Here is a 72,089-nt window from a genome sequence, read left to right as displayed (position 1 = left end):
TCTTTATATCCACGCGTAGGCGGGACCACACTCTACACCTTTCGTTTAGACTCCGTCGGCTAATTTTGATATTATTTTTAAAGTTATATTTTTAACAGGTCGGGACAGGAAAATCCATTAAAAATTCATAACTGCTTCATCCGACGTCCGTTTTCATCTGTCTTTTTACCGTTGAGCTACTATTAACGAGACCTTAGATTCTCGTTTAGGTTGTGTCGGCTAAAAATCGATTGGTCTAATATTCGAACTCCGGGCTGCATAGTGCTAAGCTGAAACTTAGAAAAATCATGACTTCCTCATACGAAGTCAGATTTGGGTGTTCTTTTTATGCACGCTCTCGGTTTAACGTATGCTATGAATTTCGTTTAGATTGCTAAGGCTAAAAGGAACTCTATCGTAAATTCACTATTTACGTCACGTAGTGTCATGCTGGTTTTGTCGCGAAACTTCGACATGTCATAACTTCTTCGTTATAACTCGGATTTCGGCGTTCTTTATATCTCCGGAATCCTTGTCACGGCCACTACAACTTTCTTCATCGATATCGGGCTTATCTAACATTTTTCTTTTGACGCTTATTTTTATCCTTTATTTATTATATTATTATAAACAAGTAATAAGCACACAAATTCACATAATACTCAAATAATTCATCTTTATTACTTCAAAGTAGGTTACAATGGTTGACCTAGACTATTACATCATCATTAATGCTTAGCCCAGAAACACGGGCGTTACAGCGATTCCGAGTAATCCAATGAATTTATTAGAAAGTCACGAACTAAAGTACAAATAGAAATAAACCTAGGAATTATTTGATTGTGTACTTTGTCAAAGTTAGAGTTATAAGAAAAGATTCAAAAAAATCATCAAAAAAAATTGCGCAACTTCGACCTCGCAAGAGCTTCTTGGAGCACTTCGGTCAAGCCTTGGCGCACTTCGGTCAAGTCTTGGTGCAACTTTGATCATGGAGGAATTTTCTTCGTGAGCAACTTCGTGGCGAGTCTTCTTGCTTCTTGGCGCAGCTTCTCCTCGTATGCATCCTCGCATTCGCTTGGCGCATCTCTCTATTCGCATACCTGCTTGGCGGAACAAGCGTCTCGGCATCGCAGGAGTCTTTGGCACACCAAGAATCACATATTCGGTTTGGCGCAGGCACGTCACCTTCGGTAATCTCCTTGGCACTTATCCCCCTCGCACATCTTCTTGGCGTAACAAGCTCTCGGCCTCGCATCCTTCTTGCGCCAACCCATCTTCTCTTGCACCAACCTACCTTTCTTGCACCATTTCTTCTCGCCCAACTCTTCCTGCTCGCAGCCAACTCCTCCTGCTCGCAGCTTCTCCACTTACGTCATCTCTCCCTCTTAGTCCTCCCTCCCTCCTCGTGAGCAACCTCCCTCTTCATCCTTCTCATTGGCGCTTCCCCCTCTCCCCCCTCCTTCTTGCGCCATCAATTTTTTTTACTATTCTTTTTACGCCATCCTTCTCATTTCCTTTTTTTTTTAAATAAGTGTTTTTGGATTAAACATCCAATTTTTTTTAAAAAAAATAATAATATCTTTTATTTTTTTCTTTTCAAATTTTAGTATTTATTTGATTTCAAAAGATATCTACAATTTAAAAAAAAATAATAATAAAACATATTTTGAAAGTATCATTTTTTTAATAAAAAAATTTTTCCAAATTATTCTTGATATGCTATAGTCATTCAAGGCCAAGACTTAGCAACTTTGTTTTATCATAACACTCGTTAATATGATTTAGCAAAATATCAAAGTTTTTACTTATTTTTCAGTTTGTAGAAAAAGATCAAGTCTTTCACTTTTATTCAACACTTCATTTTTCTTCGAACTTCCGGACTAAATAAAACACAACACGAGTTTGCAAATTATTCCTATCTGTCACTTTATTTTCCTATCTTGACAAAACAAATTTTTGTCTAGATCATGCAAATTCGAATGTTTTTTTAAGTCTATTTTTTTTTTGACAATTGTCATATTGACAGTTAAAATTTTCTTTAAGAAAATCTTTCAAGTTCGAGGAACATATTCTTTTGAATTCTTTTTTTAAGTTTTTTTTATGTGTTTGCTTCAACAGAAAATTTCATTGAAGCAGAGGGGGAAAATGTTAAATCAATAGTTTTCCTTTTTACACATTTTTAAGACTCTTTATTTCAGTAACCATCACATAGGGGGGAAATGTTAAATCAATAGTTTTCCTTTTTACACATTTTTAAGACTCTTTATTTCAGTAACCATCACATAGGGGGAAACTGTTGGAAAATATTTGTATGTGATTGTCACTTGAAATAAGTTGAATATATATATATATATATATATATATATATATATATATATATATATATACTAGTGGTGTACCCGCGCGATGCGGCGGCGACGATTTGTCTATTTCCGCCAATTAATTTTCGACCAAAAATTAGTTTCATATCGGTGTTCCCTAATAAATTCATTTTGAAGAAAATAATATAAAAGATTTTGAAACCTTTTCCTTTTATCTTCATTTGACCGGTAAAAACACATATCTAATTCATCCAAGTATTTTGAATATATAACAATTTGTCAAAATAAAATAACAATAACTTTTCATATTCTTGATAACAAAATCAATAAATAAAAAGTTTTTAAAGCCGTTAAAAAAAGTTATTGAAATAGGCGGTGGCTTATAAAATACATAATAGAAGCATGATAAAAAAATATGCATTAAAAATTTTATTACCAGTTTCATTTTTATGTATGATCGAAATATGAAAAAGAAAAACGATTATAATATGTGATGAAAAAAACCCTGAAAACTCATTCTATCAAAAAGAGGTGCACCATTATCATATTGACTACAAAAAAAAAACTAAAAAGCTTTCATATTTTTGTAGATTCATATCTTAATATGTGGCCAAAAATGATTTATAATACAAAAAAAACTAAAAAGGTTCCATGTTTTATAAATTCAAATCTTAATATGTGGCAAAAATTATTTAAAATAATACATTGTTTCGAGATAACTAAAGCTTTATTCAATTATTATCGTTGGAACCATGAAAAAATAAGTCATTTATTGAAAATTTTCAAAAGTGTAAAAATAATTTGTCTTTTCATTTAATTAAACAAAAAAACCAAGATGGAATTAGTCTAATGGGTTTTCTTTCCTGTTTGATGTTAGAAAAGTTATTTTTTTTTGTTTCTTAGTTTTTAGCATTTGTTATAAAGTTCGTTTTAACATAGGTGCAGGTTGTGTAAACCATAGGGAATATCCATTTCAAAAGTTCGGAACTTGGACTAAAATTCATATTCATGTAAACTACAAGGACTAAATATGTAATTTACTTAAATTTTCCTACTCTGTGTAATGATGATCGATCACGTCTTTATTTTAACGTTTTAAATATGGCCTATTTTTTTAAGAAAAAAAATGTAACAACTTAATAGATAACCATAAGCAATTTAATTATACACTAAATAATAAACTCCTATTTTGTCTCACTTATTTTTATTAATATCAATGTTTATTGCTATTAAATACAAAATAGTAAATGTAGAATAAAGTAATAGTTTAAATAATAAAAAATCACCAAATAATTGTCATTTAGTTATTCCATTTTTTGAACATAACTGAAACATGTGTGGTAACATTTATCGTAATTTGATATAATAAATCAAAAATAGCAACCATAATTAAACCGTTAACTTGTGTAAAAAAATATAAATATAAAAGATGACATAGGCTAAAAGCCACAATTCATGCTTAACTTTTAATACGCCACCAGACCCTCTTTCTTGCCCATTTCCTTACTAAAACACAAACACTGCTTTTTTCAATTAAATTCAAAGCCTATAAAGAAATACAGTAATCTATTTTTAAAGCTAGTACTTGGTCACCTAACATCAAGATATCGAGAGTGTTGATCTTATACAATGTAAATAGCTACATGATAATTCTACACTTTGTTGCATTCTTATGGGTTCTGGCCGGATTGTTTCATTTCTAATATGTACTTTATGTTGCTGCTGGTTCGTGTGTAGAGTGGTTTGCGATTCTCAAGAAATCACATTTTTTCAACTTTGGACGATGTTTATATGAATTTGAAGTATATTTAGTCATTTAATATATAGGTTTTATTTTTAAAAAATTATATAAGACAAAAAAAGTTAAAGCTTTTCATATGCTTTTTAATCAAGAAGCTGACAATCATAATGACATGAGGTTTTATACATAACAAATAAATTGTCCACAGAGATAAGAATATCAAAGAAAACCAACCCAAATCACTTTGCAACACCAACATGTTTAACACCGTTCTTCCATATTCTTTCATTTTACAAACAAAATTACAAAAAGACAACAAATTACGTATGATTTCTAGGATAAATCGAAGAATAAGAAACAAAACAAAAATCGCAAACTAACATTATTCACAATTAGATCAGAAGATATGTGCAGTGGTTTAATTGGTGGTGGAAGAGGCACAGTGGGTAAGCATATCGGAAGATGTTTACTGATAGTGCATATAACATATATGGTTAGGGTGAGTGGGACAAAGAAATAGAGAACGAGCAACTACAATGGTGGGTTATGATATCGCATATTCAAGCCTGTAGTAAACAGGAAACAGTTGTGGCGGCGGTGTTTTTAAAATCTAGAGTTTAAATGGTGAGAGGAGGTATTTGTGAATGGTGGTGGTGGTGTCGACGGAGGTGCATTTTAGATCTAGGGTTTTGATAATAAGAGGAAACTACAGTAGACAGTTGTGGTGTCAGCGGAGGTGCATTTTAGATCCAGGGTTTAGATCAAAGGTTTTAATGGTGAGAGATGGTGGATGTTTGTGGTTAAAGTAGTGAATAAAGGGAGAGGTGGACGGTGAGGAAAGGGATGGTGGAAGGTGGTGCGATGGGAGTGTAAATGATAGTTGTAGCTGGCGGTGGAGATGTGGTATATGAAGGAACGATGGAGGCTGGCTAAAAAGTTAGGGTTTTTCACATTTGAGAGTGGTTAAGAGAGTATTATGTGGAGATAAAAATACAAACATTATAGTGCCATTTATAATAAACAAAGTTGATAAGTGGCTCCGTTTTTTTTCAAAAGTCATTTGTGTTTCTTAATGCATAACTGATTGTAATTTCTATTTTAAAATTTGTACATATTTTAACATTTGTTTTGATTGGTCTAATTTAGTTCACATGGATTGACTATAAACCATCTTGATCATTCAAATAAAATCCAATGGCTTAAATTTCTGCTCCTTGTTTTTAAGACATTGTCTTAAAATTAATGGGCCCCACCATTATGTATGTATTATAAAGTAGTTAGATAACAAACATTATCAGAATGTTTCAGGATGGAAAGATCCTGAAGTTTCAACAAGTGTTTGAAGAATTAGTTGACATGGAGCACTTGAAGTTAACTTGGAGCAATTACAGTTGAAAGGGAGCACTTGAAGTTAACTTGGAGCACTTGCAGTTGACATGGAGCACTTGAAGTTAACTTGGAGCACTTGTTAAACATGGAGCACTTGCAATTTACATGGAGCACTTGCTGAAAGCAAGTTGGACCATCATGATCTCAGATGGCACATCTAGATCATATGTGGAGCATCTAGAATATTGATGGCTCATCACAAACATTGTTGGCTCATCCATAACTTTATGGCTCAACAAGACGGTGATGGATCAACATGAATACTTGGTGGCTCATCTCAAGTCAATAGATCAACATGATCACATTGATGGCTCAACAATACTACACATGGCTCATTATGTACAATGTTGGCACGTCCAAATTATCAATGGCACATGAAGTTCATCCATGGTCCATCATGAACACGTGGTTGTGCACCTCAAGTTCAAGACACATTCCAATGTTCAAGAAACAACTCAACTTGATGAATGAAACTTCTGGAAATTGATGACATCTTAGAAGACAATGGAACAACATGATGCTCATGTTGCTCATCACACTTTCAATGTCAATCAAGAAGGCTCTAGAAATATGAAGACTCAAAACTTGGATGGAAGCCTAATGGAATACTAACAAAATTAGAATATTCCATCCATTCTTCGTTAAGTAGGGCAAAGGTGTCAACTGATTACTAAGTCATGATGACGTGTCAACACTTGATTGGTCAAGCCATGACGTGGGCTTTTCCAAAGCCTATAAATAGGTCCTTTGGTATCCATTATAAAGTTGCTCGGTTCTGATAATTCTGATCAGTCTGCTCATTTATTATTTAGACTAGATTTCATAGAGTCATTTGAGTGTTTTAGTGTGTTTACCATTCAAACAATTGTAAATGAATTCTGATGAATATGAGACACATTTGAATCATTGATCTTAAGCATAAAAAATGTTTTTTCACTAACTTGGTTGATTCACAACTCTTTATTTTCCTCATTACTTGCCACTTGACGATTCTGAAACTCTGTTTCAATATTTTCAACACTTGGACTATTCAAGTCTAAGGTTCACTGCATTTATCAGTTTTTCAGTTGGTATAAGAGCAACTGAATTTCTTATCTTTTTTCAGTTGGTATCAGAGCAACTGAATTTCTCATCCTTTCAGCATTTGGTAGCAGAGCAACTAACTTTCACAATTTTTCAGTTGGTATCAGAGCAACTGATTTTCTCATCTTTTCAGTTGGTATCAGAGCAATTGACTTTCATAATTTTTCAGTTGGTATCAGAGCAACTGATTTTCTCATCTTCTCAGTTAAAATTTTCAAACTTGCTTTTCATGTCCTTCACATGATCACCACTTGCCATGATCATAGGTTACTTCAATTTCTGTTAGAAATTTGGGGTATAATGGCACTTGGAAATCTAAGAATCGTGAATATCAGTTTTAGATTGAAGTATTTGGGTGGTACTCCCAATATTCAAATGTATAAGACTCAGAAATGTGAGAACAGAACAAAGAATTAATTGATATGATTTTCATGAGTACCATAAAATGAAGACCAAAATTACTTAAGTACCTTTCCCATCAAAAAACTATCACAAGACAGTTTTATGTCTGAAAAACTATCACTAAAACAGTTTAATGTCTGAAAATTGTCACTAATTCGAGTTCTTTCTATAAGGGTCAAAAGAAAGTCAAAAACTGGGTTTAGTGTCTGAAAACTGTCACTAATTCGGGTTCCTTCGTCCCCATCCAGGGGCTCTGCCCCTTGGACCCCCTCTCGTTCAGGGGCTTCACCCCTAAATGATAGTTTACATTAACGATACAAATCACCAACACTGAGGCCATATTATATAGCTCCAAAAGGGTGTTGAGTGAGCGTCATGATGACGGGTCTCTTTCCATGCTTACTGTGGACTTCTCCAATGCCTTTAACCTTGTCGATAGATCCGCATTACTTCATGAGGTCAGATTGGGGTTCCTTTCTATATCCTTATGGGTAGAATTCCTATATAGTCAACTAGCAAGGTTTTATCTAGGAGACACATGGTTGGTCCACTACTGGGGTTCAACAAGGAGACTCCTTGAGACCACTTCTATTTTCCCTTGTGTTACACCCGCTCTTGTATAATATTAGAGACAATTTTAAGCTTTTTCTCCATGCATGGTACCTTAATGATGGAATGCTTATTGGAGATTTGGAGGAGGTGGCCAAATCACTGGACATGATTAAGGTGACTGGCCCAAAATTTGGCCTTCAGTTGAATATGAAGAAAATCGAGCACTTTTGGCCCTCGTGTGATGGTAGAAAGCTACATGAAGGGCTATTACTGGTTGGTATCGGGAGGCCGCCATTAGGGGTGAAACTTCTTGGAGGAGCTGTTAGTAGAGATGCTAATTTCATTAGCAACTTAGTCATAAAGAGAGTCGAAAAAGCTGTGAATTTGATGCGCCTTCTTCCACAATTGTCGAACCCCCAGAGTGAGATCCTTCTGCTGCGGTCTTGTATGGGTATTGCTAAACTTTTCTTTGGGCTAAGGACGTGCCAACTCGTGCATATGGAGGAGGTGGCTTTGTTTTTTGATAATGGGTTGCGTGGGGCGATTGAGGACATTGTGGTTTGTGGTGGCCCTTTCTTTCGCAACATATAGTGGTGAATTGCTTCCCTACCTATTACGTTTGGTGGTTTGGGTTTATACTCAACAGTAGAGGCTAACTCATATGCTTTTGTTGCCTCAAGGGCCCAATCTTGGATATTGCAATACCACATCTTACGGGATAGCGACATATATGGTATGGATTTTGATTATGCTTGTGCCTTGGCTTCTCTTCGTAACAAGCTTCCGGACATTGACCTTAACATTTTTACTACTAAGGACAATGTCCCCCTAAATCTTAGAATACACTGCGAGTGCCCTTTTTAGTAAAATTGTCCAAGATATAGAAGTGCATCTCGATATGACGGCTCGGAAAAAAGCAGTTTTCCAGTGTTTACGTGCACCACATGCTTAAGATTTTTTTTCTAGCTATCCCTATAGATGGGCTTGGCCAACATATGTCTCCTATGGAGTATCGTACTATCCTCAAATATCGACTTATGATCCCAATATTCCAAACTAACGAGATATGTTTGGTGTGCTGTAAAGCATGTTTGGACTCTTTTGGAGAGCATGTAGTTCATTGTACAGAAAGAGGCTCCGGTGAATTTCTTGACTGACCCGGCAGAAGGAAGGTCAACCCTTAGACCGGCCGACGTTCTGATTTTTGGATGGGTTGGAGGGAAGCACACATGTGTGAACCTTACAAGGGTATCCTCTCTCGTGGGCTTGAGAGCTGGAGGTTTCACGGCGGGACAGATTGCTTTAAAAGCTGCTACAGACAAGGTCACCAAACATGAGAAATCGTGCATGGAAAATCAACACGTGTTCATACCATTTGCATTTGATATGTTTGATTTTATTGCGCTGGATGCGGTGGAACTTCTTAATAGAGTACAATGGATCATGCATAACAATGTTATATCCCCTACATCTATGGATGTAGTATTCAAAAGAATTGACTTTACCATACAAAAAAAAGCTTAGGGGCACAGCTTGTTGCCTGTTTGTCATCACACTTGTTGTACGATGATAACTAAGTTTTATTATATATAAAGACAAAACTAAACAAAACATACGACTTTACTGAACCTAAAACACACCTAAAGGTAAAATCGACATTTTTTGAAAACTTGAAGGTTTTTATTTAATTTGCCATTTGAACATGATACCGAGAAGGGAAATGAACTATATATAGATACCCAAAATGAATTAAAAAAGTGGCTTCTAGATTATCTAAACAAATTTTAGTCTCTTCGATATATTGTCAGGTTATATTTTAACAAAATAATTTTAAACATAAATCAAATGGTTTTAATTATATTAATATTTTTTTAATTAAATATTGTAGACGGTACATGAGTATTTATTATGGGAGAGGTAGGGTTATTTAGGTGGTGTTTGTTTTTTGTCTGCAGATCTGCGTGGTCTCTTCTGTCTGCGCCGCTCAGACCACGCCCAGACATTAGCATTGACAGACTGTTCGTTTTTTTGAAGACTGTAGACCTAAAAATGTATGCGCGCCCTCTTCTTGGCGCAGATGTGGACCATAGTCTTCTAACATCTTCAGACATCTTCTAGCTTTAAAAAAACACATATATCTTCATTTTTTTAAGTTTTTATTTATTTATATTTTTTCCAACTTTATTAATGATAAACAATTTGAAAAAAAAATTACAAAACTTAAAAAAAAAAACGTTCGACGATACAAACATGATATTTTTGACAAATTTATAAATAAAGTTTTATTACAATAATAGTCGTTGAAGTTGTTTATATAAATATGAAAAAAAATCATAATATATTCTTATATTTTTTTGCCAAATTTTGTAAAACATTATTTAATACAGTATCGTCAATTTCCCGAGAAAATATTTATGGTACGTTTTTAATGGATTTAATTGAAAAAATCGAAGTTTATTTTCATCCATTTATGTATCAAATTCTTTGATCTCTAATTATAATGTTTAGTTATAACTTTGCAACCAAAGTTGTTGGTTTTTTATCAAATATATACGTTAATTCATACCATTTTTATTTTTATTTTTATACAATAATAGATAAAAGTTGATCTAGATTTGTTAATTATTTATAACAAAGTCATAAAAATATTAAAAAATCACTTTGAAGTTTAAAAAATTCAGTTCATTTAGATTTCAGTTTATTTTAGTAGCCCGCAGATGTTAAAAAAACAAACAGTCTTCTTTTTTCAGACTGCAGACGTTTGGTCCACCTCTTCTACTGCAGATGTCTACAGATGTGGTCCGCAGACTGCAGACATTTTGTATCAGAAAAAACAAACAGCACCTTAGTTAATATGAACACAAAAGAGGACTTTTGGAAGGAACAAAAGTATAGAAGACAAGAAAACAAGGCATATGAAGACGATTTCATATCACGGGTGACCATCATAAACAACTCAAAGACAAAATTTCAAAAAGTGCTCAAATTCAGCTCTCCTTTTTATAATCGTGGAAACTGAAGTTTTTATTATAAAAATATTGTTATGACATACAATAAAAATTAGCAATATTTTGTATTAACTGGATCTAAGATACATTTTTCTTTTTCATTAACCCAAGAAGATGATGTGAATTCAATAAAAAGTGATTTTTGGCAACCGTATAACATTTATGAAAAGGCAGGCGTTCTACAAAAGGAATTCTAATATATGCTAGTCACAATAACTTGCTTGAAATTTAATTTTTTTTCATAAATATATATAAATAACACATATACTAATCACGTGATATTTTTCCCTGCAAATCCCTATGGGGCCTGGGTTTGCCCTGTAAATGAGCTCGAACCCGGGGTGCTCGTTGAAATATTGCGAGTAGGCTCCACTTAATTCGTTTGCCGTTTCCAAAAAAACTAATCTCCTATGCGAATATAAGGTTACATTATGTGATGCAGTCACCACAAACGAAGATACATGGCCACAAGAGAGCAAAAGGAAACTCGGGTAGCTATACCATGCATATCCCCTATAATGTAACACCGGTGACAACATTCTTTAAGTTAAAAAAAGTTAAAGATCTACTAAAAAATAATCAAAATAAAAGCTTATCTTTAATATATTTATCATTGTCTTTAGTAATATGCTTCTTTGTCGTTACTTTAATTTGAAAAAGTAAATTTGAGAAAAATAAATGCTGATATGGATTTATTCTTTGCCATAGTTAGGGATGGCAACAAAGCGAGTTTTGGTAATCCCGGCCCCGTCCCCAAATTTAAAAACCGATCCCATCCCGTCGGGTACCCGTTTACAATACACTATCGGGTCTACAGGTATCCTAATAGGGTAATGGAGATCCCCGTTTAACATTCAAATTCAGAATAACTTTGATGCAATGAGAATATAAAACCATTTGACTTAGTGATGCAAGCGTAAATTTATATCCAGAATAATTTTGATCATGTACAAAACCATTAAGAGCACACGTACCTGTTGTGATACATAAGTGGTTATTAGTGTCAAAAAAACAATAAGTGCACTAGCATTCATAAATCATAATATCACTATTACTCTAAGTAGTATGAATAAAAAAATGGCAAAACACTAGCACTACTAATAAAACAGAAGATAACTCAACGAAATTAATATATATATATATATATATATATATATATATATATATATATATATATATATATATATATATATATATATATATATATATATATATATATATATATGGGGTTAGGTTCATGTGAGACGGCCTAATTCTGTGAGACCGTGAGACGCAATCCTAGCCATTCATTTAGTAGATAAAAAAAAAATTAAAATTCAAAATAATTGAAAACTTTCGAAAAAAAAATTTCAAATATTATTTTTGGAATTTATATTTTCCAAAAATAAATAAAAAATAAATAAATAAAATACATTTTTTTACATATTTTAGTAGAATATTAGAAGAATATTCTACATATCTGACAAATCTAATACAATATTCTAACATTCTAAAAAACCAATTAGAATATTTACAATGTAATATTCTATTAGAATATTTCATGTATTTTTCAAAAAAAAACGGTAATTTTTTTTAGGTAATTAAAGTTCCGAAAATAATAATTAAAAACAGAATTTTTGGATTTTTCCTTTTATTTTGCATTTTAAAATTATTTTTAGATTTGGTTTCACGGTCTCACAAAATTAACATGGTCTCAAATGAACCTGAACATATATATATATATATATATATATATATATATATATATATATATATATATATATATATATATATATATATATATATATATGTTCAGGTTCATTTGAGACCATGTTAATTTTGGGGGTTCGGTTACAGGTAAATATAATACCCTCCCCGATTACCTGAAACTGAAACTCGTTACCTGGAACCGTTAATATATATATATATATATATATATATATATATATATATATATATATATATATATATATATATATATATATATATATATATATATATATATATATAACGGTTCCAGGTAACGAGTTTCAGTTTCAGGTAATCGGGGAGGGTATTATATTTACCCGTAACCGAACCCCCAAAAATTTTCTAAAAGCATGCAAAATCCAATCCCGGCCCCGATTAGCCGACCCTAATATGTCGATTTTCGGTTTTCACCATCGGATTCGGTTTCTTTTTCCATCCCTAGGCACGGTTAGGAAAATCATTTGGAGACATACAACCATATCTTTATCTCGTGTTTTATGCTTTCTTCTATATGTAGTTAAATTAGGTGTTAGTGGGTTGTAAATTGTCTGTCTAGCGTCAAATTCAAGTTATTAGAGTCTAATAAACTTCATTGTAAATTTACTCTCTGTTTTAGAGTGTTTTTGGGATTTCATTTTGAAGTTGAAAATGACTTTTGCTAAAAAAGATTTATTGACTTATGAAGTTTGGAAAAAGAGTTTTTATTAGCTTTTCAGTGACAAAAGTCAATAAGTTAAAATTTATTTTGTTGAAAATTGTCTTGTTTGTTTTTTATCCTAATAAGATATAAGTCATTTCAAAAAGTCACAATTTGTTACTTCTTGAAAACTTATTTTTAAAGGCTAAACAAAAAGGAGTTTTAAAAGTGATTATTGAAATCGAGTATTTTCCCCATAAACGTAATCTTCCATTAAAATCAAAATATATACATATCACAAATGGACTGAAATACATAAAGGCTTAAAAAACAATTGGATTGTCTAAATACATCATAAATACATACACTACCCCCCCCCCCCCCCCCCCCCGCACAGCTCGAACGGGAGTATCACGAACATTCAAACGGGATCTAAAATCAAGGAACAGTGAAGAGGGAAAACTTTTGCTAAAAATATCAACATATTAAGATGAAGAGGGAACATGAAGAACTTGAACTTTTCCTGTGGAAACTTTGTCTCGAACAAAATGAAGATCAATCTCAATGTGTTTGGTCCGCTGGTGTTGAATCGAATTAGATGACAGATGGACAACACTCACATTGTCACAATAATCGATGGTAGCCCAATGAGTGAGTAATGAAGTTGAAGTAACAAACTGTCAGCACGTTTCACCAATAGTGTTGGCTACACTTCGATATTCTCCCTCTACACTGGACCTAGAGATCATATATTGACGTTTGGAGGACCATGAAAGAAGACCGTATCCTAAAAAGATATAGTAGTTGGATGTTTATCACCTAGTGACAAGACATCCCCCCCCCCCAGTCAGTATCAGAGTAGGCAATGAGGTCATGAGATGGAGAACTGAATAGCTGAAGGTTGTGATCAGTGGTACCTCGAATGTAACACAATATGCGTTTAAGAGCAAAGAGATGTGGCTCACGAGGATCATGCATATACAAACATATTTGCTAAACAGCATAGGTGATATCAAGTCTAGTAAATGTGAGGTACTGAAGGGCACCTGCTAAGTTTCTATACATAGTTAGATCAGAAACAGAAGGACCAGTTCCGTCCAACTTGGCAGAGAGTTATGTCGGAGTGTGAGCTAGCTTGCAATTAAGTATGGAGGCTCGATCTAGAATGTTAAGAGCGTATTTTTGTTAAGAGAAAAATAAGCCAACATCAGTTCTGATGACAAATATACCTAGAAAATAGTGAAGATAAGCAAGATCAGACATAGATAACTCCTGACTGAGAGTGGATATGATGTTGGACACTAGTTGAGGCGAGGATCCAGTAAGGACAATGCCATCCACATATAGCAACAAGTACAGGATGTGACCAGCTGCTGTATATAAATAATGAAGAATCAGAATTGCTATGTATAAAACCAAGTTGGAAAAACCGAGTAAAGTGGGTTTAGAACCGGAAAAACCGGAATGTTTTGGTAATTACTTGCTACTTAGTGGGTTAAACTTTGAAAATTTTCATATTGATATCTCGACTTTGGGGGATTGTTAGTTGTTGAATATAAACCTAAAATTGACAAAATTATAGTCTAAAACATGTACAAACTCTAAACTACACTCTGTCAATCTAACTTAAAACGAATGCGATGTGCATGTTTTAAAATTTTTACAAAATACAAAGTACAAAAACAAATAGCTGAAAAATTGAAAATTTTTACTTTTCATATTCCGACTTCAGGGGACTGTAATTCATTGAATAATAAACCAAAAATGACAAAATTATAGTCTAAAATTTTCTACAAACTCTAAACTACAAGTTGGAAAAAACCACATGTCAATCCGACTTCAAACGAATTAGATATGCATGTTTTAAAATTTTCGCTGAATACAAAAAACCAGAAAGCCTAAAAACTTCCAGCTTTGATATCTTGATTTTGGGGGATTGTAAGTCAATTAATATAAAACAAAAAATGATAAATTTATAGTCTAAAAGCATGTACAGACTCTAAACTACACGTTGGAAAAAACGGCATATCAGTCCAACTTGAAACGAATGAGATATGTATGTTTTAAACTTGTCACAGAAACTAGTTTTTGCCCCTAAAAGTGGTTTCAGTTCCTAACACCGGTTCCGGTTCTTAAACCCGGTTTACCCGGACCCGATAGACATAAACTCGGATTACTCGGAACCCAGATAAATCCATTCTTTAAACCTGGAACCGAAACCGATTCTATATATTCCGGTTCTAACGGTTCCGGTCTGGTCTGGTTTTCCGATTTTAAATCTCATCCCTTGTAACATTCGTAATTTGGTAAGATTGCTTTTAGCCCCTTAATGTAAAATCCTTTTCATTTTGGTCCCTAGCTAGTACGCAGTGCGTACTCTATGAGTACTCTTAGCATACTAGCTCTTTTCTGGTCGCGGGCTTCACTCACCTACGCTAGGTGTACGCAAGGATCGGGAAAACCCTAATTTTTAGGGTGTGCACCCTATTTAAACAACTTAAACCACCTTTGGACATTATATTGATCAACCTCCACCACCCTATACCCTAAAAGCGAAACCCTAAGCGCCTCTTGTGATTTTTGAGCTTGAAAGTGAGATTTTTGTGGTGTTTTGGTGAAAGAAGAAGAAGAAGAAGAACTCTTGGTGGTTTCTTGGGAGTAGCTTAGGCTTGTAGATCCAGATTCATCATCATCATTGTAATCCATTTGAGGTATAAAGTTCTCTACTTGATGGTTCATTATGCTAGATCTAGGTTTGGGACTCTGTTTATGCATTTTTGGGTCTTTTGAGCTAAAGTTGAGCTTTTGATCTACTCTAGAAGCCATGGATGTTAGACCTTTGCTCCATGGAGGTCCCTTGTTCATAAAAATGAAAACTTTATGAAAGATATTGGTCCATGCAAGTGTTAAGATCGTTATTAAGCTTCTCTTTTAGTGTTGGGTCCCATTAAGTCATGAATGGGTGTAAAGTTACCAACTTTACGTATTAAGTCACCCTTTAGGATCAGATCTGAGAATTTGGCTAGAGGTCTCAACTGATTAAGTGCTTAATGGAGTGGATTGGTCGTCTGGGGTGTATGTTGGGCGTACCCAGCTGGTACGTTGCACGTACTGGCCCTGGAAGGAGTACGCTAAGCGTACAAGCTGAGTAAGCCTCGCGTACTCAGCAGGTGGGCTTTCAGTTTGGGCCTTATCAAGGGCTTTTAGGATTTGGGCCTTGTTGGGCCATTGAACTTCTGACTTTAGGCCATGGATAGACTATGGACTTTCTTTGGATTAGGTCCATAATGATTTTTGGGCCCAATTTGGAAGTTGGGCCTTGTGATGCCATTTAAGGAATTTGGGCCTTTTGGTTAGTTGGGTTGGACCTTGGTTTTGGGCCAAGTAATGAAAAGGGTAAAATGGTATTTTATACTGGAAATTGGTCAAGTAGCTTAGATTCTTGAATATGGGTCGAGATCCAATTATTAATTTCTATATTATTTGATGATCTTAGCACAGGGATTTTTCCGGACCAGCAGACCGAGATTTATTTGAGAGATTCAGCAGCTAGAGGTGAGTTTCCTCACTGTGTTTAATGGGTCGAAGGCACCCATGCTGGCCCATGGTTTGATATGTCAGGATGCTAGTTGTCTGCGTGACTCTTGCATGTGTTATGTGTTTATATGTTTATCGGGTGGGGCCTGATGCCGAGTGGGGCCCGATGATTATCATGTATGCTATATATCTTTGTGATTATTGCATGTGTTTATATGATTATATCTTTATTTGTTTATATGTATACCGGGTGGGGCTTGATGCCAGGCGGGCCTGATGACTGACAGATCTGTATACCGAGCGCGGGTCGATGCCCGGCGGGGCCTATTATATATTTGATATGTATGTCATTTGGTATTTTGGGGAACTCACCAAGCTTTGTGCTTAGGGTTTTCAGTTTATGTTTCAGGTACTTCTGGTTCGAAGGGGAAGATCACGGGATGATTGCAGTGCACACACCACATCGTTCTGCATTTTTATATTACTTTGATGTACTTAGATGTTATCGATACACTTTTGATTCACCATGGTTTTAAGATGTTGATTGGATAATGGTTTTAATTAAATTAAAACTTGAAATTTTAGTCTTAATTTTTGGGGTGTTACAAGTTGGTATTAGAGCCTTAGTTTGAGGGATTCGAACATACTCCCAGGTGTTTCTGAACGCAAACTGAGGGTTTTATAGAATTTTTCAAAAATAAATGTTTTATCAGGAGTACCTGAAACAATAACTAAAAACAGTAAGCTAAATCTTAGTGAGTTCCCCTAAAGTACCAACACATAAACAAATAACATACACAACAACATGTCGGGTCCAATCAACCATCAGGTTGGAATACCCTAGGTCTAATAACCTTCCGGGTCCAGTCATCCTTGTGATGGAATACCCTAGGTGGAATGCCAATATACAATGGGTCCAGTCAACCATCGGGTTGGAATACCCCAGGCCCAATCAACCACCAAGTCCAGTCATCCATGGGATGGAATACCCCAGGTTGGAATGCCAATATACAAGGGGTCCATTCATCCTCGACCATCGGGCCCAATCAACCATGGGGTTGGAATGCCCCTGGTCTGTTGGCTTATGCACATAGCAGTAAAGCCTCAATCACCAACCAAATATGTGCACATATAACAGATAAACATATAACCAATCAACAGACAATCAGGCAGATCTACAAATCATTAAGCATAGCATCATCCTATATACCAAGATACATATCTAGAAGATCACTACAACACGATAACATACTATCACATAACAGGATATCTAATCCAATTGTCCAGCCTTGGTACCTTCGACCCGTAAGTACAGTGAGGAGAACTCACCTCAGAAACTGAATACTAGCTGATGAGGTCTTGACTCCGAATCTCATCTCAAACTGACACCTAATCATCAAAATGACCAAATCTCAAACATAATCCGAAATACCCAATATATCCTTAAGTCAAACTTGGTCAACCTTGGTCAAAGGCAAAGTCAAAGTCAACGATCCTTAAAGCCCATATCCAACCTCATGTCGTAGCCAAGCATTGGTCACGTCGTGACAGCATACCTGATTCGATTTCCACTCGAGTCGATCCAACCAAGTCAACTCAATCAAAGAAACCACCTGAACTAGCATCACAACGTGAGCACTCATTCTCACATCATGAGCTCCAAGGATTCTAACAGAAGATGGGGATTCTTCGAATCTCACGTCGTGAGATCTTACATCTCACATCGTGAGCATTGTCTGAGGCTAAGGGTCACCATTTTAAGTCCTTATTCCATTAATTCCTCGAGTCTACTTCATCCAGAAGTTAAAAGGGATCCCTAAGATCCATAAAAAAATTTCCTTTATTCATCCACTTTCTAGGTCAAAAGTAAAGAAATGGGCTTCAATCTTTCATGCATGCCTCAAATCCATATCTAATCCAATGGGCCGGCCTCGGTTCCTTCGACCCGTAAGTACAGTGAGGAAAACTCACCTCAAAAACGGAACACTAGCTGATGAGGTCCTCACTCCAAATCTCAGCTCAAACCGACACCTAATCATCAGAATGACCAAATCTCAAACATAATCTGAAATACCCAAAATATCCTTAAGTCAAACTTGGTCAAAGTAAAATTCAAAGTCAACGGTCCTTAAAGAACATATACAACCTCACGTCGTGGCCAGGTATTGGTCACGTCATGACAGCGTACCCAGTCCGATTCCCACTCAAACCGATCCAACCAAGACAACTCGGTCAGAGAAACCACCTGAACTGGCATCACGACGTGTGCACTCATTCTCACGTCATGAGCTCCAAGGATTCTAACAGAAGATGGGGATTCTTCGAATCTCACATCGTGAGATCTTACATCTCACGTCGTGAGCGCTGTCTAAGGCTAAGGGTCACCATTTTAAGTCCTTATTCCATTAAGTCCTCGAGTCTACTTCATCCAGAAGTTAAAGGGGATCCCTAAGATCCATAAAACATTTTCGTTTATCCATCCACTTTCTAGGTCAAAAGTGAAGAAATGAGCTTCAATCTTTCATGAATGCCTCAAATCCATACCAAATTTTAGATCTGGACAATATTATGATCTAGGGACTCTTAGAATCCATAAAGTTGTCAACTTTATGAATTTACTTCACTCAATCATGTAATAGTAGAAATAAGATGGACAAAACTCAAGATCTATCCATGATAAGCAATAAAGTTGGAGCCTTTGATACTTACAAAGGTCCAAAGACAGGAAAAGATGGTGAGGATGATGATACTTTGCCCACTCCACCACTAAAGTACTTCTTTCTTCTTCTTCTTCTTCTCTTCTTCTTCAAACTAGAAATGCACCCAAATGACAAAGGATCTTAAGGAGTAATAAGATTAGGGTTTCTGGAGGTTTAGAGAGTGAGAAAGGCTGAGGGTGGGCAACCCTAGCCCTCTCATTCCCTTAAATACCGAAAACTTAGGGTTTTGGTCATCAGCTGCTCTCACATCGTGAGCATTAGACTGCTCACGTCGTGAGCCTTAAAATGATGCACGGGTCCATATCACTCCTCACGACGTGAGCAACATTCATCACGTCGTGAGAAGGGCCAATATGGAAACTTTTAACTTCACAATAATAATAATAATGTTCACCTGATCCGAGTGTTAGAATTCTCCCCCACTTGAATCAGACTTCGTCCTCGAAGTCTACTATTGTGAACAACTCTGGGTAATGCTCCCGCATCTCTGACTCGGGCTCCTAGGTCCATTCGAAACCCTTCCAATGCTGCCACTGAAACTTTACCAAATGTATTTCCTTTTTGCGTAAAACTTTCATCTATTTCTTCACTTCCGCCACTAGCCTCTCAATATAATTCAGGCGCTCATCGACCTAAATATCGTCCTAGGGAACCACTGCTTCGCTATCTAACACACACTTCTGCAACTAAGAGACATGGAAAGTGTTGTGGATTTGACTGAGCTCGCTCGGTAAATACAACCGGTAAGCTACCCGGCTTACCCTGGAGATCACAAGGAAACGTCAAATATACCGTGGACCCAACTTCCCCCTCTTCCTGAAGTGTATCACACCCTTCCAAGGTGACATCTTATATAATACCATATCGCCGACCTGAAACTCCAACTCAGATCGGCGCCGGTCGGCATAACTCTTCTGCCTACTCTGTGTTGTCTATAGTCTACTGAATAAGCCTTGTGGTCTGAAGGACTACTTAGGTCCTTCCCATGACCTTATGACCAACCTCTCCCCAATATATCGGGGCCCTCATCGACCTAAATATCATCCTAGGGAACCACTGCTTTGCTATCTAACACACACTTCCGCAACTGAGAGACATGTAAAGTGTTGTGGATCTGACTAAGCTCGCTCGGTAAACACAACCGGTAAGCCAATTGGCTTACCTTAGTGATCACACGGAAACGCCAAATATATCATGAACCCAACTTCCCCCTATTCCTGAAGTGTATCACACCATTCGAAGGTGAGATCTTCAGTAATACCATATCACCGACCTGAAACTCCAACTCAGATCGGCGCTGGTCGGCATAACTCTTCTGCCTACTCTATGTTGTCTATAGTCTTTGCCTGATCTACTGAATAAGCCATGTGGTCTGAAGGACTACTTCGGTCCTTCCCATGAAATTATGAACAACCTCTCCCCAATATACCGGGGTGCGACATCTCCGTACATACAAATGCTCAAAAGGCGAGGCACCAATGCTGGAGTGATAACTGTTGTTGTAGGAGAACTTCGCAAGAGGTAGGTAGGAATCCCAACTCCCACTGAAATTAATGATTCAGGCCCGCAACATATCCTCAAGGGTCTGCATAGTCCGCTCGCTCTGACTGTCGGTCTGCGGATGATAAGTGGTGCTTAAATGTAACCTCGTGCCCAGTTCCTCGTGGAACTTCTGCCAGAAATGGGAAATGAATTGAACATCTCGGTCTGAAACAACGGAGACCGGAACCCCATGACGAGCGACAATCTCCCGAACATACACATCGGCCAACTTTTAGGTCGAAGAGCTCTCTCGGATGCCCAAAAAGTGGGCACTCTTGGTCAATCGATCCACGATGACCCATATAGCCTCAAAACCTTTGGCCATCTTCGGCAACTTGGTGATAAAATACATTATGATCAGTTCCCACTTCCACATGGGAACCTCCGGAGGCTGCAGCTGGCCATGCGGCCTTTGATGCTCGGCCTTGACCATCCTACATCTCAAGCACCTCTCGACATACCAGGTTATCTCCCTCTTTATACACGGCCACCGATAACTCAATCTCAAATCCAGATACATCTTGGTGGCTCCAGGGTGTATAGAAAACGAGACTTATGAGCTTTTTCCAGCATAATCTACCTGATCCCACCAGAAACTGGAACCCAAAGCCGACCACACTGGGGCAATAACCCTCGACTATCAATGACAATCCTTTCGATCTCACCCCTGATTCTCTCATGTTTCCAGTTGTCCTTCCGAACTCCCTCTACCTGTGCCTCTCTGATCAATCCCGAAAATGGAGAATCCACGGATATCCTCATAGACATCTCCCCAACTGAAGACTCGGTCAACTTGTGGCTCAATGCATCTGCTACTACATTTGCTTTACCCGGATGGAAAAGGATCTCACAGTCATAATCCTTGACTACGTCCAACCACCTGCACTGCCTCATGTTCAGGTTCGGCTGATCCATAAGATATCTCAAACTCTTGTGATCCATGTAGATAGTACAACGGACCCCATAAAGATAATGTCTCCAAATCTTGAGAGCAGTTGCCGCAAAGCATATGAGATCACTCGTCCTCTCTGCATAAGGACCACCCCCAAACTGGTGATGGATGCATCACAGAACACTACAAAAATCCTCAACTCCCTCTGGGAGGGTCAATACCGAGGCATCACTTAACCTCTGCTGAAGAGTCTCAAACGCCGACTGCTGCTTAGGGCCCCACCGGAAATCCATTCCTTCCTCGTCAGGCGAGTGAGGGGTACCGCAATCTTGGAGAAATCCTAAATAAATCTCCGACAGTATCCTGCCAAACCCAAGAAACTCCTGATCTCTGAGGGAGATTTCGGAACCTCCCACTGCATCACTACCTCTATCTTGGCCGGATCGACCAAAATCCCATCCTGGTTAACGAGATGGCCTAGGAACTGGACATCTCGTAACCAAAACTCACACTTCAAGAACTTGGCATACAACCTTTCCCACCTCAATACTCCCAGAAGCTTTCAAAGGTGCTCCTCGTTAGGGATGTTATTCGGGTTGGAACCGGACCGAACCGACCCGAACCCGAATAACCCAAAAACCGAAAAAGGGTAATTGCATGAACCGAAAACCGAACCGATTAACCAATACGGGTTCGGTTCGGTTTCGGTATTAATCGGTTCGGTTCGGTTATTACTCGAATAACCCAAATAACATGTACAAGATGATTAAGGACCTAATATAACCGATACAAACCGAAAAAACCGTATTAGGATTTTATAATCCGAATAATAGAATAAAAATGTGCTTTTATACATCAACATAAAACATTCAAAGACTAACATAACACAATAACACATTGAAAGAATAAGATTTACATAGTAGATTAACATAATGAGAAGTAATTTCTTACTTGAGTTTCTTGAGTTGGAGCCCAAATTTCCATGACTAAACATAGTAGGAATTCATGAATCCTTAAAGACAATAGGAAGGGTTGATTTTTGAAAGTTTGAAACAAGAGGAAGGATCGACAGAAGTGATTTCGAGTTTGGAAATATATGAGCAGATTGGTCGATTTTGAAACGACGAGAATGAGCGTAGGGTTTTTTTCTATTATGAATGACGATGAGAGAAGTGTGAATCGTGATTTTGATTTCTGTCGATCAGAAAAATGGGAGGAGGAATGCTTATTCAGGTCGGGTATTTAGAACCGAATAAGCTCTTATTTGAGTAACCCGAACCGAATAAGTATAATATAGATACCCAAAACCCGAATCGAATTGCTTATTCGGGCCTAATTCAGGTCAGTTCGGTTCGGGTTTTCGGGCCAAATTTTCATCCCTACTCCTCGTGCTGCTCTCTGTCTTGGAATACACCAAGTTATCATCAATGAATACGATAACAGATCGGTCGAGCATCGGCCTGCATACCCGGTTCATAAAATCCATAAATACAGTAGGCGCATTGGAAAGCCCAAATGGCATCACCACGAACTCGTAATGCCCATAATGAGTCTGGAACGCGCTCTTCTCCACGACCTCCTTTCTCACTCTCACCTGATGATACCCAGACCTCAGATCGATTTTGGAGAACCAAGATGTACCCTGAAGCTGATCAAATATGTCATCAATCCATAGGAGAGGGTATTTTTTCTTCATTGTTAACTTGTTCAACTCCCGGTAATCTATGCACATCCGATGTGAACCATCCTTCTTCTTGACGAACAGTATCAGCGCTCCCCATGGAGAACTGCTCGGTTTGATGAACTGCTTGCCTAAAAGCTCTTGAAGCTGAGAGGATAACTCATGCGTCTCAGGCAGTGCCAAGCGGTACGGCGCCTTGGCAATCGGATCCGCACCTGGCACTAGATCAATCCTCAACTCAACTTGCCTATCGGGAGGCACACCTGGTAACTCCTCCGGAAAAACATCAGAAAACTCCTTGGCAACTGGCACATCAGAAACTGAGGTCTTCTCCCCTACCCGAGTATCAAACACATAAGCCAGATAACCCGTGCACCCATGCTGAATATACTACCAAGCCCTGGCTGCTGAGCAAAATCCTAAACCAACCCTGGTTCCCTCTCCATAGATAACCAGTTCTCCCCCACTTGGGGTTCGAACTACCACTCGCTGGCCCTCGCAATCGATCATGGCACCAAACCTGCTCAGCCAGTCTATACCTACTATCACGCATACATCCCCCATGGGGATTGGGATCAGATCAATCGGAAAAGGCACCCCGAAGATCTCCAATACACAACCCTGATACACACTGGATGAAGAAACCCCTTGTTTGTTGGCGATAGAAACCCGTAACGGACACTCTAACTCCCAAATAGGCATATAAAACTCCCTACTGAATGATCGAGACACAAAGGACCGACTCGCGCCCGATTCAAATAACACAAGAGCAGGAAAAGAGTTCACTAAGAACGTATCGAACACAACATCTAGTGCCGCCCTGGCCTCCACTACCGTGAACTGAAAAAGCACGACCTCGAGCCCTTGGGGGCTCCGCCCTTCCCTGGCTCCCATCCGTGATCCTCAGAGTAGCCGATGTTGGAGCCGGCACCAGCTTAGCAGCAAGCAAGGGGCATTGGGCCTTTATGTGGCCCACTTGATCACAATGATAGCAAATCCTGATGCCAGATATTGGATCCTGTTGCCTTTATTCCCTCGTAATGTGGCCCTGCTTTCTATATTTGTGGCATCCCGAAGAAGATCGACAAGCTCCATCATGAACCTTGTCGCGCATTCCGCAAGTACGGCCCCTATGACTCCCAGATCTACCATCAGCGACCTTAAACCACTTCGACGCAGACTGTGACTGCACCAGGGCCTACCTCTGCTCCCTCGTCTAAAGCTCTATATCGATCTCTTTCCGCCTAACGGCCTCCTACGAATCAACCAAAGAACCATAGCGTTGCGTGGACACAAACATCCGGATGTCTGTCTTGAGCATGCTCAAGTACCGAGTCATCTGAGCTTGCTCAGAAGTAGAAAACACAAGGAAAAGCATGGCTCTCTCCATAAAGATCTTGGTGATCTGCATCACTGACTCAGTCCCCTGTCTTAAAATCTAGGTACTCCTGGGCTAATCCCTCTCGCTCCACCAGTGGAACATATCTAGAACGGAACATCTCAAGAATTGCTCCCAAGTCACGGCAATCCTCTGTTCAGGAGAATACGAACTAGTAAAAAGTCTCCACCAATCATTCGCTCCAGACCGAAGAAGGTTCAGAGCGTACTTGACCTTCTGGTCAGCTGGGCAAGATCAAATGAAGAAACATACCTCGACGTCAGACAGCCACCTTATGGCTATGATCGGATCTTGAACTCCATCAAATGTTAGGGGCTTCTTATTGTCGAAGTCCCGATACTGGAAGGCTCTCCCAGCGCCAATCCCAGCAGCAGTAATGGCTGCGGTGGCTACAGCAGCCGCAGTCTCAGAAAATGCAGCGTATCGATCATAAAAGTAATCCACCATAGAGGTCTTAATAGACCCAAACATCTCCAGTAACTACGCCTAGAAGAGGGAAACAACCTCCTCCTGAATGATCTCCCTAACCCGATCCTCAGTCAATGTTGGCCCATTCTGGCCACCTGCTCCTAATCCTAATCCGGATCCTGCCTCAAATCGTCTCGTAATCGCCATACTCAAAATAAACTAGGGAGATATCAAATAAAACACATATACACCATGGGGACCAATTCCCAACAAAACTCTAAGGGTTGTGACTTCCCTGCTACACGTACGGGTCTTGTGTTTCCAGTAGTACGAGCCCATACTACCTTCCACACCTACCCATATTTGTCTCAGAGCATCATCACAACAACCCTAACAAATACTCACTAGAATACGCATACACTTTATCCCCACTTCCTAGAGGAAGTCTAAACATTACGCAACCGGTCGACTGACCCTACACAACTTATCCATGAAACTTCCACCAACCCTGCAGCACTCGTGTATGCTAATCATACATAGCACGAGATCCTATAGATAGTAGAATACTTGGTTCAACCCTAAGCCCTTCATAAAACAACAACATGAAATAAGGCTAACCCAAGCATTCCCAGACTATATAATCTTAGTTATGTACAACTATGATGCATACACTAAGAAACTACAGTTATGATGTCAATTTCATATAAGAAGGAAACCCTAGGCTACCAGGCATCATATAATCTGGAAATCCTATCGTGCAACTCCTGAAGATCCCTAGCCTATCACTAGCATGTTTTTTCTAACATATCACCATATCAAATAACAGTGTGGTAATTTGGGGTCTACTTACTGGCTCTGGCAGATCGTACACATCACATCCTCTTTTAGTTATTTTGAAAACAATTTGAAATTCATTTTTAAAATCTTTTCCTTATCTTGAGACTGGATTCACACGAGTGTTCCTCCAATTCCCTCAAACCAAGGCTCTGATACCAACTTGTAACATCCATAAAAATCACAACAAATTTGAACTTTTTAAAACAACCCCAAGTCATAGAATGTTTACAAAATCATTGTTTTTAAAGTATTGTTCCATATCAGAGTATCACATAGATCAAAAGTACATAAAACAGAGGATATGTACAGTCATGCCTTCGCTTTCCCCCGATCATCAGGAGTACCTGAAAAATTAACTAAAAACCGTAAGCCAAAGCTTAGTGAGTTCCCCCAAAGTACCAACAAATAAACAGATAACATACACAATAGCATGTCGGGTCCAATCAACCATCGGGTTGGAATACCCCAGGCCAAATCACCTTCCGGGTCCAGTCATCCTTGGGATGGAATACCCTAGGTAGAATGCCAATATACAATGGGTCTAGTCAACCATCGGGTTAGAATACCCCAGGCCCAATCAACCTCCAGGTCCAGTCATCCACAGGATGGAATACCCCAGGTTGGAATGGCAATATACAACGGGTCCAGTCATCCTCACGATGGAATACCCTCGGGTCCTGTTAGAACAATGTTCTATTAGGATCGTTAGATTCTATGCAAGCAAACAGTTAAGAATGTAATCAAGAACACAAGAATGGCTTTGAATATGTCGTATGATTAATACTTCGACACCTCAGAAGAGCTCGATTAAGAACTTCGACTGTAGAGGTGTTTAGGGTTATAAAACAATGAACGTAATAATCAGCACCGTCTAATGCATACACGCATGCATATTTATAATATAACCCTATCAGATAAACACGGATGGACAGGCCCAATCCGGATACAAAACATAAAGCCCAAGACGCAACACAATTAGACTCAACAATCTCCCCCTTTGCGTCAATGGGACCGAAAGCTCACTTCGGTTGAGCTGCAGAAGTCTTCTTTATTGTTTTGAACACCTTCGGAATGATAGCCAGCAAATGATGACGGAACGTTATGTACCACTGAAGTATGTCAGTAAAATTCTTCTTGTCAGCTTCTGAGTTCTGCTTGCACCGATGTATAATGTTGATGATGTGCTCAAAGCAGTCAGTTGAAAATAAATGTTTATCAACAAGTGCGAACAAAAATTTGTGAGCTTCGCCTTTTGTAAACATCAAAGTGAGATGTTTTGAATCTATTTGGCCCATCTTCATCTTATTCACATCTCCTGGTTTCGATGTTGGCATGATGGTCGGTTTCTTGTTCATTACTTTCGCTATTTCTTGATCCATAGCTGCAACCTCATGGATGTAAGAAGCCAACATCCTCTTCAAGTGTTCCAAAATTGGTTCATATTCCCTCGGATTTGTAAGCAGAATATTGAATAATAAAATCCAATCATGAGGGTTTAGATTCGGAAGATCTGCTAGAGATATAATCGACACCGAGTTTGCAGAACCTCGTGTGATTTTGAAATTGACATTTACAAATCTCCCAGCAGACGTAGGTTTCAGTACCTTGACAGTGATTATTTTCTGTGCGCTCCATGTCAAGTACTGAGGTTGTCCATACTTCAGATAGAAATCAATAAGCTCTCGGTCAACCTTTGGATGAGGAAAAGGAACCTCAGCAGTCGAATCAAAGCAGTGGAACGTGAATGCCTTTTGTGTGATTGGCATGTCGAACTGCGAGTCCTTAGAATTATCACAGTCAAAAGAAGCAACAGGTTCCAACCAATAAATACTTGGAAACTCTATAGCTTGATTGATAAGTGCCTCTTTAGTCCATAAGGGAAACAAGGCCTTCTTGCAGTTCAAGGCTTCTTCTTCTTCCTTGTTTCTCCTTTCCCTTTCCTCTGCGTCCCTTGCAACCTTCAAGGTTTCATCAAGCTCTTTATCTCTCTTCTTTCGCTTGAGAGCCTCAACAATAGTTTCACCAGATTCGTTACTGCTATCATCATCAATCCTCCTTTTGCTTTTCTTGTCGACCAGAACCTGAAGCTACATTATCCTTCAGTTCGGTTGTAACTTTGACCTTCAGTTGAGCAGTTTCGGTTTCAGTCTTAACCTTCAGTTGATGAACACCCTCTCCCCCTTGTTTTGGAGCAATAAATCTCTCCGAAACACCCATCATCTCGTGTAACAAGGAAAGGGCGGGAAGAAGTTTTGTTGTAAGATGATTCCGAATGGTCAAAGTGAGGATAGGATCATGAGCACCAAGAATGTTGGTGAGCATATCCTTCACATCCACTGCACAGCTGCAAAAAACAGCTCTTTCGGTCTTTAACAAAGAAATTTCTTTTTCTGCTTGGGCGAGCTGCACTTTCTGTACTTCAACCATGGATGTTTGGCGAGCAAGTTCTTCCTTCAAAGCACTTTCTTTTGCCAAATCAGCGTGAAGAGATTCAAGGCGAGAATTCACTGAACTGATAAGGGAAGAGTTCTCGGCTTGGATAGAGGAACGCACAACCTCAAACTTAGTTTGTTCTTCCTGAAGAGACTTGGAGAAAGAATCCATAGAAGCATTTACCTTTGCTGCATTTGTATCAGCATGCCCTTTAAGTGACTCAAGAAAAATCTGAGTACTATGTACAATTTCAGTAACATCAGTGGTGGCCTTTTTGCAAGAGGAGGTAGACTCATTAACAGCTTTGGTGGATTTTTCAATGGAATCGGTGTATTGTTCTAGAGCTGTATCCAGAAAAGCCTTGAGTACAAAACCACTGTATGACTTGCTGTCCTCAAGCAATTTATCAAGCTTGTCGTGAATGCTCTGCAGATTTTGTCTTGTGACTGGAGCATCATCATCCTCATCAGTAGGAAGCCTATAGGGACTGAAGTATGTAGAATCATACTCATCATGAGCACCACCGAGAGTGGCACCAGAGTCGGTTGAAGGTGAGGGTGAAAGGGGTGTAGAAGTAACTGGGGGTTCTGTTTCAGTAGTCGCCCCCGTATCAGATACGTTGACTCCTACTGTCGGTTCAGGAATAGTGGTTGTAGTGGATTGGGAAAAAATAGGAGTTGAGATGGGAGTTGTAGAAATAGGAATAGACGAAACTGGTGGTAAAGTTGTTTGAGCTGTGGTAGGTGGGGGAATAGGAGGAACCGAAACTGGAACTGTCTGTTTCGGTGATGGAGGTGGGGTTGGAAGTTTGTTATGAGGAGATTCGGTTGGAGTAGGAGATCGGCAGGAGTGTTACCTCTCGGTGATGCACGACGAATTTCCTCTTTTTCACCTTCCTCGTCATTTTCTGAGCTAGGAGGAGTAGGACTCTTGGACCTTTTTGCCATCTTTTTAATCTTCTTCGGTTTAGAAGAATCCCCTTTATCAGACTTTCGCTTCTTGGTATTGGTAGGCTTAGACTTATCCTCCTCTTTTGGCTATTTCTTGGTAGAAATCCGTTTACCTCGGTTACTCGGCTTGTCAACAGCATCTAGGGCAGCCTGCTGTTCAGGAGATAGAACTCTCGGTTCCTTGGGAGGAAGTTTTCGATAATCAGCTATGAGTTTACTTTCGGCTGTAACACATCTATACATTGTCTCAGGGATAGAGCCAATGTGAGGGAACTTCAGAGGATCAGAAATTATGATTTTCTTGGTGTGAAACGTAGCAATAGACGCAACTAGGGCATCCTTCATCACCGGAATTTCCAAAGAATTTATCGCCCTTCTGGTAATGAGAGTCCAGAATCGTGCACATGAAATTTCAGAATGCCTCGTTGTAGTGTTGAGGCTTTGCACCACTTGAGACCAGATGATCGTCCCATAATCAAGATTGAGACCATTGTAAAGTCCGTAGAGAAGGGTTAGGAAAGCCTTGCTGGTGCCATCAGATCCAGCACTTCTCTTCGCCAAACTCTTGATAAGAAGAGTAAGCAGTCCATTCCATGGGGATGGTAGGCAGGACTTCTTAACCTTCGTTATTGTTGTAAGCACGTCAGTGTATCCCATTTCATACAACATCGAGAAAAGCTGAGTAGTGGTGATGAAATCGGGTGAAATCACAGATGAATCCACAACGAGGTGCAACAAGGAACAAAATCTCCCTTTTGAAATAGAAGCCTTTTTAGAATGGATTAGAAAGTAGATTCTTTCCTTGTTCTTGTCATATGAGGCAGTAGAATAAACTTGTGATAGAAGGGACATCGAAACGGCTTCCACCTGTGTTAGGGCTAGAACCAGTGGAGAATACTTCAAACACTCAACCACTTGCAGCATATACGAGTCGTACGGAAACGGATTGAGTTCAATAATCATGTTCTGATTGGGCTTGATCGAAAGCAATGTGGACGAAGCAGTCTGATCGTGAACGGATGAAGATGTCGCCATTATTGATCGAAGAAAGAAGATGAACAGTTTGAAACTTGCCTTGTAATTTTGAGAGAATTTGTTGCTGGTAAAAGACAAATAAAAGTAGAAACCCCTTATATACCGTTGCTAGGAGAGAGAAAAATCATCATGATAATGACACGGTCACTAAAACGTCGCCTGAAAAAGCGCGATGTGACAGGTTGGTTACTCCCAGGTATACGTCAGCACGCGTGGGTAGCTCGACCATTCAAATTCACGCGCCTAAATCCTTATCCTCAATCATCGTTTGAAATTCAGTTGCGCTCCAAGATATAGAATTACCCCTGTTTCTCCAAAAGATAAACACAAATCGAACTAACAGCAAGCAGAATGTTGGAAAATTAAAATTTTCGTGCAATAGAGTGACAAAAGATAAAGACATAAAGCAAATGTGTATTGGATGTGAGTAATGTCTCCTTATAAGACAGAAAGCAGGTGATTCCGGGCAAGAATCGCTTCCTTCAAAGTCAAGAGAGACTTGAAGTGCTTGTGTGGGTTCTCGTGAAATAACGATCAAATGTTTGTAGAGAAACATTGAAAGGCTTCTTTTTAAGTCATATGCTTAAGGTAGCTTATCTTCAACCGAACATCGATGCTTAACATAAGACCGAACATTGGAAGAAGTACTTGTGAGACCGATGTGGTTTGTTGAACAAGTAGGTGGAATATATTTTATAGTGACTAAAGAAGATATAGAAATCTCAAAAACAAAAAGAAACTGGATCTTTATGGGAAGAAAAAGCCTTGGTGTTAGACAAATTCATAAAAGATCACTCAAAAATAAAAATGAGATTTCATTCGGTAACCAGTAACATCTTGAATATGACAATTCACCGTCAATTCGTTGTTGGTATTGGATTGTGGGTTTCACTCAGTACGTGGTATACATATCTAAGATCATAAACACAGAATTTGTGCAACCATAAACCTCAGTGGTAAAAACTGAGAGTCTCAAGGGTTACAGTGATGAACCGAAAGTTGATGGAGAAAGTAAGGAGGGTGGTTAAAGAATCGAAAGTACCTTCTGCTATAAAGACGTGACTAAGCAGAAAAACTCTTAACTCATATGAGAAGAGTAAGGTAGCTCTAGACTAAGTTGATCTGAACAGCCTACTTGGGAAGAAACGATAGGTAGAGATCGAATCATTAAGGCCTTGCTCTAAGTCGTAGAGGCTTTGGTCAAAATGCTGCAGCATGCTTCTAGGGACCCTTAACTAGTTCTTATGGAAATAATTATACCTGTCTTAGCTCCAAATTATGTTGCACTGATACACGTGTGACCTAATGAAAGGAACAAACAAACAAACACACCACACAAAAAAAAATTTGAAGTTTTGAAATTTTCTGAAAAACAATAAAAATAGAAAAAGAAAATAATTTTGGATTTTTGAATTTTTCTGAAAAATAATAAAAATAGAAAAAGAAAATAATTTTGGATTTTTGAAGTTTTCTGAAAAATAATAAAAACAGCAAAAGAAAATATTTTTGGATTTTTGAATTTTTCTGAAAAAATAATAAAAACAGAAAAAGAAAATATTTTTACATAAAACACTCTTTGAACAAAATGTACAACCGAAACCTTATCTTAAAGGAATGAAGTGAAATAGACCGAGCGGTCGGTTCATTTCGGTTCCTTAAAATTCCAGAGCCGAAATAGACCGAACGGTCGGTTCATTTTGGTTCCCGAAAATTATGGAGCCGAAATAGACCAAGCGGTCGGTTCATTTCGGTTCCTCAAAATTCCAGAACCGAAATAGACTGAGCGGTCGGTTCATTTCGGTTCCCGAAAATTATGGAGCCGAAATAGACCGAGCGTTCGCTCCATTTCGCTTGTCTAATTTTTAGGTGTTGAATTAAGGATTCGGTACCGACTCAGCTTCCATCATTCCCAAGCCTTGCAGAATTTTATTGAAACTCGCTTCAGGTAAGGCTTTAGTGAATATGTCAGCCAATTGATCAGAGGATCGAACAAAATGCACTTCCACGTTCCTATCTTCTACGTGATCCTTGATGAAATGATATCTAAGTGCAATGTGCTTAGTCTTTGAGTGTTGTACTGGATTGTGACATATCCTTATTGCACTTTCTGAGTCACAATAGAGAGGAATCTTCTTCACACTTAGCCCGTAATCTCTTAGTTGACTTTGAATCCATATGACTTGAGAAGTACAAGATGCTGCAGCTATATACTCAGCTTCGGCTGTTGAAAGTGACACGCAAGTTTGCTTCTTGGACTGCCAGCTAACCAGTTTTCCGTCAAGAAATTGGCATCCACCTGTAGTGCTTTTTCGGTCCAGACCACATCCTCCAAGATCAGCATCAGAAAAGGCTTGAATGAAGAATCCAGATCTAGCAGGATACCAGAGACCGAGAGATGAGGTTCGCTTCAGGTAACGGAAAATATTTTTCACTGCCACCATGTGAGGTTCTCTTGGATTAGCTTGAAACCTAGCACAATAACAAGCAGAAAACATAATGTCCTGTCTACTAGCTGTTAGATACATAAGGGACCCTATCATTTGTCGATATAGTGTTATGTCAACAACAGGTTTTTCCAGAGAAGGTGTTAACTTGGTGCCAAATGCCATAGGAACCTTCACTTTTGAGTCTCCTGTCATGCCAAATTTTGTTAGCAGGGTCTTTGTGTACGCCTCCTGGTTAATAAAAATACCTTCTGGTCCCTGTCTAATATTCAAACCAAGGAAAAAATCAATCGGACCCATTGCGCTCATTTCAAATTTAGTCTCCATCAACTTCCTGAATTCAGCTGTTAAGCTAGGATTCGTGGAGCCGAAGATGATGTCATCGACATAAATTTGAACTATCATTAGATGTTCGCCTTCTTTCTTTCGGAAGAAGGTTGGGTCAACCGAACCTTGCTTAAATTTCGACATTTTCAGAAAGCGAGTTAAAGTTTCATACCAGGCTCTAGGTGCTTGCTTCAAACCATATACCGCTTTATCCAGCACATAGCAATGATCAGGGAATTTCTCATTCACGAACCCGGGAGGTTGCTCAACATACATTGTTTCTTCTAGTTCCCCATTCAAGAAACCGCATTTGACATCCATTTGGAAAACTTCGAAGTTTTTATGAGCAGCATATGCCAGGAAGATTCTAACTGACTCCAACCTAGCTACTGGAGCGAAGGTTTCCTCATAATCTATCCCTTCCTCTTGGCAATAACCTTTCACCACCAACCGAGCCTTGTTGCGAATGACATTCCCTTCTTTATCTAATTTATTTCTGAAGACCCATTTTAAGCCGACTACTGAAGCATCCTTTGGTGTAGGAATCAGCCTCCAAACTCGGTTGCGTACAAACTCATGGAGCTCATCTTGCATTGCTTGAACCCAATCAGAATGATCAAGTGCAACATTAACTGTTTTCGGCTCGACCTTGGATATGAATGAATTAAACATACAGAATTCAACTTTAGAGAATAATGCAGTTTGTTTCGCTTTCAACTGTGAGCGAGTGAGTACTTTTTCAGATGATTCTCCAATAATTTGAGCTTTGGGATGGTCCTTGGTCCATTTGGCTAACGGAGGATAATTTGGGTCATATGCTGGATCCAATTCAACATTCACTTCCTCTTCAAGTTCTGATTGATCACCTTCGCCTTCGTCAGTTGCATTCTCTTTCTCCCCCTCGACTGGCGAAGTGTAACCTGTGGCCACATCAGAATATGCATCCTTTGTGGGAGTTGGATTCTCTCCCTCGATTGGACTACTATTGGGTGGGTTTGGAGCAGTATGTTCACCCTCGCTTGGACCTTTAGGAGTTGGGTATTGAATAGGACTCTCCCCCTCGAAAGACATTTCGGTTGTCTTTGGTGCTGAGGAACTCTCCCCCTTGAAGATTGAGCCGTTGATGGGAGAGTCAGTTAAGGATTGAACACCTATAGTTTTAGGAGGTTCACTTTCCATTTCTTTGGCAGCTTCATCTATGATCTTCTTGAGATTATCAATTTTGTTATCTGCTGCTTTCGCCTCTGAGTGTGCCGCTTTCTCTGGTTCATCAAATAACCGAATGTACTCTTCAAACAGGTTGGATATTGGAACCGAGACCAGTCTAGATGCAGGAAATATTTCACTTAAGTCATTTGCACTCCTTTGCACTTTCTTCATATAATTATCGTCAAAGGTGACGTAATATGTTTCTTCAATTCGTTTGGAGCGTTTGTTCAACACTCTGTAAGCTTTAGAAGAGAGTGAATATCCTAGAAAAATTCCTTCATCTGCTTTGACGTCAAACTTGTTTTGGTTCTCCTTTGAATTGAAGATGAAGCACCTTGAACCGAACACATGAAAAAATTTGACGTTGGGCTTTCGATTGTTTATGATCTCGTATGGAGTGATTAAGAACCTCTTGTTGAGCAAGGATCGGTTCTGAGTGTAGCACACGACTGCAACTGCATCAGCCCAGAAGTATAACGGAAGAGAAGCGAAACTGAGCATGGTTTTGGCTGCTTCACACAAAGAACGGTTTCGTCTTTCAACAATCCCATTCTGTTGTGGTGTATAAGGGGCCGAAAAATTGTGAGTTATCCCCTTGTCAGCCAGAAAGTCCTCAAAATCGTTATTCTTGAATTCCAGACCGTTGTCACTTCTGATATTCCTCACCGTCTTTCTCAGCTGCACTTCCACTTGCTTGATAAATGTCTTCAACTTGGGAGTTGCATCTGATTTCTGTTTAAGAATGAAAACCCAGGTGAAGCGTGAAAAATCATCTACAATCACAAGGATGTACTTACTACCACCGATGCTCTCGATAGTCGAAGGTCCACATAATTCAATGTGCAATAGTTCAAGAGCTTCAACAATCTTTGTATTAATCCGTGTAGGGTGGCTCTTTCTGCTTTGTTTGCCCATCTCACATGCAGCACACAGATGTTCCTTGTCAAACTTGAGAAGAGGGAGGCCTCGAACGTGATCACCAAACACCAAATTATTGATGTCTTTGAAGTTCAGGTGCGATAGACGTCGATGCCACAACCAGCTTTCATCAGTGTTCGCCTTTGACAGCAGACATATTGTTGGTTTTCCTCGTATTGGGTTGAGATTTAAAGGATACATTTCTCCTTTGCATTCAGACTTTAGCATAACCTTTTTCGATTGCTTTTCTATTATTTCAGAGCACTCATCATCAAATGATACTTTCAGACCTGTTCCCACAACTAATTGTGACACGCTGATGAGGTTATGTTGCAATCCTTCCACATACGCCACTTTTCGAGTCGAGAAATCTCCATTGGTAATCATACCATATCCCTTGATTGTTCCATAGGAGTTATTTCCATACTTTACACACCCACCATCTTTTAGGGACCGAAACTCCCTTAGTTCTTCCTTCCTTCCTGTCATGTGATGCGAGCAGCCACTGTCTATATACCATTCATCATCAAACTGCTCGTCACTGATTACCTGCAAATTTAAGCAGATTTAGGAACCCAAAGTTTCTTGGGTCCTGGTGAGTTTTTCACAGAAAAAGGAAGTACACAAGAAATATCAACTAAATATGTTCTTTTTACTAGAGTCGTTTGATCTTTTCTTTTAATGGTATACACCTTGATTTTTGTTTTATCTTGTTTAATTTTTGGTGCATTAGTTGGTGTATTGTTAGCTGGTTTAGGACTTTTCTTTTGAATCCTAGGTTTAGCTGACTTTTTCTTATTATTGAACTCAGAATCAAGCTTTCCCTTGCCTTTGATATCCTTCATTGAAGTTAATTTTCTTTGGGAGTTAGAAGGACCGAAACTAGACTTAGGACCGAGACTCGACTTTCGGTTCTGAGTGCTGTTGTTGGGACCGAAAGTAGGCTTTTGGTTGTTAGCCTTGGCGGTTGGACCGAAAATTTTCTTTCAGTTCTGTGAGTCCATGTAGGGACCGAAACTTGTCTTTCGGTTCGGTACGCTAGTTTGGGAACCGAAAGTAGACTTTCGGTTCTGAGATTTGGAATAGTAGGAATTTGGGCTGAAGTTTTCTTTTCCTTTCAGTTTTTCCTTTCCTCTATCCGTTGATTCTTTCTTAGGAGGTACGTAGTTGGGATTTTGGGATTCCCAGTGACGTTTTCGCTCATTCAGATTCCTTGCGTATCTTTGATTTCTTAAGCGTTTCTGTTCAGCTAACTCCTTCTGTGATTTGTGGATATTGAAGCTGGCCTTTGGCTTCTCCTTTTTAATTTCGGTTGTATTTGTTGGAACAGTTGGTTCTGTCATCGGTTCTTCAGGGATTTCTTTGGTTCCACTTGTGCTTGGTTTGTCGAAACTTGAGGGTTTGTTGATGGGTTCAACAACATATCTTCCTTTAACCCTCCATGAAGTTTGCTCAGATAAGCCTACGGTTTCGTCTGCGTTGTCGATAGGGGCAGACCAGAAGTAATCGTCGCATCCTTCAGCATTGTCTTTGTCTACCAGGATTTGTAATTCTGCTGTTTGTTTAGCAGTGATTCCTGTAACTGCATACACCTCATTCGGCACCGTTTGAACCTTTTGTTAGACCATAGCTTTTTCCTTGAGTTTCTTTGTCTTGTCTTTTGACAAGCGAGCGAACTCAACCGAATTTTCAGAAATGAGAGGTTTCTCATTCTTGGTTTCGCTTGTCATAAACTCTGAGCAATCAACTACATCTTCCACTGAGATTTCGCTCATCTCACTTTCCTCATCAAATTCAGACGTATTATCTAAGTTCATTTTATTTTCTGAAGTTAATTTGGCATTTGACGAGTCAAAGGATTGAATGGCTTCAGACTTAATTTTTAACCTATCATTTTCATCTAAAAGATCTTTGAGCATACATTTATGTTCCTTAGAGTCAATGAAGGTTTCTATCTTGTCCAGTCCGATTTTGTAATGAATTGACGTTTCTTCTGAGGACACTACTGATTCACATTCTGCTATGACCTCATCCTCCTTAAATTCAAGGAAGGGTAACATCATCTTATGAATCTTCTTTCCTATCTCACAACTCAAATGAAATTGAGCAATATTAAAGTATAAACACTTAGCAATTAAACAAAAAACATTCCTTTGTTTTAAAAACTTTAAATTGTCTCTTTGTAAATAAATACTTTCATCCCTAGCCCTAATTAACTCCGCCTCCTTCAGCTCAATCCACATCCTTCTCTCCTCACTTTTTGAAGACACCCTGCTGAGTTGGTCAGTTAGGTTAGAATTCGCTAAGCGAGTTTGCATGAGACTACCACTTAAGTTAGAAAATTTAAATTTTAATTCATTTAATTCTTCTTCGTAATCTGTTATTGGAACTTTAAGTGATTCAAGGATGGATTGTACCTTTTTGATCAACCGATCACAGTCGTTGATCTTCTCACTCACAGGCTTAGCCACAAAACACTTATCCTCAGTCAGGTTCGGTTCCTCACTTGCACTTTCGGTTGATGAACCAGCTGTGATAATTAAACACCTTCCAGCCGAACCTACTTCCTTTGCCACATAAGCCTTTCCATGAGTGGGCTTTCTCACCTCTTCATCTTCAGAATCGGTTGACCAAACTTCGACGCCACCGAACTCATCTTCACCTGCATTTTCCTGCACAATCAAGGATTTCATAGAGCTGTTAGTTGCCTTCTTTTTCTTGATCTCTTCCAACTTGTGCATGTAGTACGTCTCATCATCTTCACCATCTCTTTTCTCAGCCATTTTCCTTAGCATGCAGTCTGTGGCAAAGTGGTTCTTGCCGTGACAGTAGTTGCAGTCGAACCCAGAGTCTCCTGCAAGTTTGCTCTCCTTCTTGTCTTCATCCTTTTGAGAAGAGACTTTCGCTTCGTCCTTCACCTTCTCAGAACTTTAACTTCCCTGCCAGTTTCGGTTCTTGTTGACAGGAAATTTTCTTCTTGCAAACTTCTTTGGATTGGTGACCATCATAGCATACTCCTCGCTTGTAAGGTCACATTCAGACATATTAGACTCTTCTTCTTCTTCTGCAATGCTTTTTGCTTTTGAGACAAGGGCCAGCGATCCCACACCAGAAACTACTTTCGCTTCTTTGGTTACTACACTTTCATGGGACTTAAGTATTCCCATAAGTTTCGCTAGTGAGTAAGATTTAAACTGTTCATGCGCTTTCACGGTTGAAACCACAGCCATCCATTCTGGTCTCAGACCATTCATGAAGGTCACCTTCTGCTCGATCAACTTTCTTTCTATTCCATGCTTGATCATCTTACGTAGGAGATGATTGAACCTATCAAAAGTTTGTATGAGTTTTTCTTCTGGTTTCTGTTCGAAAACTCCAAATTCTGACAGCAGCAAGGTTTGAATGGAGTGTTCTAGATCTTCATCAGTTGAATAAAGTTCCTTCAACCTATCCCAGATTTCTTTGGCCGTCGTGCATGATCCAACCAATCGAAAAGTGTCAGATTGCAAGGCGAACCTGATCATTCTCATGGCCTTCACGTTACACAGCAACTTGTCTTTCTCATCCTGTGGCATCTTCTCTACATCCGCCACCAGCTTGTTATATTCCTTTTGGGACTTAACTGTCGTGTTCGTTCCTGAATGAACAAACGGCCCAAGTGTGATAGCTTCCCAGATGAGATAGCCATTATCTTCAGATCCAACCACGTAGTCTTCAAAGTGATGCGCCCACACTTCATAGTCTTGAGTGTAGAGTATGGGTATCCTGGTTGTTGATCCAATGATGTTTGAGATGTTGATGGGATTTGTTTGCGAATCTTCATGAGACATGGTGAGCTGCTAGAATCAAACCTGTAAACTTGAGATTAGGGTTTTATCTGAGACAGAGTTGTCGTCGATACGAAGAAGACGGCTTCTATTTATACGATAAAAGCGGAAACCCTAAAGAATTCTGAATACAGAAGGAATGTGTATTGATCACACAGTCTCCTGCTCTGATACCAATTGTTAGAACAATGTTCTATTAGGATCGTTAGATTCTATGCAAGCAAACAGTTAAGAATGTAATCAAGAACACAAGAATGGCTTTGAATATGTCGTATGATTAGTACTTCAACACCTCAGAAGAGCTCGATTAAGAACTTCGACTGTAGAGGTGTTTAGGGTTACAAAACAATGAACGTAATAATCAACACCGTCTAATGCATACATGCATGCATATTTATAGTATAACCCTATCAGATAAACACGGATGGACAGGCCCAATCCGGATACAAAACATAAAGCCCAAGACGCAACACAATTAGACTCAACAGGTCCAATCAACCATCGGGTCGGATTGCCTCCAGTCTGTTGGTGCACGCACATAGCAGTAAAGCCTCAACCACCAACCAAATATATGCATATATAACAGATAAACATATAACCGGTCAACAAACAATCAGGCAGATCTACAGATCACTAAGCATACCATCATCCTATATATCAGGATACAGATCTAACAGATCATTACAACACGATAACATACTATCATATAACAGGATATCTAATCCAATGGGTCGGCGTCGGTTCCTTTGACCCATAAGTACAGTGAGGAAAACTCACCTCAAAAATTGAACACTAGCTGATGAGGTCCCGACTCCAAATCTCAGCTCAAACCGACACCTAATCATCAGAATGACCAAATCTCAAACATAATCTGAAATACCCAAAATATCCTTTAGTCAAACTTGGTCATAGTCAAAGTCAAAGTCAACGACCCTTAAAGACCATATACAACCTCACGTCGTGGCCAGGCATAGGTCACGTCATGACAGTGTACCCAGTCCGATTCCCACTCAAATCGATCCAACCAAGACAACTAGGTCAGAGAAACCACCTGAACTGGCATCATGACGTGCACACTCATTCTCACGTCATGATCTCCAAGTATTCTAACAGAAGATGAGGATTCTTCGAATCTCACGTCGTGAGGTCTTACATCTCACGTCATGAGCGCTGTCTAAGGCTAAGGGTTACCATTTTAAGTCCTTATTCCATTAATTCCTCGAGTCTACTTCATCCAGAAGTTAAAGGGGACCCGAAGGTCCATAAAAATGTTTCCTTTATGGCCATGCATGCACCAAACATGATCCATCCACTTTCTAGGTCAAAAGTGAAAAAATGAGCTTCAATCTTTCATGCATGCCTCAAATCCATACCAACTTTCATATCTGGACAATATTATGATCTAGGTACTCTTAGAATCTATAAAGTTGCCAAACTTTATAGATTTACTTCACTGAAGCATGCAATAGCATAAATAAGATGGACAAAACTCAAGATCTATCCATGATAAACAATAAAGTTGGAGCCTTTGATACTTACAAAGGCCCAAAAGCAGGAAAAGATGGTGATGATGATGATACTTTGCCCATTCCACCACTAGAGTACTTCTTTCTTATTCTTCTTCTCTTCTTCTTCGAGCTAGAAATTCACCCAAATGACAAAGGATCTTAACAAGGAATAAGATTAGGGTTTCTGGAGGTTTAGAGAGTGAGAGAGGATGAGGGTGCGCAATCCTAGCCCTCTGATTCCTTTAAATACCAAAAACTTAGGGTTTTGGTCATCAGCCGCTCTCATGTCCTGAGCTTTAAAATGATGCAGGGGTCCAAATCACTCCTCACGAAGTGAGCAAGCATTCCTCACGTCATGAGAAGGGCCAATATTGAAACTTTTAACTTCACAATAATAATAATAATAATAATAATAATAATAATAATAATAATAATAATAATAATAATAATAATAATAATAATAATAATAATAATAATGTGCACCTGATCCTAGTGTTACAAATTCTCCATCCGCGTTGATGGACCTCATGAACCCCGTATGCAGGACGATGTTTGGATCAGTCTATGATTGTGTTTGTTGATGACATCCTGGTCTACTCTAAGACTCGGGAATTGCATGAGGAGCATTTGAGGGAGGTATTGGAGACTTTGAGGAGGGAGATACTTTATGCGAAGTTCTCCAAGTGTGAGTTCTGGTTGCGTGAGGTACAGTTTCTAGGGCACCTTGTCAACCAGAACGATATTCTGGTCGATCCGGCCAAGGTCGAGGTTGTGATGAGGTGGGAGGTTCCAAGATCTCCATCTGAGATTCGGGGTTTCCTTGGTTTAGCAGGTTACTATCGGAGATTCATTCAGGATTTCTCCAAGATATGTTTCCTCTAACTCGGTTGACGAAGAAGACAGTCACTTTTCGCAGTGGGCCTCAGCAGCAGTCATATTTTGAGACCCTGAGACAGATTGTGTCAGGCATAGATTTTAACCCTGTCGGAGGGTGTTGAGGATTTCGTGGTTTATTGTGGTGCGTCGATTATGGGTTTGGGTGCAGTTCTGATGCAAAGGGGACGCGTTATTGCTTATGCTTCGAGGCAGCTGAAGCCTCATGAGGCGAATTATCCAACACATGATTTAGAGATGGGGGCGGTGGTTTTCGCCCTCAAGATTTGGCGACATTACCTCTATGGGGTCTACTATAGTATCTACACTGATCACAAGAGCCTGAGGTATCTGATGGATCAGTCGAATCTGAACATGAGGTACTGCTGATGGTTGTATGTTGTGAAGGATTATGATTGTGAGATCCTTTACCATCGGGGGAAGGATAATGTGGTGGCCGATGCTCTTAGCCTGAAGGCAGTCGCGACTCTGATCAGGGATATTTGTATGAGGATGATTGTGAATACTCCATTTTTGGAGCGGATTTGAGAGGCTCAAGTTGAGGCTATGAAGGAAGAGCACCGGAAGAGTAAGCGCATAGTGAGTCAGGTGGCTTCCTTTGATTATGATACCCGAGGGTTATTGACTCTTCTTCCGAGAGTATGGGTTCCGTATTGGGGTGGTGTGCATCAGGTTCTGATGGAGGAGGCGCACAAATCGAGGTTCTCCATTCATCCCTGGGGCGACGAATATGTATTGAGATCTTCGTCCTGATTTTTGGTGGCTTTGCATGAAGCAGGATGTAGCTTGGTACGTGGAGAGCTGCTTGACTTGTTGGAAAGTCAAGGCTAAGCATCAGCGGCCTCACAGAAAGATGCAGTCGTTAGATATTCCCGTTTGGAAATGCGAGGATATTACCATGGATTTCATTACAAAGTTGCCTCAGACTGCGTGCAGAGTGGATTCGATTTGGGTCATCGTGGATCGATTGAAAAGAGCGCGCATTTTATCCCGATTCAGGAGAGTATCTCTACAGAGAAGTTGGCTGAGCTACACATCAGGGAGGTCGTGGCACGGCATGGGGTGCCGGTTTTTGTGGTTTCAGATCCGGACGTCCGATTTACTTCCAGATTTTGGAAGAGGTTCCACCAAGAGTTGGGGTACTCATCTTCATTTCAGTATGGCGTTCTACCCGCAGACTGACGGTCAGAGTGAGCGGACTATTCAGAACTTGGAGGATATTCTCCGGGCATGTGTTTTGGACTTTGGTGGGAGTTAGGATACGTATCTCCCTTTGGCGGAGTTTTCGTATAACAACAGTTATCACGCCAGCATTGATCGACCTCATTTTGATATGCTCTATAGGAGGGTATGCATGACCCCGATATGTTGGGGTGAGGTCAGTCAGCAAGTCATGGGGAGTACTGAAGTGGTATTCAAGACTACCGAGTTGATTCAGCAGGTTTGGAGTAGACTCCAGACAGAGCAGAGTCGGCAGAAGAGCTATGCCAACAAGCACCGATTAGATCTAGAGTTCTAGGTTGGGGATATGGTTCTTCTATAGGTGTCAGCTTGGAAAGGTGTCATTCGATTCAGGAATAGGGGCAAATTGGGCCCCAGGTACATCGTTCCTTTTAGGGTTTTGGTCAGGGTGGGCCGGGTTGCTTATCGCTTGGATCTTCCCGCAGAGCTTAGTCATATCCATCGCACGTTTCATGTCTCTCAGTTGCGGATATGTTTAGTGGATGAGTCTGCGGTGGTTCCATTGGAGGATATTCAGGTGGATAATTGCCTGAATTATATCGAGAGACCGATGGTGATTCTTGACCGAAAGACGAAAACCTTGAGGAATAAGGTTGTTGAGTTTGTGAAAGCCCATTGGCAGCATCGCAAGGGTTCAGAATGAACGTGGGAGCCAGAGGACGATATTAGGGAGCATTACCCAGAGTTGTTTGGGGCAACGGACTTCGACGACGAAGTCTGTTTCAAGTGGGGGAGAATTGTAACATTCATAATTTGGTAAGTTTCCTTTTAGCCCCTTAAATAAAAATCCTTTTCATTTTGGTACCTAGCTAGTATACGGGGCGTACTCTATGAGTGCACTAAGCGTACTAGCTCTTTTCTGGTCATGAGCTTCACCCACGTATGCTGGTTGTACATGGAAGTACGTTGGGCGTACGTAAGGATTAGACTAACCCTAATTTTTAGGGTTTTCACCCTATTTAAACACCTTAAACCACCTTTATACATTCTATTGATCAACCTCCATCACCCTATACCCTAAAAGCGAAACGCTAAGTGCCTCTTGTGAGTTTTGAGCTTGAAAGTGAGATTTTGGTGTGTTTTAGTGAAAGAAGAAGAAGAAGAACTCTTGGTGGTTGCTTGGGAGTAGCTTGGGCTAGTAGATCCAGATTCATCATCATCATTGCAACCCATTTGAGGTATAAAGTTCTCTACTTGATGGTTCATTATGCTAGATCTAGTTTTGGGGATTTGTTTATGCATTTTTGGGTCTTTTGAGCTAAAGTTGAGCTTTTGATCTACTCCAGAAGCCATGGATGTTAGATCTTAGCTCCATGGAGGTCCCTTGTTCATAAAAATGCAAACTTTATGAAAATATTGATCCATGCACGTGTTAAGAGCCTTATTAAGATTCTTTTTAGTGTTGGGCCCCATTAAGCCATGCATTGGTGTAAAGTTGCCAACTTTATATATTAAGTTACCCTTTAGGATCAGATCTAAGAGTTTGGCTAGAGGTCTCAACTGATTAAGTGCTTAATGGAGTGCATTGGTGGTCTGGGGAGTACACTGGGCGTACCCAGCTTGTACGCTACGCGTAGTGGCCCCGGAAGGAGTACGCTAAGCGTATGAGATAAGTATGCCACGCGTACTCAGAAGGTGGGCTTTCGGTTTGGGCCTTATCTTGGGCTTTTAGGGTTTGGGCCTTGTTGGTCCATTGAACTTATAACTTTGGGCCATTGATGGACTATGGACTTTCTTTGGATAAGGTCCATAATTATTTTTGGGTCCAATTTGGAAGTTGGGCCTTATTGGGCCTTGTGATGTCATTTACGGAATTTGGGCCTTTTGAGTAGTTGGGTTGGACCTTGGTTTTGGGTCAAGTAAGGAAAAGGGTAAAATGGTCTTTTTACCCTGGAAATTGGTCAAGTAGCTTAGATTCTTGAATATGGGTCAAGATCCAATTCTTAATTAGATATTATTTGATGATGTTAGCACAGGGATTTTTCCGAACCAGCAGACCGAGATTTATTTGAGAGATTCAACAGCTAGAGGTGAGTTTCCTCACTGTATTTAGCGGGTCGAAGGCATTAATGCCGGCCCAAGGTTTGATATGTTAGGATGCTAGTTTTCTGTGTGACTCTTGCATGTGTGTTTATATGTTTACCGGGCGGGGGGCGATGATTATCCTGTATGCTATTTATCTTTGTGATTATTGCATATGTTTATATGATTATATGTTTATTTGTTTATATGTATACCGGGTGGCTCCCGATGCCTGGCGGGGTCTGATGACTGATAGATCTGTATACCGAGCGGGGCTTGATGCTGGGCGGGGCCCATTATATGTTTGATATGTATGGTATGTGGTATTTTGGGGAACTTACTAAGCTTTGTGCTTATGATATTCAGTTTATGTTTCAGGTACTTCTGGTTCGAAGGGGAAGAGCCTGGGATGATTGAAGTGCAGACACCACATCGTTTCATATTTTTATATTACTCTGATGTACCTGGATGTTATCGATACACTTTGATTCACCATGGTTTTATGATGTTGATTGGATAATGGTTTTAATTAATTTAAAAATCGAAATTTCAGTCTTAATTTTGGGGTGTTACATCCCTACCCCTAACCCACTTTTTGAATAATTTGTTTAGGGAATAAATATTAACATATTGACTATTTAATAAAAAATCGGCAATAATTCACATTAACATATTGACAATTTAAGAAAAAATCGGCAAAAGTGAATATACATATATAACCATAGGTATATAACCATCCAAAACGACTTAGTTTTGCTTGAAATTAAGCAACTTATTCTAAATTAAGTTTATCCGATTTATAGGCTCAACACTTTTTATTTCAAACTCTCCTAAAGGCCCGTTTTTCATCGAATTTAACCCTACTTGTAACATCCATAAAATCATGACAAATTTAAAGTTTTAAAAACCAACCAAAGATCATAAATTGTTCACAATATAGTTTTCAAAACATGTTTAATATCAGAGTTTTTCAAAATCACGAGACCAAAACATAAGGATGTGTACGGTCACGCCTTCGCCTTCTCGTGATCGTCTGAAGTACTTGAAACATAACCCAAAACTGTAAGCCAACGCTTAGTGAGTTTCCCCCAAAGTACCAACACAACACATGATCATAATAATAACATAAACAACATTCTTACAGAGCCTTCAGTCTGACTGGAACACCCCACCGACCTGCAGACTATCTGGACCGCTTACAGAACCTTCAACATGACTGGACCGCCTTATCGAGCCTTCAGCCTGTAACATCCCGAGATTTTGTAGGTATTTACGAATCCTCTCTTCTATTATTATTTTGTCATTTTAGTCCCTGGGGGTTAGGAGAGTCGACCCATGAGAAGTCTAAGGGCTAAAGTTGCAACTTTGGGATCAAGAGAGTACGCTAAGCGTACATAAGGGTACGCTGAGCGTACTAGGCATGCCCTAGTACGCTGGGTGTACACTTGTGTATGTTGGGCGTACTCAGGTCAGGTGGAAACCCTAATATTGAGGGTTTGGGTGCTATATAAACAACCTTATGAGATCATAACCCTCCCTTACCTCAGCCTCCACTGTTTAGAGTCGTTTTCCCCATACCCTAATCATTTCCTTGAGTGTGTGAGCTTATAGAGTGTATTTTGAGTAGTTGGAGAATAAGGTGTTGCATCAAGGTGTTGGAGAAGGAGGTCAAGCTTGTAGATCTGAAGTTGTTTGGTTCCCTAGAAGCTCCAGAAGGTAAAAAGCTTCAAACTTTATGCTTGCATGATATAGATCAAGCTATTCTAGCCTTATGGAACCATTCTTGTCCCAAAAGTCCCCAAATTGGTGCATGATGTGATTTGGACAAGATAAGTTGTCCTTTCAGACCCTTGAAGAGGTCCTAAGTGATAAAATGAGGTCCCAATAGCTTAAGTTGTCCCGTGCATGAAGTAGAAAGGTCTTAATGGATTAAGACCATGGATTAAGAGCTTTCTAGACGTCCAAAGTAATAAAGTTCAAGACTTTATGGCTCTAAGACACTTTTGGTCGATGGATCTGAAATATGGGCTTAAGTGCTTAAGCCATTGAGCACTTATTACGGTTTTGGCAAAACCCCACGTACGCCCAGCGTAAGTTCTGTACGCCCAGCATACTGAGTCAACCACCGCGATGGTGGTCAACGTCAGGAAGAGTACGCCCAGCGTACCAGAGGAGTACGCCCCGCGTACGTCCTCTGTTGGGCCTTTGACAAATTGGGCTTCGGGATTGGGCCACTTTTGGACTAAATGGACTTGGGCCTTGTTGGGCCCTCTGGATAATTGAGGTTGGGCCAGTTTTGATAAGGGGCCCTATAATGAGGCCTAATTAGGGAGTTAGGCTCAAATTGGCAAATTTAGGCCATTAATGGACTTTGCATATATGGGCTTTTAAGATCATGGATTTGGCAATTGGGCCTTGGCCCAATAAAGAGAAAGGACAAAATGGATTATGTGGACCCTTAGTCAAGATTGATATTCCATGTATTGACATAGTATTTATTATTTGGATAGTTCGGTATTTTTGGTGAGACAACAATTTGGGAGTTCGATTCATCAGTTGAGATCGACATTGCAAGGTGAGTTATCCTCACTATATCAACAGGGTCTAAGGCACCAATGCCAACCCTTATCAGATTTTTATCCGGGTTATTACATGATATGCTTATTGATTTATATCATGGTAGTTAGGATGGTGATATGCTTAGTGACCTGGTTAGGTCGGTATCCTGGTATATAGGATGATGCTATGTTTGTGACCGGTTAGGTATGTATCCTGGTTATAGGATATTGCTATGATTGATGATCTGTTAGAGCGATATGATTGTTATATATACTAGCATATGATACTATGTGCACATGTTTGTTTGAATGGGGAATGGGTTGAGGTAGGTCCTGCTTCGTGATGTAGGCCAAGATACCCAGGGCGGTCCGGATAGACTACAGGCCCAGGAGGGTATGTCAGTCAGACCGAAGGCTCGGCGAGTGGTCCGGATAGGTTGTAGGCCCTGTGAGGCGGTCCAGACGTGCCGAAGGCTCGGAGAGCAGTCCAGATAGGTTGAAGGCCTGCGAGGCGGTCCAGTCAGGCTAATGGCTCATTATGCATGTTGTTTGCTTATATGTTTATATGATATGGTTATATCTATATGGCGTTGGTATTTTGGGGGTAACTCACTAAGCCTTCGAGCTTACATTTATCGATTATTGTTTCAGGTACTTCTGATGATCGAGGGAAGGCGAAGGCGTGATCGTACCGCTCCTCACACTTTATGATATTATGTTTTGATTCTGGGATACTATGATAATATACCATTTTGAAAACAAGTTTTGTAATAATCATGGGTTTTGAAATGTTTTAAAAAGTTTAAATTTGGCATGATTTTTATGGATGTTACAAGTTGGTATCAGAGCCTTGGTTTGAGTGAATTGGAGGAAACACTCGCGTGTCTCCAGTCTCAAACTGAGGACAAGATTTTAAAATGATTTTCTTAAAAATGTTTTCAAAATAATAAAGGAGGATGCAAGTGTACGATCAGCCGGAGCTTGCGGATAGACCCCAAAATACCTTACGGATTATTTGATTTATGTGATATGTTATAACAGCATGCTAGTACTAGGCTAGGGATCTTCAGGAATTGCATGATAGAATTGCCTGATTGTATGATGCCTGATAGCCTAGGGTTTTTCCTTATATGAAATTGACATCATTACTGTAGTTGCTTAGTGTATGCATCACGGTCGTACATAATTAAGATCTTATAGCCTGAGAATGTTTGGTTTGACATTATTTCCTGTTCTTGTCTGATTAAGGGCTTAGGGTAGGACCAGGTATTCGAAAGTCTATAGGGTCCAGCGTTATGTATGGTTAGCATACATGAGTGTTGCAGGGTTGGTGGAAGTTTCATGGATGGATGGGTTGTTTGGACGAGTCTGCCGGTTATGAGATATTTAGCCTTCCTCTAGGAGTGAGGACTGAGCGCATGCCATGCTTATGTATAGTTTTAGGGCATTGTGATGATACTTGAGACAAATATGGGTAGGTGTGGAAGGTAGTATGGGCCCGTACTACTGAAAGCACAGGACCCATACGCATAGCAAGGAAGTCACAACCCCTAGGGTTTTGACTGGGAGTTGGTTCCCAGATTGTTATGTGGAATATCTGATATCTTTTTGGTATGTTTTCAGCATGGTGGTTACACGGCGATTTGTGACTGGATCCGGGTCAGGATCAGGAGAGGTCAGATAGGAGGCGCCGACAGCGCCCGAGACGATTGACCAGATGAGGCCAGATGAGATGGACGACAGGATCCGGGAGATCCTGCATGATGAGGTTGCTGCTATATTCCGGGCTCAGTTGCCGGAGATGTTTGGGTCTATCAAGACCGCTATGGTGGAGTACTTTGATGATCGATATGCAACCCTCACTGAGGCGGCTGCCGCAGCAGCCACAGCAGCTGTATCGGCGGTAGGGTTGGGTGCCGGTCGGGCGTTTCAGTATCAGGACTTCGACGATACGAAGCCCCCTACTTTTGATGGGACTCAGGATCCCATCAAGGCTATAAGGTGGTTATCTGATGTGGAGGGGTGCTTCTTCACATGTTCATTTCCTACTGACCAGAAGGTCAGATGTGCCCTGAACCTGCTGAAGTCTGGGGCAAAGGACAAGTGGAGGTTGATGACTGGGTCTTACACTGGTGATCAGAGAGCTGCGGTTACTTGGGAGCAGTTCAGGGATATGTTTCGCGCTTGCTACATACCGCAGGTCGAGTGTGAGCGTTCAGCTCAGGAGTTCTTGGATCTGAGACAGGGTACTGAGTCGTTGACGGAGATCACCCGCATGTTCACTGAGAGGGCGATGTTCTGCCCGGAGTTTGCTTCTGAGCAAGATCAGATGACTCGTTATCTGAGCATGCTCAAGACGGATATTCGACAGTTTGTGGCGACCCAGCGTTATGATACGCTTCTGGATTTACAGGAGGCCGCTAGGCGGCATGAGCTTGAGATTGAGCTACAGCTGAGAGAGCATGGTCGGGCCCAGGTACAGACACAGTCGGCACCAAAGCGGTCTAAGACCGCTGATTCCAGATCAGGGGGACAGCAGGGCCGCACTTGTGGCAAGTGCGGGAAGGGTCACCCGGGGGTTTGTAGATTTAGCAGCGCGTGCCGCAAATGCAGCCAGGAGGGGCATTTTGCGAGGGATTGTCGACAGTTAGCCCCGGTTCAGGATATGAGGATCTGCTACCTTATCATCAGGTTGGTCACGTGAAGACCATTTGTCCACAACTCGCAGCCAGGCCGGCGCAAGCTCCCACGTCGGCTACACATAGGATTAATGACGGGAGTCAGGATCGAGCAGCGCCCCCGAGGGCCCAGGGACGCGCCTTCCAGCTTACAGCCGAGTAGGCCAGAGCAGCACCGGATGTGGTTGCTGGTATGTTTCTATCCCTTATCTTATTGATTATATCTGTTTTATGCTTATATGTTTGTACCTGTGATTAGGTACGTTTTTAGTGAACTCCTTACCTGCTTTGGTATTGTTTGACTCAGGGGCGAGTCGTTCGTTTGTTTCTCAGACTTTTAGTAGGGAGTTCGGGTTGCCAGTGGGAGAGTTAGAGTGTCCGTTGCAAGTCTTCATCGCCAACAAACATGAGATTTCTGCTTCTTCGGTCTATCAGGGTTGCGTATTGGAGATTTTCGGAGTATCTTTTCCGATAGACCTGATTCCGATTCCCGTGGGGGATGTATGTGTGATCGTGGGTATGGACTGACTTAGTCGTTTCGGTGCCATGATTGACTGCGACGGTCAGCGAGTTGTAGTTCGAACCCCAAGTGGGGGAGAACTGATTGTTTATGGTAAGGGCACCAGGTTGGGATCAGGTTTTTGTTCAGCTGCCAGGGCTCGGCAATACATTCAACACGGGTGTGTGGGTTATCTAACGTGCTTGGTAGATACGCGGGCCAGAGATCAGGTTTCAGTTTCATAGGTTTCGGGGGTCAGGGAGTTTGCTGATGTGTTCCCAGAGGAGTTACACGGAGTGCCTCCGGAGAGGCAGGTCGAGTTTAGGATTGACCTAGTGACAGGTGTGGCCCCTATCGCCAAGGCGTCGTACCGTTTGGCACCGCCAGAGATGCAGGAGCTGTCATCACAGCTGCAGGAACTGCTGGGGAAACAGTTCATTCGTCTGAGTAGTTCCCCGTGGGGCGCGCCGATACTCTTCGTCAGGAAGAGGGATGGTTCACACCGGATGTGCATTGATAACCGGGAGTTGAACAAGTTGACGGTGAAGAACCGTTATCCACTCCCGAGGATATATGATCTTTTCGATCAGTTGCAGGGAGAATCTCGATTCTCCAAGATAGACCTGAGGTCCGGATACCATCAGGTCAGGGTTAGGGAGGAGGACATGGAGAAGACCGCGTTCCGAACTCGTTATGGACATTACGAGTTTGTGGTGATGCCGTTTGGGCTCACCAACACGCCAACAGTATTTATGGACCTGATGAATCGGGTCTGCAGGCCGATGCTCGATCTCTCGGTCGTAGTATTCATCGATGATATCTTGGTGTATTCCAAGACCCGAGAGCAGCATGAGGAGCATCTGCGAGAGTTATTGGGAGTTCTGAGGCGGGAGCGGCTTTATGCCAAGTTCTCGAAGTGTGAGTTTTGGTTACGCGAGGTCCAGTTCCTAGGACATCTCATTAACCAAGAGGGGATTTTGGTCGATCCGACCAAAATCGAGGCGGTTATGCAGTGGGAGGTTCTGAAATCTCCCTCAGACATCAGGAGCTTTTTAGGATTAGCAGGGTACTACCGGAGATTCATACAGGATTTCTCCAAGATTGCAGTACCTCTCACTCGTCTGACGAGGAAGGGGGTGGATTTCCGGTGGGGCCCCGAGCAACAGAGGGCGTTTGAGACCCTCCGACAGCGACTATGCGAGGCTCCAGTCTTGACCCTCCCGGTGGGAGTTGAGGATTTTGTGGTATTCTGTGATGCATCCATCACGGGACTGGGAGCGGTCATCATGCAGAGAGGATGGGTGATAGCCTACGCGTCACGGCAGTTGAAGCCGCACGAGACGAGATACCCTACTCATGATCTGGAGTTGGGAGCGGTGGTATTCGCTCTCAAGATTTGGAGACATTACATCTATGGGGTCCGCTGTACCATCTACACGGACCACAAGAGCCTGAGACACATCATGGATCAGCCGAACCTGAACATGAGATAGCATAGATGGCTAGATGTAGTCAAGGACTACGACTGCGAGATCCTTTACCACCCAGGTAAAGCGAATGTGGTTGCTGACGCGTTGAGCCGCAAGTCAATTGGATCTTCCACACCAGTGACATGCATGAGGATTTCAGAGGATTCTCCACTTGTGGGCTTGATTAGGGAAGCCTAGGTAGAGGGTATACGTCAGGAGAATTGGAAGCTGGAGAGAATTAGGAGTGAGAACACCCGGTTTGTTTAGGATAGATGGGGATTGTTGACCCGAAACGGTCGGGTTTCGGTTCCGATGTATGGTGGGGTCAGACAGATGGTTATGGAGGAGGCCCACAAGTCTCACTTCTCTATTCACCCGGGGGCCACTAAGATGTATCGGGATTTGAGTTTGAGCTACTGGTGGTCGTGCATGAAGCGAGATATCGCTTGGTACGTCGAGAGGTGCTTGACCTGCAGGATGGTCAAGGCCGAGCATCAGAGGCCACATGAAAAGCTACAACCTCTAGAGATTCCCATGTGGAAATGGGAACAGATGACGATGGACTTCATTACCAAGTTGTCGAGTACGGCGAAGGGATTTGATGCTATATGGGGCATCGTGGATCGATTGACCAAGAGTGCCCATTTCCTGGCCATACGGGAGAGCTCATCGACCGAGAAGCTGGCCGATGTGTATGTTTGCGAGATCGTTGCTCGCCACGATGTTCCGGTCTCTATTGTTTCTGACCGTGATGTTATGTAACGCCCCATTCCTGGTATGAAAATAATTCTCTAAATGTTCATTTTATAAGAGCTACTCGACGAGTTGGTAGCCCTAACTCGTCGAGTAGGTGCGAGCTGGACCGCGGGGTTTAAGTGGACTACTCGACGAATCGGAAATGGACTCGGTGAGTAGGTCAATCAGGAGGAAACCCTAATCCTTAGGGTTTTCACCCTATTTAAGCATCATTATGAGTCCTCACCCCAGCCTCCATCACCTCTACAATCCATTCTTGAAACCCTAGCAACCATTGAGTGTCTTAAAGCCTTTCTTTCCATTTTTGTGTGATTGAAGTTAGGAGAAGGAGGAGATCCATTAGTGATTCAAGAAGAGGCAGAAGATCCAGAGTTTTATTGGCATTTCAGAGCTCTTGAAGGTATAAAGTTTGTACCTTGGCTTATTTTCACTTAGATCTTCTTGAAAGCTTGTTTGTTGCCACTTTTGGGGTCCTTTCCAAGATAATTTCGGGTAGAGAGATTTTGGGACTATAAGGACTTTAGATCCAGGCACTCTTGAGCTCCAGAAGCTCAAAGTTACCACCTTTATTCAGCCAAGATCCCATTCTAATCTATGCCCTAGACTCTCATTTCTAGCTTGTTTTGGGTGATTTAGCTTCATAACATCATGTATGCGCGTAAAGTTAGCAACTTTACGTGTTATTCTAGCCTAAGGAGTCCAGATCTATGAATTGGAGGCAGTGGAATCACCTAGGAACAACTGTATAGTCTGAGCATGCAATGGACTCGCCGAGTTGTTCTTGGGACTCGACGAGTCGGATCGATGTCCCCAAACCCTTCTTCGATTATGAGTGATACCACTGAGTTAAGGAGATGACTCAGCGAGTTGGACAGGAGTGAGACTCATAAACAAAAGAACTCGACAAGCCCAAGGTGAGACTCGACGAGTAGAATCGAGATGTCGCGATGTTATGACCGTTTAAACTCGACGAGTTGGTAGAGGGACTCGGCGAGTTGGGTTGACTGAGAGTTGACTTTGACCTTAGCGTTGACTTTGACCAGAAGGGTAAAATGGTCATTTTACCCTAAGAGGGATTATCAGTTTTTGACTAAGTGTTGTTATGGAATTATAGCCGGAGAGTCGCCGGAGCAGCAAATAGGAATCCCTTGCCTAGATTTTCAGCAGTCAGCCATACGAGGTGAGTTTCCTTCTAGTGGGAACGGGTCTACGGCCACAATGCCGGCCCGTTTAGAGGATAGTAGTTCCGGACTTCGGTCCGATGTCGGGCGGGGCCCGATGCAGTAGTATGTATGCTTGATGTCTTCGTGATTCATGCATGTTTGTGATATGTGTTATATGATCCGGACTTCGGTCCGATGTCGGGCAAGCCCGATGCAGTATGTGATTATGCTATATGTTCATGTTATGTTATGTTCAGTTTATTCCGGACTTCGGTCTGATGCCGGGCGGGGCCCGATGCAGTGGGCGGGGCCCAAGTTATTCTGGACTTCGGTCCGATGCCGGGCGGGGCCCGATGCAGTGGGCGGGGCCCAGATTATGCCGGACTTCGGTCCGATGCCGGGCGGGGCCCGATGCAGTGGGCGAGGCCCAATATGTGTTATTTGTGTTATTGTATGGTATGTGGTAGTTTGGGGGAGCTCACTAAGCTTTGTGCTTATAGTTTTCAGTTTTGGTTACAGGTACTTCCACTAGCAAAAGGAAGGGCTAGGGTTGATCGCATGGCACACACCACAGTCACAGCCTGGGAGTTAACTCTGATGATTTGATATGAGATTTTGATTTGAGACAGATATTATGATGTTTTATGATACATGATTATGATTTTACTTATGATTTTGGATGGTTGATGGTTTTAATAATGTTTTAAAAACGAAATTTTTGGGTTGTATTTTTGGGATGTTTCAAGTTGGTATCATAGCCTTGGTTTGAGCGATTCGGACATACTTGCGAGTGTGCCTGAACTCAAAATAAGGAATTGGTATAGAAATTTTCAAAAAGAAAAAAATCATTTTTACAAAAAGGATTTTGAAAATAGAAAAGAACTTTGAAAGAGAAAAGGATGTGGTGCATGCAATCAGCCGAGCTCAAGTAAGTACTCCCAAATTACCCATACAAGATTATGTTATGTTATGATTATCAGCTTTATTTGAACAGCATGCTAGATTGGGACTAAGGATCTAGGAAAGATGCCTTATGTGCCTGTTATATGTGTACCAGCTTATTGAGAACTGCATGCTTGTACAGATTAGTCCTTATGATAGCCAGAGTAATAGATGCTTGATTATGTGTACTCGATGCTCGAATGCTGTTTGCTTTTAGGAGTCTTAGTTATCTTTTACTAACTAGTAAACGAATATGTTACGTTGCATATTGCAAGGATAAAATAATTTCAGAAGGTTAGGTCTAGCTCTATTGAACAACTCTTGTTTGAGTCCAACCGTTGTAGAGTAGGATCTCTCATTCGAAGAATTATCTAGTCTGAGCAATATGTAATAGTATTAGCGAGCTAGTTAGGGGAAGAAATCAGGGACTTCTTATTCAGCTGATGGCGGAGAGTGGGTTGGTGATTACCCTAGGGCAAGCCTAGGATGAGAGTAGCAGAGAGCAGTGGCAGTAGAAGGGACTTGGTGGAGTCGAGGCAGTTCTTGAGGAAAGTACGGATAGATGTGGAAGGTAGTATGGGCCCGTACTACTGAAAGCAGAGGATCCGTACTCGAATCAAGGAAGGATAAGATAAGACCAGGGAACTTGTAGTATGAGTGATCCCCTCAGTTATATTAGTATTTTGACGCTTGTTATGATGTGTTTACAGAATGGTGGTTTTACGCCCTAGACCAGCAGTCGGTAGTTCAGGTGCAGAAGAGGGATCGGGCTTTGGCTCTGGAGCCGGGCAGTTAAATGAGCATACCAGGGAGTTCATCTCCTTGGAGGTCACACGCAGCATACTAGACCAGACTCCTATGATTTTTGGATCGGTCAAGGAGGGTATCCTAGAGCTTCTGGATGAGAAGTTGGGCGCATTCCGTACTGAGTTAGCGGCCATGATGGGATCGCGCACATTGACGTTCAGGGAGTTCAGAGCTTGTGGAGCTCCTGACTACCATGGGGCTCGGGACCCCATTGCGACTACCAGGTGGTTGGCGGATGTCGCCAACGCGTTCCGCACCAGCAGATGTCCCGAGGGGGACAAGGTCAGATTAGCATCCTGTCTTCTGAAGGACAGGGCACGAGATTGGTGGGAGGAGGTCGGGAGAGCTATTGGAGATGACACTGTGTTGGATGCTATGACCTGGAGTGATTTCACGACCAGGTTCAGAGCCGAGTTCGCACCTATTATTGAGGTGCAGCAGCTTACTAGGGAGTTTCAGGACCTCCAGCTTACTAGGGAGAGGGTCCTCCTCGTTCCGCAGTATGTGGCGGACGAGGAGATGAAGAAGGCCCGATATCATGAGATGTTGCGGAGTGATATCCGCCAGTTTGTGAGCCGCTCCAGCTGCAAGACGTTGGAGGACATGATTGCGAGGGCTCGTAAGAGGCATATTGATCTAGATATGGAGAGGAAGAGGAAGCCAGAGGTGACGTCTGGCGCAGCAGGTTCGGGAAAAAAGTCCAAGGTGTCTGATCACAGGTCTAGGGGACAGCAGAGCAACAGTCGGTGTGGCAAGTATGGCAGGTTGCACGATGGGGTGTGCAAGGCGGGGAGTTTCGGCTGCTTCAAGTGCGGTCGGACTGGGCATATGAGTAGGGATTGTACAGCTACTACCACCACCAACACAGAATCTGATCTAATTTTCTTCCATTGCAATCAGAAGGGACACAAGAAGTCCTAGTGTCCGAGTTTAGCACCTGCAGGACAGGTGGTGGTACCCGCTCCTACCACACTGAGGATTACAGACGGCCGGCAGGGTCGTGGTGAGGCGCCAGTGGCGAAGAGTAGAGATTTCCAGTTGACAACAGAGGAGGCGCGAGCGACTCCTGATGTGGTTGCTGGTACGTATTTTCTCCATTTTCTCTCTATTACTCTTGATTATTACTCATGTTTATGTGTTGTTTATAGGTTCATTCCTAGTGAACGGCATTTCGGCCATGGTATTGTTTGATTCAGGGGCTAGCCGATCGTTTGTGTCGCTTGCACTTAGCAACCGATTTAGCAGAGCTCCGGGGGAGCTGGATTGTCCACTCGACGTTGAGATAGCAGATGATAGGACCGTCAGTGCCGCGAGAGTTCATAGAGGATGTACACTGCGGTTATTTGATGAGCAGTTCCCAGTAGACTTGGTTCCTATTCCCCTGCGAGGGAATAAGGTTATAGTGGGTATGGATTGGCTGAGTTCCAACGGAGCAGTGATTGATTGTGAGCTACAGTTGGTCAGGGTTCGCACTCCTAGTGGGGGAGAATTAGTGATTCAGGGCGAGAGGCCACAGCGCGGACCGGTTCTTTGTTCAGCAGCGAGGGCGAGACGCTATTTTTAGCAAGGTTGTGCGGGATATGTTGCTTATGTCATGGATACCCGGGATAAGGGTAAGACGACAGTCGACGATGTGCCAGTAGTACGAGAGTACCCGGACGTATTCCCAGAGGATTTGCCTGGGATACCTCCGGAGAGACAGGTTGAGTTTCGGATTGACCTGGTCCCCGGTGCGGCTCCGATAGCCAAGGCACCATATCGGTTGGCTTCTCTCGAGATGCAGGAGTCGTCTACGCAGCTGCAAGAGCTGTTAGACAAGGGTTTTATCAGACCGAGCAGTTCACCATGGGGAGCCCCGATCCTGTTTGTGAAGAAGAAGGATGGTCCGCACCGTATGTGCATAGACTACCGGGAGCTGAAGAAGGTGACAGTGAAGAACCGTTACCCACTCCCGAGGATAGATGATTTGTTCGACCAGCTTCAGGGAGCATCTTGGTTCTCCAAGATTGATCTACGGTACGGATACCACCAGATGCGGGTCAGAGATGATGATGTGCAGAAGACCGCTTTTAGGACCCGCTATGGTCACTATGAGTTTGTGGTGATGCCGTTTGGGCTCACCAATGCTCCAGCCGCGTTCATGGACATCATGAACCGTGTGTGCAGGCCGATGCTAGATCGGTCTGTGATAGTATTCATTGATGACATCTTGGTTTATTTCAAGACTGAGGAGCAGCATGAGGAACACCTGAGAGAGGTGCTTGAGACCTTGAGGAGGGAGAGACTTTTCGCAAAGTTCTCCAAGTGCGAGTTCTGGTTGCGCGAGGTGCAGTTTTTGGGTCACCTCGTCAACCAGAAGGGTATATTAGTCGATCCGACCAAGATAGAGGCCATGATGCAGTGGGAGGTTCCGAGGACTCCATCAGAGATTCGAAGCTTCCTAGGATTGGAAGGGTACTACAGGAGATTCATCCAGGATTTCTCCAAGATAGCAGTACCCTTGACCCGACTGACCAAGAAGTCGGTGGTGTTTTGCTGGGGTCCTGAGCAGCAGACAGCCTTTGAGACGCTCAGGCAGCGGTTGTGCAAGGCACCAATTCTTACCCTGCCAGAGGTAGTAGATGACTTTGTAGTCTACTGTGACGCTTCGATTACAGGTATGGGAGTAGTGTTGATGCAGCGGGGGCATGTGATAGCTTATGCCTCGAGACAGTTGAAGCCTCACGAGGCTAACTACCCGATGCATGATTTGGAGTTGGGGGCTGTAGTGTTCGCCCTCAAGATTTGGCGGCATTACCTCTATGGGGTCTGGTGTACTATTTACACAGACCACAAGAGTTTGAGGTACCTCATGGATCAGCCAAATTTGAACATGAGGCAGCGTCGCTGGTTAGACGTGGTAAAGGATTACGATTGTGAGATCCTTTACCACCCAGGCAAGGCCAACGTAGTGGCCGACGCCCTGAGCCGCAAGGCGGTAGCGGCTCCGATTCGAGATATCTGCTTGAGGATGACAGTGATTACTCCACTGCTGGAGAAGATTAGGGAGGCGCAAGTTGAGGGCCTGAAGGAGGAGCGCCAGAAGTGCGAAAGGATAGTGGGTCGAGTGGCTTCGTTTGATTACGACAGCCGGGGATTGTTGACCCTGCATGGAAGAGTTTGGGTACCGTACTGGGGCAGAGTACGACAGGTGTTGATGGATGAGGCTCACAAGTCTCGGTTCTCTATCCATCCAGGGGCAACGAAGATATACAGAGATCTTCGACCCGATTACTGGTGGCCCTGCATGAAGCGGGACGTAGCTTGGTATGTGGAGAGATGCCTGACCTGCAGGAAGGTCAAGGCAGATCACCAGAGGCCCCATGGCAAGATGCATCCGTTAGAAATTCCTGTGTGGAAATGGGAGGACATCACTATGGACTTTATTACGAAGCTTCCGAGGACCACACGTGGGGTGGATTCGATATGGGTTATCGTGGATTGGTTGACCACGAGCGCCCATTTTATACCGATCCAGGAGAGCATCTTGGCCGAGAAGTTGGCCGAGATTTATGTGCGAGAGGTAGTGGCACGACATGGAGTGCCTGTCTCGGTGGTGTCAGACCGAGATGTCCGGTTTACTTCCAGATTTTAGAAGCGGTTTCATGACGAGATGGGTACTCGTCTCCATTTCAGCACCGCTTTCCACCCTCAGACGGATGGACAGAGCGAGAGGACGATTCAGACTCTCGAGGACATGCTTCGGGCATGTGTGCTAGATTTCGGTGGCAGTTGGGATACGTATCTTCCGTTAGCGGAATTTGCGTATAACAACAGCTATCATTCCAGTATAGACCGACCTCCCTTCGAGATGCTCTACGGGAGGAAGTGCAAGACCCCAATCTGTTGGGGTGAGGTCGGTCAGAGAGTCATGGGGAGTACGGAGGTAGTACACAAGACCACAGAGCGAATTCAGTAAGTCCGGAGTAGGCTCCAGACTGCTTAGAGTCGGCAAAAGAGTTACGCCGACAAGCGGCGTTCGGACTTGGAGTTTCAGGTGGGCGATATGGTCCTCCTGAAAGTGTCACCCTGGAAGGGTGTTATCAGATTTCGGAAACGGGGCAAGCTGGGCCCCAGGTTCATTGGTCCGTTTAGGGTTTTGGCCCGGGTGGGTCGGTTTGCTTATTGGTTAGATCTTCCAGTAGAGCTAAGCCATATCCACATCATGTTCCATGTTTCTCAGTTACGGAAGTGCTTGGTGGATGATTCAGCAGTAGTACCCCTAGAGGACATTCAGGTTGATGATAGCCTGAAGTATATCGAGAGACCAGTGGCGATTTTAGATCGCAAGGTGAAGGAGTTGAGGAACAAGATGATGGGTTTTAGGTAAAACAAATAAACTAGAAAACAATTCCTAAGTTCACATGCAACCTACTTTGGATCTATGTTTTAACTATTGAACATATAACTTTGAATTGCAAAACAAGAACCCTAGAGGAGGAGGCTAATTTCGAAATTAACTAATTAGGGTTTAAGAGTTACATACCTTTCAATTGTTATAGCAAACAATTGACAATCCTCTTGATCTTGATCTTCTTGGAAGCTTAGCACCACAATTGTAATGCCTCTAATGGAATCACACCCAAGAGCTAGCAAGAAGGAAACTAGAAGGAGAGAGAGAGAGAGAGAGAGAGAGAGAGAGAGAGAGTATAAAATATTCGGCCCTAGGGTTTCACCAAGGAAGGAGTGGCCGAATTTGGGAGCTGGGAGGCTCCTTATATAGCTGAGGGATCTAGGGTTTAGGGAAAACCCTAATACTCCTTTGCTTAGGGCCTAAGCTAATCCAAAGGCTTTATCCAAAGCCCCTTGGACGAAATCCTTAGGGTTTCCCCTATATATTTCGTCCACCTCCTTCCAAGGAGGTTCTAGAGCCTTCCACTCAACTATCTGATAATTGCAAACTAGTCCCTGCACTTTATAATTAATACAATTAACCCCAAAATTTATTCTAATTAATTTCTGGACAACTATTAATTAAACCTTATGATTTCTAATTAATATATTAATCTTTTAACATATTAATAAATCATTTATATTAATTTATTAATCTAATAAATCAATATCTCTCCTTTCATAATTTCCTTGTCTAGTTGCTAGGTTTGAGGGCAACCCAAAAGGACTGTGTTGCTATCAATTCAAGTACATACCAATTATAGTTATGGGCTTAGACACCTAATCCAACAGTCTCCCACTTGGATAAGTCTGTAACTATAATTGCTAGTATGACTTCTAAATTTAACCAGCAAATTGTAGCTTCCAAAAGCTGCTGCTGAACTCTGACCTAGTCAGTTACGTGTCCTTAGATAAGTGATCATATAATCCTTCGTTCTGCAATATATTCCCAGAGATAAGACATGGAATGTAATCAATCTCTTTGTCCAGAATCTATGTTTCCCGATTTCTGATTTGTGATGATGTAGGACTTCTAATTGAACACATCAATTTAGTCCTGGCTGGGCCCAGCACATAAGTCAACACCAAATCATCGAGGGGCCCACAGATATCGCTTTTCTGGTTAGGGCAAAAAGGAACGAATAAACGTTGACTCATATGCTTGTATCTTTTACTCATCAAATTATACATGACAATACGTTTTATAACACCAAGTTATTGATGCGTTTTCGTATCACCAATGTATAACCGACTTTGTAAATTACAAATCATATATCTTCGTTTCAAGATTATAAGATATTATCGTCTCAGTATTACTCGTGATGAATTCCATGAAGTGATACTCTGAGCGAGGGTTTATCCAATACTCAAATCTCAATTTCTGAGTACTCATGAACATTGCAGCAATTCTATTGCCATGTCTATCCTTAGACAATCTGCAATCCAATTCATGACAGTCTTAATTCACTACTTACTTCCAAAAGTATGAGCGACTGTGGAGTTTGAATAATTAAATTATTCGGGAAGTAAAACACGCAAAATATGAAACACAATAACAAACAATCGACAAAAGGCAGTAACCAAACTTATAAATAATACTTTATTATTTAATCACCAAAAGTCAATTACATTTACTTTGTTACAAGTTTCAGAACAAAACTAATCTAACTACTAAAACTAATATCATATTTCAGTCCTATGCTCCGAGCATGTTGAATATGCTTAGCCCTACTCAGACCCTTTGTGAGGGGGTCTGCTGGGTTATCTTCAGATGACACCCTCTTTACTACAAGATGGCCTTCTTCTACTCTATGTCTGATAAAATGGTACTTTCTGTCGATATGTCTGGTTTTACCATGATCTCTTGGTTCCTTTGTCAAGGCAACCGCTCCTTCATTATCGCAGAACAGTTCCATAGGCTCCTGGATGGTAGGAACAACTCCGAGATCCCCGATGAAGTTCCTTAACCAAGCTGCTTCCTTAGACGCTTCACTCGCTGCTATGTACCCTGATTCACAGGTAGAATCTGCCAATGTATCTTGCTTGGAACTTTTCCAAGTAACCGCTCCTCCATTCAGTAGAAATACCCAGCCAGATTGAGAACGAAAGTTATCTCTATCCGTCTGAAAGTTGGCATCACTGTAACCATCTACTCTCAAAGTATCATTGCCACCAAGCACAAGTACCCAGTCCTTTGTCCTTCGCAAATACTTGAGTATATTCTTAACCGCTATCCAATGAGCTCTACCCGGGTTTCCCTGATAGCGACTGACCATGCTCAAAGCAAAGGCTACGTCAGGGCGAGTACATGTCATAGCGTACATGATCGATCCGACAGCGGAAGCATAAGGTACACGACTCATGTCAGCTATTTCCTCATCTGTACTCGGGCATTGAGTCTTACTCAATTTGGTATTGCTTTGGATAGGTAGCTCTCCCTTCTTGGAATTTTCCATACTAAACCTCTTTAGTACCTTATCCAAGTATGTACTTTGACTGAGTCCAATCAGTCTCTTCTTTCTATCTCTCAATATTCTAATCCCAAGAATATAGGCAGCTTCTCCAAGGTCTTTCATGGCAAAACACTTTCCAAGCCAAGACTTAACTTCTTTCAAGGTTGGAATGTCGTTACCAATGAGTAATATGTCATTAACATATAACACCAGAAACGTCACTATACTCCCACTAGCCTTGATATACATACAAAACTCATCTTCACTCCTAGAGAAACCAAACTCTTTGACTTTCTCATGGAAGCAAAGATTCCAGCTGCGAGATGCCCGTTTTAATCCATAAATGGATTTCTGAAGCTTGCACACTCTATTGGGAAACTTTGCATCAAAAAAACCCTCTGGCTGATTCATGTAAACATCCTCAGCCAACTTCTCGTTAAGGAAAGCAGTCTTGACATCCATCTGCCAGATTTCATAGTCATGAAAGGCAGCTATGGCGAGCAATATCCTAATAGATTTAATCTTGGCTACTGGCGAAAAAGTCTCATCATAGTCAACCCCTGGGGTTTGAGTGAAACCTTTTGCAACCAGTCGAGCCTTGAATGTGTGCACATTTCCATCCATGTCTGACTTCTTCTTGAAGATCCATTTGCACCCAAATGTCTTACGACCTGGTGCACTATCAACCAAATTCCAAACTTGGTTGTCATACATGGACTTAATCTCGCTGTCCATTGCCTTTTTCCACTTGGAAGCCTCTGGGCCTGCCATTACTTCCTTGTAAGTAACTGGTTCATCTAAATTTACTAGTGTCCTATCACTGATGAATGTGTCACCATCTGAAGTAATATGAAAACCATACAACTCAGGTGGCACACTCACCCTAGTGGATCTTCGAAGAGGTAATGAGTTATCAACTGGTTCAACAGGAACTGTTTCCTCTGGTTGAGTGCTAGTGTCATCTAAGGTTCCTTCATTGGCCAACTCTTGAATTTCTTCAAGGTCAATGGTGCTCTCACGGTCCTTTTTGAATATGAGCTCTCTTTCTAGAAAGACTCCTCTTCGTGCTACAAAGACCACGTTTTCACTAGGTCTGTATAACAAATATCCAAAAGACTGCTTTGGGTAACCAATGAAAACACATTTCTCACTTCTAGCTGCTAGCTTGTCGTGAGTCTCTCGTCTTACGAAAGCTTCACAACCCCAGACTTTAGTATGTGCTAACGAGGGAAATTTCCCCGTCCACATTTCGTGAGGTGTTTTGGCAACCTTCTTTGTAGGGACAAGATTGAGGATGTGGGCGGCTGTCTCTAAGGCATACCCCCAGAAGTGAATACGAAGCGAAGCACGACTCATCATAGAACAAACCATGTCTAACAAGGTTCGATTACGCCTCTCAGCTACATCATTTAACTGTGGTGTCCTAGGAGGAGTTAATTGTGAGACTATCCCACATTCTTTCAGATAGTCGTTGAACTCGATACTAAGATACTCCCCGCCTCTATCAGATCTAAGTACCTTTATCTTCCTGCCCAATTGATTTTCGACCTCATGCTTAAACTCTTTGAACTTTTCAAAGGTTTCTGACTTATGTTTGATTAAGTAGATATAGCCATATCTGCTATAATCATCAGTGAAAGTCACATAGAATCGATTAGCATCCCTTGTAGTTGATCTGAAGGGCCCACATACATCTGTATGTATGAGGTCCAACAGACCTTCACCTCTTTCACAAGACCCTGTGAATGGTGATTTTGTCATCTTTCCCAAAAGACAAGATTCACACATATCATCTGATTTTAGGTCAAATGATTCCAACACCCCATCCTTTTGGAGTTGGGCTATGCGTTTCTTGTTAATGTGTCCAAGACGACAATGCCACAAGCATGCCTTGTTTACACTATTAGACAAGTCAATATTAAACACACTATTTCCTAAGCTATCAACACAAGTCACTGTTTCATACACACCATCACAAGGCAAAGCTTCAAACACAAAAACACCATTCTTATAAACAGAAATTGAACCATTCAAATCATTAAAAGAATATTTAAAACCTTGTCTGAACAATGCATGAAATGAAATAATGTTTCTCGTCATCTCAGACGAATAACAACAATTCAATAAATCTAATCTAACATCATTACTAAGCAAAAGTTGATAAACTCCGATCTTGGTCACTGGTGAAGACTTGTTGTTTCCCATGATCAAGTTTATCCTTCCTCGCTCTATCTCCTCACTTTCTTTTAGCCCCTGCAAATCAGAACAGATGTGAAAACCACATCCTGTATCAAGGACCCATGAACGAGAAGATAATGAGTTATTAGAAGAAATAGTGTAAATACCTGCTGAAGATGGCTTCACTTTTCCATCTTTGATGTCCTGCAGATATTTTGGGCAGCTTCTCTTCCAGTGCCCTTTATCATTGCAATAAAAGCAATCGGCATCCTTTGGATCAGAAACATGGGGAATGGTAGCATTGGGCTTAGCCTTTGGGCTAATACCAGATGACTCAGCTTGAGCCTTGTTCTTCCAGTTTTGCTTAGGAGGACCTTTCCTCTTTTTCCTCTTTCCCTGTCCAATAGCCAAGACATGGGCACTTGCAGGAGTGGAGGCTATACTTTTACCCTTCATCCCTGCTTCAACTGTCTGCAACAAGTTGTGCAATTGGGCCAGTGTCTGCTCAGTGTTGTTCAAATGGTAAGTTAGGATAAACTGACCATAACAATCAGGTAATGAGTTCAAGACCATGTCAATGGCCAATTCGTCATCAAAGTGAATGTTGAGCTTGACCAAACGCTCTATGTAGCATTGCATTCTTTGCACATGAGATACAACCGACTCCCCTTCTGTCATCTTGCAAGCCATGAGTGACTTGACTACTTCAAACTTTTCTTGACGAGTTCGCTTATGGTACTTTTCCATAAGGTCCTTGTTCATATCAAAGGGCCAGTAGTCCTCATAGTACCTTTGCAGTTCTGGGGACATGGTTGCGACCATGATGCATGCCACTTTGGTAGCATCATCATAGTGTTTCTTGTACGCAGCATATTCTTCAGGAGTAGCTTTAGACTCATCAAGCTCTTTGAGATCCTTTTCAAGGACATATTCTTTGTCCTCAAATCGAAGCGCCATCTTGATGTTACGCATCCAATCGTTATAGTTAGAGCCATCCATAACGAATTTGGAGCAAATGTTGAGCAAGGAGAAGTTGTGGTTGGAGGATGTTGAAGCAGAAGTGTTTCCAGGAGTAGACATCTGAAAAGAAAGAAAGTTTTAGTTAGATTTCAAGATACCTCAATATAATAACCCAAAGATATAATATTAAGGTTAGGATCCAACTATGAATATTCACAACTTAGAAATGGGATGTCGAGATCCAAGTGTAAAATTCATAAAGGTAGGTGAATGACGATTCACCAATTCCACCATTAGACGAAATAACCGAATGTGAAATTCCTAATTCTTTTGAGATACATTGAAACCATTCAATGGCATGTTTTAATCTCAGGTTATGCTCTTCTATTTGTGTCTGGGATGCCGAGGATCACAAACAAGATGTGAATAACCATGCAAATGTGCTTGATAACCTCATTGTCTTTATCAATAACTGTTGATGTGCTGGTAAACCACACACGCTCCATCAAAATGACAATTATGAGATACCCATTACTACTCTTTATTAGTGCCTTTTAGTGTGTTGGTTAACCACACACGCTCCACTAACGACCAATAAAGCATAATATGCAATTTCATGGATTAGCATACTTTTCACATTTTTCCTAAAGTAACTAGAGTTGGGATTTTGTAAAAATAATGTTCTAGTACTTTCTTTAATAACATTATACTTTAAATGAGATGTAGTTGTCCTATCAAACCTGTTCTGCTAACGACTCTCCACTAATCAAGGAAGCGGTGGGTGAGAGTGGACACCCATTCAACTACCATTTTATAGGCAGTTTCCTTATACCCCCCCCCCCCATATAGACTAGCTTCGTGAATGAGGCATACTAGCGATTTGACTGACCATATTCTTATATATATATATATATATATATATATATATATATATATATATATATATATATATATATATAATATTAAACTTTTAATTATAATACATATATAAGGTGTGTTTTAAACTTTTTAAAACTTTGAGGTTTATATATAAATTTCGAAAATTAAGCCATCAATTTTAAATTTAAAATAAACCAAATAACTAGATTTAATATTTATCTATTAATTAACTTTTAATTAATTTATTAAATCTTGTAAGGATTATCTAATTAAATTAAACAATTAACTTAATCCTAATTCATATCCCTTCTAGATTTCAAAAATTAGGGAATAGGATAATTTCCTTATTTTTCTCAATTATCTAATAAGGAAACTATTATCCAAAACAAAGAAACCCTAAAATGACTAGCATATTTCGAAAATCAAGGGAGGAGGCTAGGGTTTCCAAAACCCTAACCCTAATTTCGATTAGGGTTCATGGAGGCTAGGGTTTTTCGAAAACCCTTTGAACCAAAACCCTAAAAATCGAAAATTTTGGCCTTTAGGGTTTAATAGCTATAAACCCTAATTTGCAATTCAACTATTATAGCAATTCAATTTAAAACAAACAATGGCTCTGATACCACTGATGAGTTTTAGGTAAAACAAATAAACTAGAAAACAATTCCTAAGTTCACATGCAACCTACTTTGGATCTATGTTTTAACTATTGAACATATAACTTTGAATTGCAAAACAAGAACCCTAGAGGAGGAGGCTAATTTCGAAATTAACTAATTAGGGTTTAAGAGTTACATACCTTTCAATTGTTATAGCAAACAATTGAAAATCCTCTTGATCTTGATCTTCTTGGAAGCTTAGCACCACAATTGTAATGCCTCTAATGGAATCACACCCAAGAGCTAGCAAGAAGGAAACTAGAAGGGGAAAGAGAGAGAGAGAGAGAGAGAGAGAGAGAGAGAGAGAGAGAGTATGCAATTTTCGGCCCTAGGGTTTCACCAAGGAAGGAGTGGCCGAATTTGGGAGCTGGGAGGCTCCTTATATAGCTGAGGGATCTAGGGTTTAGGGAAAACCCTAATACTCCTTTGCTTAGGGCCTAAGCTAATCCAAAGGCTTTATCCAAAGCCCCTTGGATGAAATCCTTAGGGTTTCCCCTATAGATTTCGTCCACCTCCTTCCAAGGAGGTTCTGGAGCCTTCCACTCAATTATCTGATAATTACAAACTAGTCCCTCCACTTTATAATTAATACAATTAACCCCAAAATTAATTCTAATTAATTTCTGGCTAACTATTAATTAAACCTTATGATTTTTAATTAATATATTAATCTTTTAACATATTAATAAATCATTTATATTAATTTATTAATCTAATAAATCAATATCTCTCCTTTCATAATTTCCTTGTCCAGTTGCTAGGTTTGAGGGCAACCCAAAAGGACTGTGATGCTATCAATTCAAGTACATACCAATTATAGTTAAGGACTTAGACACCTAATCCAATACAAGAGAGTAGAGTTAGTGAAGGTGTAGTGGCAGCACCGGAAGGGTTCAGAGTGGACATGGGAGCCCGAGGAGGAAATGAGGGAACACTACCCGGAGTTGTTTTCAGATTCAGCAGACTTCGAGGACGAAGTCTAAGACAAGTGGGGGAGAATTGTAACGCCCCATTCCTGGTACGAAAATAATTCTCTAAATGTTCATTTTATAAGAGCTACTCGACGAGTTAGTAGCCCTAACTCTTCGAGTAGGTGCGAGCTGGACCGCGAGGTTTAAGTGGACTACTCGACGAGTCGAAAATGGACTCGGCGAGTAGGTCCATCGGGAGGAAACCCTAATCCTTAGGGTTTGCACCCTATTTAAGCATCATTATGAGTCCTCACCCCAGCCTCCATCACCTCTACAGTCCATTCTCGAAACCCTAGCAGCCATTAAGTGTCTTAAAGCCTTTCTTGCCATTTTTCTGTGATTGAAGTTAAGAGAAGGAGGAGATCCATTGGTGATTCAAGAAGAGGCAGAAGATCCAGAGTTTTAATGGCATTTCAGAGCTCTTGAAGGTATAAAGTTTGTACCTTGGCTTATTTTCACTTAGATCTTCTTGAAAGCTTGTTTGTTGCCACTTTTGGGGTTCTTTCCAAGATAACTTCGGGTAGAGAGCTTTTGGTTCTATAAGGACTTTAGATCTAGGCACTCTTGAGCTCCAGAAGCTCAAAGTTACCACCTTTATTCAGCGAAGATCCCATTCTATGCCCTAGACTCTCATATCTAGCTTGTTTTGGGTGATTTAGCTTCATAGCATCATGCATGCGCGTAAAGTTAGCAACTTTATGTGTTATTCTAGCCTAAGGAGTCCAGATCTATGAATTGGAGGCAGTGGAATCACCCAGGAACAACTGTATAGTCTGAGCATGCAATGGACTCGCCGAGTTGTTCTTGGGACTCGACGAGTCGGATCGATGTCCCCAAACCCTTCTTCGATTATGAGTGATACCACTGAGTTAAGGAGATGACTCAGCGAGTTGGACAGGAGTGAGACTCAGAAACAAAAGAACTCGACAAGCCCAAGGTGAGACTCGACGAGTAGAATCGAGATGTCCCGATGTTATGACCGTTTAAACTCGACGAGTCGGTAGAGGGACTCGGCGAGTTGGGTTGACTGAGAGTTGACTTTGACCTTAGCGTTGACTTTGACCAGAAGGGTAAAATGGTCATTTTACCCTAAGAGAGATTATCAGTTTTTGACTAAGTGTTGTTATGGAGTTATAGCCGGAGAGTCGCTGGAGCAGCAAATAGGAATCCCTTGCCTAGATTTTCAGCAGTCAGACATACGAGGTGAGTTTCCTCCCAGTAGGAACAGGTCTACGGCCACAATGCCGATCCGTTTAGAGGATAGTAGTTCCGGACTTCGGTCCGATGCCGGGCGGGGCCCGATGCAGTAGTATGTATGCTTGATGTCTTCGTGATTCATGCATGATTGTGATATGTGTTATATGATCCGGACTTCGGTCTGATGTCGGGCAAGCCCGATGCAGTATGTGATTATGCTATATGTTCATGTTATGTTATGTTCAGTTTATTCCAGACTTCGGTCTGATGTCGGCCGGGGCCCGATGCAGTGGGTGGGGCCCAAGTTATTCCGGACTTCGGTCCGATGCTGGGCGGGGCCCGATGCAGTGGGCGGGGCCCAGATTATGCCGGACTTCGGTCCGATGCCGGGCGGGGCCCGATCCAGTGGGCGAGGCCCAGTATGTGTTGTTTGTGTTATTGTATGGTATGTGGTAGTTTGGGGGAGCTCACTAAGCTTTGTGCTTACAGTTTTCAGTTTTGGTTATAGGTACTTCCACTAGCAAAGGGAAGGGCTCGGGTTGATCGCATGGCACACACCACAGTCACAGCCTGGGAGTTCACTCTGATGATTTGATATGAGATTTTGATTTGAGACAGATACTATGATGTTTTATGATACATGATTATGATTTTACTTATGATTTTGGATGGTTGATGGTTTTAATAATGTTTTAAAAACGAAATTTTTGGGTTGTATTTTTGGTATGTTTCATGTTAGGTTCACCTCCCGTTTTTGGCAGAAGTTCCACGAGGAACTGGGCATGCGGCTGCACTTTAGTACAGCCTACCATCCGTAGACCGTCAGTCAGAGTGAGCGGGCCATACAGACCCTCGAGGACATGTTGAGGGCTTGTGTCATCGATTTCGGTGGGAGTTGGGATTCCCACCTACCCCTTGCGGAGTTCGCCTACAACAACAGCTACCATTCCAGCATTGGCGCTCTGCATTTTGAGCTGTTGTACGGGCGGAGATGTCGCACCCCGGTCTGTTGTGGTGAGGTTGGTCACAGAGTGATGGGACGGACAAAGGTAGTCTTGCAAACTATCGAGAAGATTCAGCGGATTAGAAAGCGACTGCAGACCGCTCAGAGTCGACAGAAGAGTTACGCCGACAAACGCCGATCTGAGTTAGAGTTCCAGGTAGGTGACATGGTGTTGCTGAAGATTTCACCCTGGAAGGGTGTGATTCACTTCAGGAAGAGGGGAAAGTTGGGTCCCCGATACATTGGTCCATTTCGGGTTATTGTCAGGGTTGGAAAGGTTGCATACAGACTGGATCTTCCGGAGGAGCTCCGTCAGATACACAACACTTTCCACGTTTCCCAGTTACGGAAGTGCATATTGGACTAGGAGGCGGTAGTGTCGTTGGATGATGTTTAGGTTGACGAGCGCCTGAACTATGTGGAGCAGCCGATGGCTATTTTGGAAAGGAAGGTAAATGTTCTGTGCAACAAGGAGATACTTATGGTAAAGGTGCAGTGGCGGCATCGGAGGGGATCTGAGTGGACATGGGAGCCAGAGTCTGAGATGCGGGAGCATTACACAGACCTGTTTACCACCACAGACTTCGAGGACGAAGTCTAGGTCAAGTGGGGGAGAATTGTAACATCCCGAGATTTTGCAGGTATTTCTGAATCCTCTATTCTATTATTATTTTGCCATTTCAGTCCCTGGGGGTTAGAAGAGTCGACCCATGAGAAGTCTAAGGGCTAAAGTTGCAACTTTTGGATCAAGAGAGTACTGTAAGCATACATAAGGGTACGCTGAGCGTACTAGGCGCGCCCTAGTACGCTGGGCGTACGCACATCAGGTGGAAACGCTAATATTTAGGGTTTGGGTGCTATATAAACAACCTTATGAGCTCATAACCCTCCCTTACCTCAGCCTCCACTGTTTAGAGCCGTTTTCCCCAAACCCTAATCATCTCCTTGAGTGTGTGAGCATATAGAGTGTGTTTTGAGTAGTTGGAGAAGAAGGTGTTGCATCAAGGTGTTGGAGAAGGAGGTCAATGTAACACCCCGAATTTAGAAGACCTAGAAAAGAAAGGAAAACCTTAAGTCAGGAAGTCTACTCGCCGAGTCCATAGGGATGACTCGACGAGTAGGAGTGAGTTTTTGTGACGCGGGTTAATTGCCCTACTCGGCGAGTTGGTTTGAGCTTGGGAAACCCTAAATTCGGGCTTTTGTCCCCTATTTCAGCATCTTATTCTCCTCCCATCAGCCCCATTTCCAGTCTACCTTGCCCAAACCCTAACCCACTAAACCCTAGTGCCTTCCATGAGCTTGTGAGCCATTTATGAGTGTTCTTGAGTGCTTTGAGGCTTGAAGAAGAAGGAGAAGCTTTGAAGATACAAGAAGAGACTAATAGATCAAGAAACCTCTTGCACTTCTCATCATTTTCTGGTAAGAAAGTTCCAACCTTGATCAATATGCACTTAGATGTCTTCTTTGTCACTTTTGAGGGTTTTTGGTCGAAGAACCCTAGCTTGTGAGAATTGGACGTCCCAAAGGCTTATGTTTTCAGATCTAGAACCATTAAGGGTTGTTATGGCATAAAGGTGCAAGCTTTATCCGATAGGAGTCCCCATGCAAGCAATAGAGTGTTCTTTTGGTCTTTTTAGCTCAAAGGGCCATGTATGGAGAGAAAAAGGCAGGAGCTTTGCATGGTTATGAGATGTTTGGGTCCAGATCTATGTTTGGATGCAATAGTATGGTGTATGGGTGACTTGTGGACCAAGATCTAGGACCTTAAGAGTTAGGGTTTGAGTTATATCCTCTAAGTGAGGGTATTAACAGGTAAAGTTG

This window comes from Lactuca virosa, chromosome 4 (assembly GCF_052849685.1).
Source record: "Lactuca virosa cultivar CGN04683 chromosome 4, Lactuca_virosa_CGN04683_v6, whole genome shotgun sequence".
Classification (NCBI taxonomy): domain Eukaryota; kingdom Viridiplantae; phylum Streptophyta; class Magnoliopsida; order Asterales; family Asteraceae; genus Lactuca; species Lactuca virosa.
Note: the sequence above shows the minus strand (reverse complement) of the source record.